The sequence below is a fragment of the Melospiza melodia genome, chromosome 9 (assembly GCF_035770615.1).
Source record: "Melospiza melodia melodia isolate bMelMel2 chromosome 9, bMelMel2.pri, whole genome shotgun sequence".
Classification (NCBI taxonomy): domain Eukaryota; kingdom Metazoa; phylum Chordata; class Aves; order Passeriformes; family Passerellidae; genus Melospiza; species Melospiza melodia.
Genome location: NC_086202.1, coordinates 26061349 through 26124889, shown reverse-complemented (window position 1 = coordinate 26124889; position 63541 = coordinate 26061349). Strand labels below are relative to the sequence as shown.

General features: G+C 41.6%; 1 protein-coding gene and 1 long non-coding RNA gene across 4 annotated transcripts; both read right to left on the bottom strand.

Moving 5' to 3' along the window:
* Positions 1 to 3956: 3956 nt before the first annotated feature.
* On the bottom strand, positions 3957 to 14312 carry GHITM (growth hormone inducible transmembrane protein). Of its 3 annotated transcripts, none has more exons than XM_063163931.1 (9): positions 14235 to 14312; positions 12729 to 12888; positions 11154 to 11253; positions 10813 to 10924; positions 9186 to 9327; positions 8050 to 8158; positions 6758 to 6946; positions 6013 to 6184; positions 3957 to 5195 (listed from the first exon to the last, which is right to left on the bottom strand). In XM_063163931.1, the coding sequence occupies exons 2-9, from the start codon at positions 12855 to 12857 to the stop codon at positions 5108 to 5110; spliced, it is 1041 nt and encodes a 346-aa protein (XP_063020001.1). In that variant the 5' UTR covers positions 12858 to 12888; positions 14235 to 14312; the 3' UTR covers positions 3957 to 5107. The 3 variants fall into 3 exon arrangements, with proteins under 3 accessions (XP_063020001.1, XP_063020002.1, XP_063020000.1); XM_063163932.1 differs by having other exon boundaries at positions 14239 to 14261; XM_063163930.1 differs by lacking the exon at positions 14235 to 14312 and adding an exon at positions 13670 to 13692.
* Positions 14313 to 15532: 1220 nt separating this feature from the next.
* LOC134421678 (uncharacterized) lies at positions 15533 to 48030 on the bottom strand. Its single transcript, XR_010028660.1, has 4 exons — positions 47793 to 48030; positions 44144 to 44384; positions 43028 to 43187; positions 15533 to 15589 (listed from the first exon to the last, which is right to left on the bottom strand). It is a non-coding gene; the product is annotated as an uncharacterized LOC134421678 (long non-coding RNA).
* Between the last annotated feature and the right edge of the window lie 15511 nt (positions 48031 to 63541).

Sequence of the window (63541 nt, the reverse complement as noted above, 5' to 3'; positions counted from 1 at the left end):
ACTCTTCTTCCTCCTGAATAGACAAGATGTTTACTTCAGCTGGCAAGCCTCCAAAATAGAAAATACTGTGCAGATGTCAGCCCCTAGGCTTTTGGAAAGATTTTGAGATTGTTCTGCATATTAATCTCTTTCTTGAAGACATGAATAAGCCTTGTCTCTGCTATCTGATAGGAGGTGGTTGCAGAGAAAACAGAGTGTTTTGTCCTGATGTTGTTTGTTACTTGGCCACTCTCACCCCTTTCTGGTTATTCTGTACGTTGTAGATATGCTAATCATTTCATACAAACAAAATTAGTTGGTAATAAAGTCCAGAATTTGAATTAAGGAATTTAGAGGCTAAAGATCTTTTCATTTCTAAAATGGTATAAATTTCAACTTTTCTTCCTGCCACCTCTGACAGAGAGACATTTGAGGAGAATGTTCCATTGTTGATTTACTGTCAGCTTGCTAAAATCCCATAATCCAGTTTACTGGGCACCATTTCAGTGCATTGAACACAGTCTGTCCACCAAAGCATTTATGGTCACCTCAGTTTACTTAATGTGACTAGGAAGCAGTAAAAGAAAAAAGACTTCAGCAGCAATGCCTTTACTTTCAGGTGAAAATTTGATGGGATAGGAGAGCTCTGCTGAAGCTTTTAAGAGCCCAAGTTCTGTATGAATCCATCTGTGTATGAGACATAAGAAGAGTGAGATTTTTGCATTTCAGCTTAGCTAGTAGTCCTTTTCATCCCCTTGGGACTCAAATATAATTTGTAAAACACAGGTGGAATTTTTTCTTACATTGTCTTGGGCAGGAGGAGGAATCTGATCAATGGCTCGTGTTCCTACAAGTTCTTCAGAAGTCTTTAAGGAATGTAGTGCTACAAGGCACACAATTTCTGTTTGCTTTTGCAGTTTGTTGGGGTTTTTTAACTTGTAACATCATTTTTCTTAGAAAAGACGGTGATGGATGAGGATGTATTGCACTACTTTGGAAGAAAATAAGAGATCTTCATCTCTGAATGGACATCACAACAGCCAGGAATAAAGTGAGTTGGCAGGGTCTGTAGATGTGCAACATCTCATGTCCAAACTAGGTGGGATCATGCAGTGATTTTACACTTGCAGGCAGTAAAGGAAGAGCTGTAACTCCAAGGCCATTACCTCAACACAAGTACATTATCATGCCTCTGCTATCTGACCATTGCAGTGGTGCTGAGTTTTTGACCAGGAAGTCTAGTACTTCCATAGATATGCAGACCATTATGCAATTAACAAAAATGTAAAGTCGGTCTTTTTCATGGGAGTTACATTTAATCTTGGCCTTTCCAGTTAAAATTTAGATTAAATTTTTTCTCTGATAGTGACTAGAAGCTTTTCATTTTCTTCTCTATCCCACTTTAATTTTTGTTGACCAACACTACAAGAATGTGATGTTATGCTTTTTCTTTAAAGGAAACTGATAATTAAAAACAGTTTCAGTAGTTCTTTTTGGTGATCTTCACTAGCAAGAATACAAATTGTAATTATGTACTACATAATGTATTACAAAGTTGCTCATTCATAGAAGGAAAAACAAACACCAATACAGTGTAGTAAAGGTTTAGCTCCTGTGCACAAGCTCATAAAAGAAATGCCTTACAGCAGTACTAAAGATTTGTTCAGAAGCTTAATGATGTCTGCAGGCACACACCAAATGGTGTCACAACTGAGTGAAGGAATTAGCAAAGATGGGATTTTCCGGACGACTCCTATTCATCACTGGCAAAGGAGAGGTGGTTAGATCTAAAAGCTGTCACTGTCAGACATGTCGGGTTTGTGTTTGCCAGCTCTGTGTGGTATTTGGAAAAATGGGGTGGGTGAATGCTGGCCTAGTGCCTGATGTCACACCTTGTGCCTTTGCAGCAGCTGCCCCTGCAGTGCCAGGTGACAGGTCTGAGCAGCCACCAACTGATGGATCATTTCCTGTGTTGCAAGAGCCTGTCTTGCTCTCCCCATCTTTCTTTCTTATGATGACTAAAGGTCACCGACATGGTTGAAATAAAAATAAAATAAAAATAAAATAAATAAAAATCCACTTCTTACTTAAATACTCTGTGGAGGGGTTATTTAAATGCATTCCCCTTTTTTATTTCCAGATGGTCTATTTCGAAATTTGAAGTGAACTTATGGCAACAATTTCTAAATTCCAAGTTTGCTATAAACTGAACTTCAAGCAAAATTATGCTGTATTCCTAAATTATTTTCAAATGTTGAAGAGTTAAAAAAAATTTTTCTAATCTTTAATGACAGCAGTAATAGGAAGGAATAATCTTTGTCTTGGGACCAATTCAAGTGACATAAAGATATCAGGCACACCCTGTTGCTGTGTTACAAGCGAAACATTATAAAGGTTTTATGAAGGTTTTATCTGACAGCTTTTAGCAGCATTAGAGGTGGGGCAAGCTGGATGAAAGTTGCAAAGCTAATTACATTCAACAATTTCATTAGGTGAGATCTAAATTTCATGTTGCATTCTGCTATGCAGACTGAAAATATGAGTCAGTTGAACTTGGCCTCCTTAATTATACTAGGTGACGCTGACGAACACTTGCTTAGGAATATAATTGCTTTATAATATTGATTAAATTGAAGTAAATTATTAAATATTATAGAGATGATAATTTAGATCATAATTTAGAAGGAGAATTACTTGAAACATCATGAAAATCCATAGAAACAATTTATAACCAGTAGAAAAGATCAGAATTTAATTAAATTGTGGACTAAACACAGTATTTAAGTCTGTAACGTCCTCTGGCACACAGGTGGGGAATTTTTAGGCAAACTCAATTTACGTATTGATGAATGACAACTGACCTGCAAAAAAATCCCCCGGAGTTTCATGATCCTAAGTAGGTCTGCCAGGAGTCACTGACAGTAGTCCTGGCTTTAGATTTCCATCTCCCATCACATCAGAGCTATCTTAATTTACTTAATTTACAGAGCTGTCTGTATCTTACTTTTTGACTTAAGACTTCAAATGTAAAGGAAAAACAAATTTTCTTTTTCTTCTTTTGGAGACAAACACTAGGAAAATACTGCTAGTGCTGTAATGTCATCCACAGAAGCCAAGTCACACCTTTCCACAAGACTGAGCACAAGTGATGCTCATGTTTCTTCACGCACTATTTCTCAAAAGGTTATTTATTTCCTCTTGGGCTCATTTTCATGCAAACACCTCCGGTAAGCAGTGTGTTGGTTTCTACACCTCACCATTCTAAACAGACCAGAATCCCTCCCTTGGGTTATAGTCAAGCTCTGAAACTTCAGCCTCAGAATTTAGACCAAAAGGTTCTTTTGCCTGAGTTTTCTTTTGCAACAAGCACGAATGTCAGAATGTTAAGACAGCTCCCTGTACATTTCAGATTTTGAGAACAAGCACAGTGCTGTTTTTGGCTACAGTAAAAGAAGAAATTAAGGGTATCAAATTGCTTAAAAAGATAAAACTCTCTGAACAGTCTACTTACAACTGACATGATCCAAAGAATTCTTCCTTCTAAGAACTACAGATGTCCCTCCAGCTGTAATAGTGCCAGGAACTAAATTGTACCTTATAATCTTTGGGCACAAAGGAGCTGCAACAAGGTTCTTCACAATCCATGCTTTCTTCCCCCTGTTTGAAGAGTCAAGAAATACTACAGTGTGTGACAAACATAAAAGTAGCACTGGCTGCAATAAGTGGCCAACAGGCGACACCAACAGAACTTCTTCAAGTGTAGCCAGTATCCTCCAACTGGGAAACACCCCCAAAAAGGTGCTAGCCAGTGAAAATGAGAAGCATCTTTGCAGATTTTTTTACAGAGGAATATGTACTCTCTTACAAAGGAAATTGTAACCGTAACAAAAAAAAATTTATAGTACTCTTCACCAAGCTGTTTGTGCAGAGGTACTAAAACATTTCTATTAACATGGGGAAAAGTGAGAGTAGTCAACTTGTGAGGCTAGAATTTTATTGTTCATAGGTCAATACATAAACATAACATATTTGCCAGAAACTGAAAATAAGACCTGCTGACATTAGGTCAAAATTTTCATGGCCCAAGAACTCCCCTTTTATTCTAACATACACCAAAAGAGTATGGAAAGTATAAATTTCTTACTGTTAAGTCAATTTTACTGTTAGGGAACATTTCTTTTAGACCACATTTAACAGATCAATTTGGAAAAGAGGTAAACAGACTAATAATGCACACAACAGTAGGACCAATTTATGATCCTGGGGTTTACAGCATGCCATTCTGAATTCCCAGTTTCTGTGCCAACTGTACAAACTTCCAAGAGATGACCACTGGGAGCTCTTCTGGACAGACTTTCATCTGCAGTACAGGAATTCAGCCACCACAAGAAAGACACAGCTATATTGCCATTGGACAGTTTTATAAATCTAGTATCAAAATAAGCTAACTATTATAGCCAGTCAACATTAAAGCAAGGAATTCTCATGTGTACTCCAGAAGGAGAATGAAGTTCATATGGGACAAATGCTGCATAGTTCCCATATCCTGTCTCCTTTACACTTTTTGGTCATCTAACCTGTGAAATCCTGCTTAATCTTTTCTGATATTTCTGCCCAGGTCAAAGTCATGATTGCATTTAGGGCCATACACAATTTATTCACTTCTTCTGAAGATGCCACTAAAATAAAATTTATGAACCTTAACAGAAAATTGATGCATCTAAGCAGCACTTCATGAAGTAGCTTGTACTCCTATCTGCCTATGGGATACCAGTTCAAAAATTACTTTCTTTACTATGCAACAACAGTTTAAAAAAAAAAAAAAAAAGTGAAAGTAAGAGTTGAACTGCCATCAAACCCCTTAAAAAGCAGGTAGGACTATTTTATTCATATATTAAAAATAATTTACTTTCCCAAAATAATGTACAATTAGAAGAAGCAGTTCAGACTATTTTAAACAGAGCTGGAAAGTGTTTGAAGAAAAACTAAGACTGAATCACATTGCACTGAACCAATATGCTGAAATGCTTTAAAATTCTCACTTGGAGCATTACTGCTTTAATCATGAATGTTTATTTAATATATGCACTAGGTAGTCTGTCCGACAGTTGCAAAGTTGAGTCTCTGTTTACTTTTTCCTGCCAGTTCCACCACCTGCAAGCATGGTGGCCACCCGAATGAAGATGTTCAGTGTATCAGTGTAGATACCCAGGCATCTAGGAAACAAGAAATTACAGTTACTGCTGTTGAACAGACACAGAATTATTTGCTGTTTTCCACCATTATACTTAATTTTAGGAGCCTGCATGAACTGTCTTTACAAAACCCAGCTATGACTGCCCTCAGTGCTTTGTATGTCAAAGAACACCTGTGTTTTGTTCTACCATCTCTGCCAGCAAGAACTATTTACAGAAATCCTAACAGACAGTATCCTGCTCTCATACAGGAGCCTCTGCTTTTATATTAAACTTTAATCTGCTTATCTCCAAGAATTTCCAAGAAGATCAGTATTACTCTGCTTTAATTAGAATAAAACAGAACCAAAGGAAGTAAGAATTCACCTAGGATCACACAGACATTTACAAGAAAGTTACTTGTTAGTCAGACTTGGTCTTTACTGAAGAGTCAATCCTTCCTTCCCTATCACACCATTGCGGCTTTTCCATTTAGTGACAAAGACTAATAAATATTAAATGACTACAGGAAGATTAACTTTTTTTCCTCTCAACTGATACTGACAGTTATTTTCAGAAAGCAGGTATAAATTCTGCCAGCAATGCTTTAGAAAACCAAAATACATTTTAGAAAGCATTGCTGGAGGCACGTGACATCACACGCTCAATTCTGTTTCTCACAATGATTTCAGTTTTAACTTCAGCAGCTATTTTGTCGCCGTTGTTTTCAAACCCTGTGATTCTTCACATTGCACAGCAATACACTTTTAAAAGGCTATTTTCAAAGCATGCTTCACTGTAACTTGAGGCAAACTCTTACCCAGCCCGCAGAGCGGCTGCGGTAGCAGAGAACACTTACGCGTTGATGGGGTCGTATTTGACCACACCATAGAGGGGCAGCGTCTCGGCCCGCCTGATCACCACCTGTGTGTCGTAGAGCAGGAACATGCCGAACAGCACCAGCCCGCCATAGACCGCCACCGAATACAGCCCGGCGCCAAAGGCAGAGGTGGGAGGCAGGAACATGGATCCTGGAGAGCCAGGGACAGAGGTGGTAAAGATCATTGCCTGCTGCTCTGGGTTAGCTCAAACTCCACTCACTGGAGCACACATTGTCCAGTAAGCATTCAATTCAATTCTCAGTTTGTGGTGTGTGTTTGATACCAAGAGCTTTAGCATGCACACTGAAGATGCCACATTCACAACCTGATCTGTTCATTTTGAACACCCCAAGGAACTGTGTGCATTTTTCTTCAGGTGAAAGTACCTATGACTACAACAATGACTAAAACACATGAAGGAAAACAAATTCTCAAGTGGCTTGAGAACTAAGATCACATTTACTGCCTTCCCTACTCGCTGGCAGTATCTAAAACATAAGGCACCCCTATCAGTTGTTTGCCAGATTAACATCTGCCAGAACCACAACTTCATATTCCTTTTCAAAAACAAATATGACAGAACATTTTCTGCTGTACTGGAGTTGCAAGTACTATATTTAAGGCAAATCTTCACTGAGCAGACCAGCCTGCAACTGTGAGCTGCACCACAGTAGCTTAACTTCATAAACCACTTTATATGAAAGAACTGAAACAGTATCTTACCGATTGAAGAAGCAATAACAAAACCTAAGCCTATGCCAAGGGGTGCTCCCATGTTCAGGAATTTTTCACTTGGAGCACACACGGCCACAGTTGAGAGTCCCCCAACAATTCCAGCAGTGTACCAGGCAGCTCTGATGAGCAGAGGACCACCAAGGAAGGCCAGAGGAGCCACCACTGCACCCATGACACCTAGGCAAAGCAAAACAGAACACATGTAATAACACTTGGAACACCACACGCCAAACCCACTTGATTTTCATCTCCAGCCAGATGGCATGGCTCCAAGTAATCCACACACTACAAAACACCAATGCACCTCATTGTGCTCTTATCTAAAAGGAAGCACAATAAATTAGCAACCTTAAACTCCATTATGCACTTTTATTTAGCACTAGAACACTTCAGGAACCTCGCATTGGGGAAGAAAGACTAACAAAAGTCAACATACTGATTGGTTCATAACAGCTGGTAAGAAGAGATATTTAGCAGGGACTTATCAACTACATAATAACATTGGGAGCACGCAACACTTAAAAGCAGGACAGATTTCTGATACAGCAATTAGGCAAGTAAGTCAGATTTTTTTGCTAGAGGCTTGTAGGAAATGTGTATCTAGTATCTAGCCCATTAATATCTCATTAGGTTTTTTCACTTAATAACAATCACTACAATAAAGATAATTTCTTCTTGGCAGATATGCTAGCTCTGGAGAGGCAAATATGATTCCAGTGCCCAACCTCCACATGTCTTTTCTGAATTTCAAAATATTTCTATCAAAACAGTTTTGAAAAATGAGACCCATTATTATTTGAAGTTGGTATCATTAGTGAGAAATTGAGATGTGTGTCTATCAGGTACTTTAGCTGTGAGTACAGATCAAAAGTAAACTAATACTAAAATCTTTTTTTTTAAAGTCAGGTTTCAAATGCTTCCAAGAATTGTTACTGTAGGCAAGAGCACTCAGAGAAGTGGTAGTGTTAGAAAGCAGTGACAAAACCAAAGTAGCCATGAAACCATCTAGTTCCATTTTCAGTGTGGAGTGTTTGTACTTTAAGTTTAACCTAGTTTAACTTGAGCATGACTTTGAGAAGACTATGAAAAAACTAGACTTCAGTTAAGGACACTTAAGACATCTTTTCCTGACATTCAGGAATTGTCTCTGATCTCTGAAAAACCTTGACTCCCCTACAGCAGTATATAAAAATTTACTTTAAAGGCAGAATTTTATTAAAGTAAGCATTTGGTCACACTGAAGCACAGACATCTCTACAACAAACACTGAAACCACATACCTGAATGCAGCATCCATGCTGCATGTTTAGCTACGAGATTATTTTCATAGGATATGGTCCTGACCAACATTCCAGCACCAATCATGGCTGCAAAAGTTGCACCAATTGCCTGAAGAAACAGCATTACAGAGCTCAAGTTAGCATATGCACATATGGTCTCTGTTCTAATCTCCTAGTCTAAAAGGCAACACAGATTCTGAAAACAGCAACCTAATTCACAACAGGAGGGAATATTCATCGATTCTACTCCTAAAAGGTTACAGTCAAATCTTTGCAGATCTTAGCTTGCAGTAATTTTCATTTATTTCACTCAGTTTTCCAGAAATCCAAATTTAACAATGAAGTTGGCAACCCTCTCGCCTGTGTAAAGTAAGAAAGGGCAAAATCCATGGTTCTGCCCCTCATGCTCATGAAGGTACCTGAAATGTGTTAGCCTTCCTTCTTTTCTTGTACATTTCTCTATCTAAAACCAACACCTAATTTACTGGCTTTTGCTACCAACCATTTTTTAACCTTGGTGCCTCTTCTTACTCATGATTCCAACCAGAATCATTCAACATCTACCAAACTGGTCAAAAGTGTACAACTTTTATCACCAATGATGCTTTATCAAATTCACCTCCCTAACTTATGCAGGTGTTGGCATTTAACTGCTACTGTTTCACTCCACATAACATACTGAATACATACTAAGCCTACCATATTGTTTCAGCCTTGGCAAACAGAGACAGCTTTAAAAGTGCCACAGGGCAGAGTAAGAATGCACAGGGACCTCAGCCTCTATTTACAGACAGCAACAGAAACTGTGCCATTACCTTTAGGGAGCTATTTCTAGGAGGTTCTTACTTGCACATATACAGCTAGTTAGGGTAGTATAGTGGTTTTTGCTCATGTAATTTATCTTTGACAAACGATCAGTATACAAAACACATGTCAGAATGTGACTACAATCACCAAATCTTACATCATAAAATATCACCAGGATACCTGAATAATCTTTCTGGATAAGGACACTAATGTTGGTTAAGTTTTCCCTTACTTTCCACCAAGTAGTTACATTTCTTGGATTTTTTAATATCAACCATCATTTGGTGGCATACCTCAGCAAATACTTTTATTTTTATAACAAAGCTTACCAGCCAGGAGCCCTTTGTCATGAGGTTCATGATTGCAGGAGTTCTGCTCACTGCTACAGCAGACAGAGCTGTCATGCCAATGCTGCCCGCAAAGTACATGTATGTAGAGTGAATCCTGTCCTTCACATACTGTGGCCAAATACTGCAAAAGAAGCAGTCACACAGAGCTGTGCAGTTAGCAGGTTCACAACAGAGAGCAGCTAAAAACACAACCAAGCTGTTAAGTGCATTCATAGCCATGGATATAAGGGAGGTTTCACTGTAATGATGAGGTCTAGCAACTTCTGCCATGAGTTTACTTTACAGTGGGGACTGAACTTGTCAGTCTTGCTGATTTAATCTAATATTAGCTCAGTAGAAACACTGAAAATTACAAATAATGCTGACTATAATTCAATTCTAAGCAGGAAGCATGAATAGAAAACAGAGTAATGAATGCTTTTACCACAGAAATATAAAAGAATGGTGTGTTGCATATAACAAACTGGTTTCAGGTAAAAGGTCTACAGAATGTGTACTGGCAGTGCTCAGCCTGCTGTGCAGCTCACAAATTGCTGAGTCATAGTGCACATGGTTATCTGACACCACAGGACACAAATGTCATTCTGAGAGCTCTAACAATAGCAACAGACCTGGACGAGTGAGTTTCTGCAGTATCATTTGCTCACACTACAGAAAGAAAACTTTCCCTGCTAACACTAAATTTGAATGCAGTGCATATATTTTTCCCATTTCGCTCTTTTGACCTGTTAATCAAGACTTGTGCAAGAAAAAAATAGACATAGCTCTATCTACAACAAGCTTCTCACAGACACAAATGACACGTGTTCATTATAAATGCTGACTGCCATTTCCAAATGCAAAATAAAGCAAAATATCCCCAACACACTTCTCCCAAGCCCATGCCTATTACTACCCGTCTTTCAAGTCTAACTATACAGTTTTGCCATTAGCCAGGGATTTTTTTTGACCAAGAAGCAATTCACTGAAATTTTAAGAACATGCTTATTATATAAAAGCTTATGCCGAGATACTGTGTATAAGGGAGACTTTTTAAACAACTGTATTAAAGTTGAATGAACAGTCTCATAAGAATAGCAGGGAAACTGGTCTTAGCAATGTTTTTCAGAAGACCACACTCCCTAAGTTATCTGGAGCACCCCGCATGAGAGAAGTTTATATACTCTTCACATTAGATTTAGTGAAACAAATTCACTCAGGAAACTACTATCTGTTTAAGGCTGAAAAATTCTGATTTTGCTTTAAAAACCTGCAGAGACACAGGTGGGGGTTTACTCTTCAGAGCATAGAAAAACCTGAGTGCACACTGGGTGACAGCAGCTACAGAGGAGGTTTACTGCCCTGGAGAGGGAAACAAAGCAGGTTACTTTTAGAGGAGGTTTTCTGCCCTGGAGAGGGACACAAAGCACGTTACTTTTAGAGGAGTTTTGCTGCACCGGAGAGGGAAACAAAGCAGGTTACTTTTAGAGGAGGTTTTCTGCCCTGGAGAGGGACACAAAGCACGTTACTTTTAGAGGAGGTTTGCTGCCCTGGAGAGGGAAATGAAGCACGTTACTTTTAGAGGAGTTTTGCTGCACCAGAGAGGGAAATGAAGCACGTTACTTACGCAGCCCTTTCGATAGCCCCAGTCTCACTGGACAAGCCCATTCCATAGTAGCACAGGGCTCCCAGGCCAACAGCAGCCCCTCCAGCAACAATGAACCTCCCCAGGCGATCAGCTGGGGAAGGAAATACAAACACACACTCTCATTAATGCTTTTCTTGGACAGTTAACAACATCCTCACGTGAATTTTGATCTATCTGCAATAGCTGCTCCACTTTACCCCTTCTTCTAAAAGTTTCACTTCAAGTTCACTACCTGTTTCAGTAGTGAAAAACATATTCCTCTGAGGAAGTTTTAAGTTCATGTTGAAAGATTCTCAGTATGTAAAGCAGAGCTCCTCTACCTTTAAGTGCAGCATCTGCAGATGGCTCAAATGCTGCATCTTTCACATCCTGGCCAAGTTTTCCACGCCTTGAGCCCATTCTTGCTCTGGTGGCATAACTCTGTTGAATTCAGAAATAACATAAGAAATATTTAAGGAAACAAAATAGAAGACAGTCTTACCAACTTACTTGCTACACTTAAAATTGTTAATTAATCTCTTATTAATCTGTGTTTACCTTCATACATACAAAGCAACTGTGCCCAAGGAAAACAAGTGAACATTAAAGTTTAGGGAACTTTGTGAAAAACATTGACGTATTTTAGAAACACAGAACCAATGCAGTGATGCTGGAATATTCAGACTGCATTTCTTCTACTTTAGTCCCACTGTACTACACACTGCCACAAGCCTCTCTGTTAAATATAAAAACATAATCATTGCTTTTTTTTTTGTAAAAAAGCCTTTTGCTTTCTATGCTAAAACACTCTTCATGCAAACACTTCAATGTAAAAAAAAATTCTGCACAATACTTTCCTGCTATTTTAGAGACACTAAAGCTGGAAAAGCAGCACAGATTTCTTGCTTTCAAGTCTAACCTTGATTTATAAAACAGACCTTGAATGAAGGCCTAGAAACTCAAGATTTTTAAAGTCAACAAGCTCCAAGTAATTATGCTGCTCAAAGTCTTAGTGAGCTGCAGGAGCAACAGAGAATACACTCATAATAAATTCAAAAACAACTTTATATTTTCTTACCATTTTTACAGGAATTTTTAAATTAAAATTGCATCTGAGCAGTCAAGGACTCACATCAAGCTGTGAGTTTGTTTCAGCACTAAAATAGAAAACCTACAAGCATTACTCTCATCAGGCATTAGAGCACTGCAATTCAAGGGATTTACCAGAGCCCTTCAGTTTGGTTGTGCTTGGCAGCAAATGAAATCAAGCCCACTGCTAGAAAATTCACAAACAAAAAAGCCCCCCATGTACCTACAAGCTTAGAATGCTTAAGAGAAAAATACAAAAGAGGTGAAGAATTTTCCCCTAGCACTTTCATCAAGATGGCAGAAGAGCAACAGCAGCCCCTAAGAGTTGTGAGCTGCAGGTCTGAGACATCCTCTGAGTGTGGTTTTTAAAAATGCTGCTTAGATCTGTGACTGTCCTGCCATAGCTCAGAAACTGCTCTAACCTACACCACAGCTCTGAACACATATTGGGACTCAAATAATTGAAAGGAAATTGTTTAATTTAATGTTACATTTAAGACTCTAACTTGGGAACAGGCAGGACAAGAATTTCTGTTCCTCCCACCTTTCCTAGTAAGGCCTGTCCATCCCTAACTACCTCTTTTGCCCATTAATTTCAAGACACAAGTCAGTCATTGAAACAGAAGAGTTCACTTATTCTGCTCCAAAACTCCTGTGTTTAGACTGAAGAACATTTTTCCTTCAGTAAATTAGAGCAGGTGCCTCAAACAAGCAGAAGGCTCATGCTCATTCACATCAGGTACTCCATGCAAAGTGATTCTTTTAGCAATACACTGAACCCCTTAAAACATGTGCAGTCAGGGCCATGAGAAGGAGAGGTACCTTACCTGGCTAGGCTGCCACAGCCTGTATGCCTTTATGCTGGAGCTCCTCAAGGCTGGGGAAGCCTGAGTGATGGTGGGGCGGATGGTCTGGCATGGCAGTGCCCTCAGGCACACCAGCCTGGCAGCCAGCATGGTTGCTGAGATAACCTAACACACTGTGCTCCTGCAAATGCACAAGAAAAAGTGTTTTGCTGTTTAGTTACATGGTTTTCAGACAGGATACACCAACTACTTACTCTCAACTACAACAGAAATAATAAAAACCAACCAACCATAGATTATCTGTAGTAAAAGCAGCATTATCGCTGAAGTACTGTAATAGGAAGTAAAACCTTCTTAAATACACAGTCTAACTTTGTTTTACCTGTATTTATACCTGTATTAGTCTTTAATCAGACTTCTCTCTCACAATTAACTCAAAAACAGGATCACGTTCCACTTTTCATATGCACAAATTAAACTAAAACCCTTCATGTACTTATGTTTGAGTTACTTTGGCAACTAACCTTCATTTTGAGACACAACACTGCTTGACTGCTCTGCCCTCCAAATTTACTCAGAACCCCACAGAAGTATAAAAACAGCACAAGATGTATGGTGGAATACAGTCAGAGAGAGATTTTAAGATGTCCTTTAAAGAATCAGTTAGCTTTATGGGCACAGCATTCCATCAAGGTCACAGCCCAGAACACAGCTTCAGACCATCCTAAGCAATTCTGACCTGAAAACAGGGACACCATTCACGGGTAACTCACAGCACCAGCACAACCAGCCTGTGTGTCCCACCGGGAGCGTGAAAACTGCCAGCTCACTGCCACAGATAGCGCACATCATATAAAATACCCCAACGCCTTGGAGTAGCCTCAATGTCCTTTAATTACAACTACACACAACCCCTGATATCACGGAACTACCAAGGCCTTTTTTCAAATGACCGGTCATACCTTACGGGTGCAGGGCTCGGCATGAGCTAAGAGTATTCTAAAGAAAGGCAGGTTTAACCACGGGTGAGAAACAAGCGCGCAGAGCACTGGGCAGCCGGCATGAATCACAGAACCGTGACTGAGCACATAACAATGCTGCTGCTGGAAGGTCCCTTGGCTCTGCAGCAGTTATGAAATGCCGCGTTTGGAACGGGAAGTTACACGAGGTTCGTCCCGACTGTGCCACCAAACGCAGGGATGGCACGGCCTGCGGGAACTGACAGGGCCAACCCGGGGATTTTACCTTTACTTTTTGGGAATGGGCATTTAGAGCGAGGCGACTTCAAGTGTTTTACCAAGAGCAAGGAGGGCGGAGAGCTCACAGCTAAGACCAGAACAACACTCCCACACATTAACTGGCAGTAGCGTAACGTAGGGCCGGGGAGTCACTGCCGCACCACAGCGCGCACAAACCCCTCCCAGCCCCGGCAGGGCGGCGCCCGCGCCCGACTCAGTCCGGGCCCTCTCCGGCTTTGCTCTGCCCCCGCCCGGTCCGGTCCCGCCCCGGCCCCCACGGGCCCCGCACCTGCCCCGGCCCGGCGCGGTCCCGCCGCCTCCTGCGCGCTCGGCCCCGCTCCGCCGCCGCACCAGGCCCGGCCCCCCCGGCAGCGGAAGTGACGCCAAGCCGCCCCGCCGGCGACTGGCTCGCTCCCGCCACGTGACCCCGAGCCGGCGGCCGCCATTGGCCGGCGGGGCGGTGACGCGCGCTCGGCCGCCATCTTTAGCCGGGGCAGCGATGGTTCTGGAAGCGCGCGGGCGGCGCTCCGGCAGGGGGCGCGCGCGGGGCGGGGCCGGTCACGGGGTGCGTGAGGGGGCGATGCCGCCATGGAGCCGTGCCCGGGCTGCCGTGGGTGCTCAGGGAGTGCCGCGTTACACTGCCGGCCCCCTGACCGTGCCTGCAGCCCGCTCACGGCATGTGCCGCGCTTCAGTCTCGTCCTTCCCAGCGTGTCAGAGCTCAGGAGCTTTGCGGTTCCTGCCCTTACAGCAGAGCACTCCCCTCTGTAACCCCTTTGCGGTTACATCTCTCTTCCTTGTGGGTACAGTGCGTGCTCTAAGGCTGGTGCTCACTTGCTGGATGAGCACAAAAAGCAGCGTTGTGTATGTAAATTACAAAAATGGGCGCTGCCCGCTCTAATCCCGACCCTGCAGGGGTGCTCCATAGTCCTTCCCAGGCTAAACGTTCCGTTCTGGGCTGAGCCATCTCTCTCTACTGGGACCTTCCTTCCAGCCTCACTCCAAATGGAGCTCTGAGATTTTTTCCAAGTTGAATACTGTACTGAGCCTTAGGAAGGGCAGAGCAGCACTTCCCTGGACTAGCAAATCCTCAAATTGATATCAGATTTTGCTTAGGAAGCCCCTTTCCAGCTCCACTCTCCAACCACAGCTGTGTAGTTTCAACCCTAACACTTCATATGGCCATGGTTCTTCACTGCCAAGTAAAACAGACTGTGAAGGGTCTTGAGCAAGATCAAAGACAAATATAATAAAAAAGACGTGTTGAATATAGAATTAAGTCCAGAAACATAATGAGAGTTACAGATACGCTTTTGAGAATTGTGAGGTTAGCCTTTCTGTATCTCCAAGTCTCCTTGTTTAAACTATAAGAAAGAAAATACAGTTACCTGCTAGTTCATAAAATGAAAGTCAGGGTAAGAGAGATTAGATATGGAAAAGATCTCAAAGTGCACTAGCATGTAAGATCATGGGGAAGAGTTTGAATTTAGAAGAATGAAGCAGAAGAATACATAACAGAAAGGTGGAAATTCCATCAGAGGAGGCCATAGCTACTGGGGTTTGAGATCTGATTCTTACTTACTCTGACACTTGTTTGCTTTCTGTTGGAGTAAGTAAGAAAATCCAGAGCTTTGTATTGAGGTCTCCTACAACACAAGAAAAAAAAGTCAGTTTCAGGCCATGAATGTGTTGTTTATTTAGAGACTTGAAGTGCTTATTTCAGAGTTTGTAACACTCTATAATTGTTAGGTACTAAAGGATTCATTATAATAATTAATATTTAAATTTATAATTAAGTTATTAATAGTAATAATTTATGCAAGGAATCAAACTCTTTTACTACAGCATATAATCATGTAAAGAACTCTCCTGAGACTTTCAAATAAGATACTCATTCCAGCTTTTCCCCAAACTGTTTCTTAAATAGATAGTTTTGTCAGAAACAACCCAAGTCTACCCATGGCCCACCCTGCAGCTAACTCAGCTGTAGAAGCCTTCTCACAGGATTTCCTTTGCTCCTTGATGGTGAACACCTGTAAGTGCTCCAGCTGGCCAAATCCCTGTGTGAGCGGGGCAGCAGCAGCCCCTGAGTCCCGAGGGTTTCTCGGTTGGAAGCAGCTGCTTGGATCCTGCCTGGGGTGTCCCTGCACCTCTCTCTGGGACAGGACTTCGGTCCCTGTGTCCCCAGTGATGCTGCAGAGCTGCTGAGCTGTGCTCTGAGCACTGCAGCTCCTGTGACAAGAGCAGGGTAACAGCAGGAGGAGAGGCCTGGAGGGGAGGCAAACACCCCCATCACAGAATCACAGAATCATGAGGGTGGAAGAGACCTCTAACATCATTGAGTCCAACCTGTGCCCTAACACCTCAGCTAGACTATAGCACAAGTGCCATGGCCAGTCTTTTTATAAACACATCCAGAGATGGTGATTCTACCACCTCCCTGGGAAGAGCATTCCAGTACTTTATTATTCTTTCAGTGAAAAAGTTTTTCCCTAATATCTAACTTATTCCTTCCCTGACATAGCTTGAGACTGTGTCCTCTGGTTCTGTCAGTGCTTCCAGTGACAGAACCCCCACCTGTCTGCTGACCCCCACCTGTCTGCAGCCTCCCTTCAGGGAGCTGTAGAGAGCAATAAGGTCACCTCTGGGCCTGCTCTTCTCCAGGCAACACCCCCAGCTCCTTCAAACGTTCCTCACAGGGCTTGTGTTCCCAGCCCCTCCCCAGCCTCATTGCCTCCTCTGGATGTGCTCAAGCATCTCAGCATGCTTCCCAAACTGAGGGCCCAGAGCTGGACACAGCACTCAAGGTGTGGCCTCACCAGCACCGAGTACAAGGGCAGAATGACCTCCCTGCTCCTGCTGGCCACACCATTCCTAATGCAGGCCAGGATGCCACTGGCCTTCTTGGCCACCAGGGCACATTGCTAGCTTTGGAGCTCCAGAGCCTGCTCCTCCCTGGGGCTGCGCTCAAACGCTCCGTGCATCCAGCCCCGGCTCTGGTGCTGCTCAGCACCTCTGTTCACAGCCTGGCAGGGGGCACAGAGCTGCCCTCAGGGCTGCAGTGGCGCAGGACTCGAAGGGTGGGTGCTGCACCGGCTGGTTGTGCTGCCATCCAGGGGGAAAACCTGCCAGAGAATTGGGCAAACAGGAATGTCGTGCACCTCAGCAAAGGGGAGTGCAGAACCCTGCAGCTGGGCAGGAGCACAAAAACCAGCACAGGCTGGAGCTGTGCAGCTGGAGAGCAGAAGGATGCAGGCACACCAGAGAGCGTCCCCAGGGGCCACTGGCTGCCAAGGACAGAAGAGAGGGCTTAGGGCACTTTATCAGTGTGTGTAAATAGCTGATGGCAGGGTGTTGTGGTGTGCTGTAATGTCCCATTTTGGCCTTCCAGGTCATCCCCCCAGGTGTGCCTATACCTCTCTCCCTTCCCCCTTGCCCCCATGCTGAGTGAGTCCTGTCAATCAGGCTTAACATTCCAGCAAGGCGTCGTGTGGTCAGTGAAGTTCAAAGGATGCCCCTATGCCCAGAGGTCATTGGCCTGTCTGGATGTCATCTTCCCCTGAGACCCTGCCCCTCTCACCTGGTTGGTGGCTCACCTGTACCTCCCCCTGTCCCTGAGCTTAAAAAGGTGATCAGACCATGCAGTCAGAGTTCTGTTGGAGCAGTTGCTCACGTTCAGACCTCTGTAACCATGGAATAAACCTCTGGACATTAAACCCTCCAGCAGAATCCTCTCCTTTTTCTCTTCACCATCGCCTGAAGCTATTCCTCCTGAGGTAAACGGGGTTCCTAAAAAGCCTGGACTTGTTCAGTGCCCAGCTGCAACCACCAGCAAGCCAAGGTATCTCTGGGGTGATACACCGCAGTTGCTGCCTTTGGCCCAGCAGCGAGGGTCAGACTGGCCCAGGCACAATCTAACTGGTAATATTGGGAGCCTTTTTCCAATAGCAGGGAGCAGAGGAGCCAGACTCTTCTCAGTGATTTCTGGTAATAATAGCCAATGGACATTATTGGGGACTGTTGGACTTAATCTGTTCCTGGTATCCATGACAAATGAATATTCATTAGGCACCATGTTCTTACTTTAGATTAGATATCATTAAACACTGCAGTGGGGAGGGAATCTGGGGAGACAGTACTGATGACTTTCTTAAATCCTGGCAAGAAAAAAATGCCATTAAATAGAATATTACTTTACCATGGAAGAATAAGTCCTTCTGTGCAGGAATTTGTGCACCAAGAGCAGTGCCAGGAGTGAAGCCGTGTCCATATTTTCTACAGGTGTGATAATTGTCAGGGTCTTGGATTATTTGGCCAGATCTCAAAACATCTCCAATAGACGGCAGCCTCATTTCAGTGGTACTGAACTGTGCTGGCTCTGAGGTGTCTTCCCTCCTTTCTGGTGTAAAGTTTTCCCCTTGCTCGTTTTAAAAATTCTTGCACTGAAATTTGTACTGCAGCTTGTATATTTTGAGGACTTTGATTAAGCAAAAGTAATTCCAGTCTGGAACTGGAGAAAGGTTGCCTGCTATAAAGAATTTTACATGTTTTTTCTGGTGCTAAAATAAAATTAATCCATCATGGCAGACACTTGTGGTGTCAAATAGTGTCTTCTGGGCTATTTAAGGGATAGCTGGATGTTTTTCTGTGTCAAAATGCAATTTTGTGCACAAGAAAAATATCCTGTAATTACAACAGACATTAAAAAATAATTTATATATACATTTGTATAAAAAAACATGTAAGAATGGAAAACAAACTATCTGCAGTCTCTGCATCAGACTGAAAAATCAAGCAATACATCTCAAATAATAAAAAGAGCAACTGTTTAAAATGTGTATTTTCATACTGCTAGGGTGTTCTGCTGTTGTCAGTACTTTTCATGACAAACAGTGCTCTGAGCACACACGAGTGTGTTCAAACTTAGAACAGAAAAAACTCTTTCAGGTAGAATGTGTGGAAATCTGCATGCCTGGGAGCTTTGTGGGAGAAACAGGTTCTGTTGGGGGTTTCTTCAGTCAATACAATGTTTTCCTTCTTGGGCATGATAAAGAAAGGAGCATCCTATTAGGCTATGTTGATAAAGAAGCTTATGTTCTTCAAAGCCCTAAGGGGGATAAAAACTCTAAACATCCATATCTGCTGAAAAATTCCTGCCTTCAGTTTTTTGATTATTCATATTTAGGCCATGTTTTTAGAAATTACTTTGTTTTTCCATTTTCTGAGAGGAAACATCACCCACATTGTATTGAACATTCTTTTGTAGGTTTAATTCTCTATGGCCATATCAATAATGCTGATGAAGTTGTGCCTCTAATCCGCATTTGCTCCCTCTGCCTTATTAGCAGTACCCCTTTTTGGCCTGGCACCCCATTTTCTCTTACTCCCTTTCACAGCACGTGCCCACCTGGCTTTTTCTCACCTCTTGTGACTTTCCCTTGGCTCCCCTTGGTCACAGTTCCACCACTCTTCTGCCCCCTGACAAGCCTGCCATATTTTATCCTTGCTTTCACTCTGTCCTTCCCCCTTCTGCACTGTCCCTTGTGTCCCAAACCAGCTGGGATTCATTCTGCCCTCTGCAGTTTGTAGCCATTTAAACCAATGACTTTTGCCCTGTCAAATGTTAATGCTTAACTTTATCCAGAAAAAAACCCCAGAAGCTTGATATCAGATCTGTCTTCTCCATTGATTATATATTTTGTGTCCCATTTGGAGAATGGGGGCCAGAGAATGCATTTCTATTCCCAGATTTACCAAGGCTACAATACAAATAAATAAACTTGGTAAAATAAACTTGGATGTAAAATCACCAGTTCAGTAAATAGTTTAAACTTGTCAGTAACTATGTGAGTAACCCTCCCATGTATTAAACTCAGAGTAGGTGCCCAGAACTTGTTTCTTTAGTTACTCAGGAGATGAGCTTTGGTTCCTCAAGTGCTCAGAGATAAATGAAGATGAGTGTTTTCGTGAACAAGGACCTGACATTGTTTGGCTACAAATGAATACATGAGATAGAACATTTTGTTCACTCAAAATTCTATCTGAATAAATTGTACATAAAAGGACATTTCTTTTTATTGAACCCTGTTTTAGAGGCTATACCATGAATTATTTATTTACATCAGACAATAAAAAACACTAAAACAGTTTAAAAATATTTTTCAATGAAAGGGTGAAGTCTACATTTACAGCCTGAGACCTCTCAACCTCCAATAAATTGCTATTCATTTTGTTTAAATACAACAAATACTCGTTTTCCTAAGTGCCTGTGAACTCTATGCTGCAGCAAAAAAAATGACCCAGGGCTTTGTCTGAAATTGCTGCTTGTGCTTTCTAATTACTTTTAACATGCAGAGCACTGTTCTTCTCCAACTTCTTGAAAAAAAACCTATTTGAAATTCAGTAAGCTTTGATTTAAAGTGATTGGTTTCCACCTGGATGGAGTGAAATTTTCTACTTGCAAAGTTTATTAGTGCATTAAAAGATGCAAATTAATTCATAATTCTTTCAGCTCATTCTCTTGGGAACAATTATACAAGGAAATTATTAATGTACAAGAAAACAACAGTTAAAAATCTCAAAGGGCAACAGAGGTGTGGAATATATAAAAGCATTTAGACCTAGCTAATAGCAGAACTCAGTTATAATAATAATAACAGTTCATAAACCAATTTTAATTTTTCTCTATTGGTAGACTGATAGCGGCCACATGGTGCAGACAGGAATTAAAGGCTGGCAACAGGGGTTTGCAGTCAAAGGCCCTGTTCTCAGTGAAGGCTGAGGAAACTCAGTGTGAAGTTTTGAACTTGTGCTCGTAGGTTTCCAAGGACCCCAGGCAAAGGTGAGGCATCAGTGAGCTCAGCTGTGCCCATGGCTCTGCCCACACATCCCAGGGGACTGCAGACCAGGCTGTCATCTCAGTGTAAGCCTCAGCACTGATAAACAAGCCCTGTGCTTTCCATCTGGATAATGAAATCCCCCGGGATCCAAGCAACATCTGATGAAAAAAGAGCAAACAGACTTCCTTTTTAGGCTTCTTTGATCCACCTATTTTTTGTCCTTTTATTTAAGATGTTAAACAACCCAGCTACTTTCCGTTTTCCTTTTCATAATTTATCCAGCATGCTTTTAATATTACATATCTGATGAAAATTTCAAATATTTTTACAATCAGAGTCATAACAGAGTCTTATCAGCAGGACACCTGTAGTGACTCTGGGCTATCTGCTTGCAGCACTCCCCGACATATGGCTGTCAGTGAAAAGACTGAGAGGGAACACATGCTCTCAGAATATTGTAAGACAAGCAACACTACTGAGAGAAGCTTGTCCTAAAGAACTTGCCCTTTTGTAACTTTGAGCAGAGCCACATAACACAGATCAAACCTCTGCTGACATAGTTTAATACACTGGGACAAGACAAACAGAGGCCTCTCATGAACTGAGAACAAGGTTATGATACGGAGATGCAGGAGTAAAATAACTTGTATTAAACTTGCTCACACATGCCTTTCTCTAGGGACTGTAAGGAGTACTGTTTACATATGAAAAATGTATACATTTGAAAAAAAAAGATGCTCTACAAATATTTCTCTCTTTTTTCAGAATAGCATAAGAACTGAAATAATAAATATCTAAATAACGTGGATTGACAAAATCCTTAAGAAGAGTGGACACATTACTGTTGCAGATACAAATTGCCCAGACAAAAATCCAGGTTCTAAATATAGCAATATTTATTGAATTTTCTTGTGACAGTAGGCCACTTCCAAAACATCCTCCCTGAAAAAAACTCCCAAATTCCAAAAGAAAGACTTTGTTTTGATGATGCATAGAAAGGAAAAGATAAGCTTCTACATGTTAAAAAATGGTAGTGTTGAAAATGCTGGATGAATTCCTGTTCTGTTTTGCTTTTGCAGTTGCATGACTAATGAATGTATTTGCTTTTGCCAAGTGAAAATAAGCTTCCAGGGAACAATTCTATTTCACAATTCAGCTAAAACAACTGAGAGGAATCACTGATTATTACCCATCTAATGCCATCACTCTGTATATTTAGAAGAACATATGGACTCACTGGAAATATAATTAATGCAACAGCCCTGTGCAACTGAAATCCCACTAGCCTCTTTTAACTATTTAATTCTCTGCTAGTTTCTGCTAGAGACTGAAATTCCCATGAACTGAGAAAGATGTCAAAGAAGAACAGGAAGAACATTTCTGAGTGAGAATCTGACAAGAGGCGATAATGGTTAAACAGATTTCAAATGAAAATTCAATTATTTTAAAACTCAGACCCATTTTTTTCCTGAGGTCAGAAGAATAACAGTTATTTTTAATGTCATGTTTGTTTTAGCCCTTAAAAAAAAAAAAAAAAACCAAAACCATCCCAGAATCCAAAAAACACACTAAAGTCACAATATAGAAACCCAGAGAAAGGAAAATGTCCCATGAAGAGGTTTATGATATGCAGGGGGCAATAAGAGAGTAGGGATAGAGAAGGATTTTTACAAGCAGAATTTTCATCCTCTAAGACTTTGCTTGAGGCTGTGAAATGTGAAACAAGCTGATGGCATCAGTTTGATTCTGAAGGGTCATGTACCTACATGAGAAAGCTGTGATTTAACTTAACTTGGGATGGCATTTCTGTAACTTTAAGGACAAATAGGACAGAGATAGTCCATGTCACCATTGAAGTGATTTCTTGTAAGGCTAGCACCAAGGTTCAGTGGCTGAGATCCCTCAGCTGGTGCCTCTGTGATATGCCTCTTTGGCAGCAAACCAACAATGTTAGCCTAGCCTATAAATGTAAGTGCCAGATCCATTTTTTTCCCTTTGAAGTGCACAATCCTAAAGGACCAGGGCAAAGCCCTGGAGAAAACAAAATTGAAGTTAAAGATCATCATTGTTCTCAAGAAATTACTTTAGTAGCTATTCTAATTAATCATGGTCATTCCCTGCCTGTATAGGGACAGAGAGAAGAAGTGTTACCTAAGGACAATCTTTCAGAAGGAGTTTTCCCCCTTTAGACACAAGCATAGAGGCTTGACTTAACATCCAAACTCAGAAGGCTGCAGATAAAAAGGTGAGAGCTCCTCTAAATATCAGGCTCTTGTTTGGCTACTGTGTTTTTGGGATTTGGCCCTCAGCACTGTTGTCATTCAGAGGCTTGCTGCTGATTACTAGCGCAGCAAAACCTGTGATGTGAAAGTGTGAAACTGTGAGACACTGGAAGAAATCACTGTGGAAATGCAGCAATGCCTCATTGATCCAGTGAATTCACTTAGGCCACTGAAGTGTTCCCATCCCTGTTATCAAAGCATTGCTCATCTCCCAGAGGTGGCCAAGTGAGACACACCTCAGGTGCTGCAGTTTCCTTCTCAGTAACCAGAAAGCAAATGAACTGAAATTTTGAACCTCAGCATGAAAAATAATCTTTTCTTTGAAATGAATATTGTTTAAGCTGTGATGAGAAATAAGAACAAGTGGTGAGTGAGTGCCATAAAATACCTTGGTTTAAAGATATTTATGGGAAGATTTACTTATTGCTAAATGATGGAGAACAGTTACAATTTGTTATAGTTAATTTACTACTACATAAGTGAAAATGTGCTAAGAGCAGCACACTTGTTAAATTAAAGCTCACTTAATGATTACACAGCACTTGGGAATAACATCTAGTTAAAGCATAAGCAGTAATGGATGTTTTCTATAGAATCATGCCTTTTGGGAAAATAAGATAACCAAAGCCCTTTACATTTTTGCTCATAACTAAAAGATACAAAATACCAGAAAGAAGGAGGGATTTCCTGTTTTAGTGAATACTGGCGTTCTTACTAGGGCTACCATGAGAAGGTTACTGGCTCTGACTCTCCACCCTATTACAGTGGGTTGTACTGAAGGCAGTATTATTATCTTGCTGCATCACTCTACAACAGACTGAAGGAAATCAGATAAAATCCTGGGCTGGATACTACCTATTATCTACCCCTTTGTTGTTTTTTTCTTGTCACCACAGTATCTGAAAAGGTGATTATTAAATCAATAGTAATAACAAAATCCCAAGACTCAGAGAAAAGCTAGTATTTTCCTCTTTATGGAAGTGACAATTTCAGCTGAATCAGGGCTGTTCTTTGGGTAGGGAGTAACCTTGTCCTGGTGTAACCCCAGCCAGCAGCCAAGCCCCACACAGCCACTTGCTCACTTCTGGAATAGCAGGACTGGGGAAACAATCAGATGGGTAAAAGCTGGAAAACTCCTGGACGGAGATACAGGGAATTTAATAGGAATAGTAAAAGCCACACAGGCAAGGAAAGAAAGAACATGGAATTAGTTTAACACTTCCCATGGTCAAGCAGGTAATCAGCTGTCCCTGGGGAGGCAGGGCTCCATCACACCCAGCAGTTACCGGGGAAGGCAAACACCATAATCCCAAATATCCCTCCATTCCTCCTTCCTCCCTCTACTTTAAATTCTGAGCATGATACCAAGCCAGTCATTCAGAAATGTGAATGTGGCTGAACCCTCATCTATCTCCTTTTCCAAGATGGTACCTGTTCAACAAAACGTCACCTTTTTGCATTGAGTACTTCTGCAAAAGAACTTAAAAAAACAAAATTCTTGAAGAAGCCTCTATAGCAATCCCAATATATGAATGTTGGGTATTATTTTTATCACTATCTTTTTCCATAGGAGCTTTATAACAGCACTGCTCCTGTAGTTCATGGGCCATGTGGTGGCCATGCCATGTAGCAGCAGGAGTGGCTGGCTGTGGTTCAGAGCTCAGTCCCCTGTGGGTGGCTCTGCTGGAGCAGAGCTTGGTGCTAAGATGGGGAAAGGAGTTTTGGGACTGTCAACCCTTCATGTGCCAGCGTGGGATGAGAAGCACTGATAGCTGGGGAGCTCCCTGCACTCTGCTCCCCAGCAGAGGCACCGTGGAGGACTGGAGAGAGTCTCCACTGGATGGAACTCCAGCTGAGTTATCCCAATTCAAGCTATGAACCAATGCTTGCCTCTTGTCACAGGCTGTGAGAAACCCCTGCACATGCAAGCTCCAAACAGAGCAGTGATAACTTGTAAAATGAGTCTTGACTCATTGTGTACATCCATATCTCTGGCACTGATGGTGATGCTAGAGAATCAGATCATTATTTTTCTTTTTATACACATGCAGTAATTGTGTGCTACTGGCCAAGAAGGTTACAAACATATTCATTCATTTTTTAATGATCCTTCCTCAGAATGGGTAGTGCCTGGGATCTTAATGAAGGCCAGTATTCCCTTTGTCTCACAAAAAATTTTTTGTGGTTTGTAGTATGATCACTAAGAAGGATGGAATTAGTAAAATTACTGTATGATTAAGAGAAAAGCATTCTAGCCTTTTCTACTCATTAACAAAGGAAGACTCTGTATGTAAAGAAGATTGGTTAAAAGTTTATATTTCTTTTCATGCAGACACCACAGGTAAGGAATCTGAAAACTGCTCAGCACTGATCAAAATAAGAGCTGCCAAAAGTTGAGAATTTGTCCTGTAGAGAGAAACACCTTTCATCCATCATAAATCATAAATATTGAAGACATACAGTGGTTTTTGAAACAAGAGTTCTTAATAGTATTAAGGACCTACTCATGCAGGACCCATGCAAATGTATGTTTGCAAAAAATACTTTTAATTTCAGAATTTTCTCCTCAGACATTGTGGTATTTTCTGGCTATATTTGTTATATTCCGAAATTTTTTTTAACTCAGTGTAGACTTCTGCATTTAAGATGAGGCCCAAGGACAGAGCCTCTTATTCTCCTGTGCTGTGTGCTATGACTTTTTACTTACTAGAAGTGGGTAGAGCTTTTCTGATTATATAAAGGCAGCTGTGTTTTTTGGCTTTCCAGTGGAAAGTCATTCTCAGCTGTAACTGTGGAGCAAATGCAACCTGCACATAATAATGCTGCTATGTAATTTATTAATCTAAAATGTTCCAGCTTACTACAGATACCCATAAAATCATATTGGTAAATGCACAGGCTCTGAAGGGCATATTATACAGAAAAGCTATACAGTAGAAGCTTCTGCCTGTGAAGACTTAGCATAACTAGATAATGTGCTTAATAGCATTTATTCATAAAAGGCAGGCTCTGCTCTGTAGTTTCTATTTTAGAAATAATTTAGCATGCATCCAGGAAAGTTGAAATATCCTAGCAGCAAAAAACCCCAAACCAAACCAAACAAACATGCAAGGAATTGAGATCAATAATGTCCATATTTTTGAACATGAAATAAATGTCAATGTGCTACCTTTAGGTAGGCTATCTGTACCTCCTGCATCTGTTTTCCTAAAACTCCAGATCTACCCATTCAGCAAAATGGCACAATGGACTGGTGAATGTGTTTGAGTAGCCATCTTACACAGGTTTACTGAATTTCAGCCTGAAAAGGACTTCTGTACAACACAGACCCTAAAATCTCAAATGATTTCACAATCAACTGTGGAACTTCTGATCAAGGGCAACTCTCTGGACTTTCCTTTAGGAAGACACCCAGGCTGTAAAGGGCAAATGGCTAATCCAGATTGAATCTGAGTCCACGGCTGCAATCACAACTGTGGTGAATGTATGGGTCACTTACAGTCTGTGTGTCTCTAGTTTGCACAGAAAATACAGAACTGTGCTCCCACCACATCTGCCTTGAACTCATTTTCTCCCTTTCCCTGTTCCCATAAGCCCATGGAACCCTGCAAGTATTTGGTGATGTATCTTCAGGGCTTCACAGTGTAATCTGGAGTACTTCTGCAGAGCACTGCTGGGCAGCAATAAGGATACTGATTTCTGTTGCAATCTCCCAGAATAACACTGAGAAAATCACTGGAAGGTGGGAATTGCTAAAGGAACCCAAAGGAGCTGGAAGCTGTTGAATATCAGGGATAACTGGTTATATTTGTTTCCTGTGGCTGCCTCTGTCTCACAGTCTACCGCAGTAGAAATGGGATTTAGTGACAACTCCTTCTAACATGAGCAGAAATAGTTGATTGTAAAAACAAACCAAATTAAATATTCAGTAATAAAATGATCAAGTCACTAAATAATGCATCCAGCTGGCTCTAGTGCTTGACCTTTGCAAAATTCCTTGGAGGTGAAGTGCAAACTATTTTTTTCCCTGATGGTGTATTCCTGGGGAAACACTGCTATGAGAACTCTGTATTTCACAGAGAATCAGCTCATTTTTCAGCTTTAATTATCCATGTTCTTCAGTGGGTGGCCTTCTTCTTTCTTAGTAGGTACTGAATCAATACCCTGGCATAGTGCTAATGGGCACTGTGCTACTTGAGGTGCCATCTTTCAGAAAAGAGACTGAAAGCAAGGTCTTGTCTGTTTTTGATTTTCCTGGCTCTCATGACATTTTTTCTTTTTTTTTAACAATAAAGGTGTTAGCATCAGTGCCTTGGCCAGGGTCCGAGACGGATAATTACATTCTGTCTCCCTAAATTTTGCTTTGTGCAGTTTTAATTTAATATGGTGCCTTCTCCTCCTGCCCCAAGTTGTTTTGTGTCATTGCTGGGCACTATTAAATAACCTCCATATTTCCCCTGAGACAGCTGCATTTAAGCTGGGTGTGAGGCAAAGCCTGTACATGAATTCTGTGAACCGTTCCCAGAGAAGCAAACACAAGCTCACTTGCAATTATTACATGCCAATATTTACCTGGACAAACTCCAGCTTCTCTGCTCCCCTCCAGTAGTTTACATTCATTTGGAATTTAAGCACCCAAATGAAAACAGCAGCTGTAGGGAACACTGTCCCTTCTCATGAGGTCACAAGGCTCATGCTTGCAAGGACGTTTGCAGCAGGCAGAGTAATTTTATCCTCTGTATGAGAACATAAGCTGCTACAAGCAACCTTCCTCTACAACAACATGTGGTATTTAGCCATGAGCTGCAGAGGGATGCTGGGCAGGGTTATCCTGTCTCAGTTGTGTGGCTGCCTTCCCATTTGTCCCTCTTGGAGGATCAGTTTGTCATTCAAGGGCAGCTGAACAGGTCCATGAGCTCCAGGGCAAATGCTCCATGTGCTATTGCCCGTGCTGCTCCAAACACTGCACGCTGAATACTTCCACAAAACACTGTATCAGTACCTAGATGTAAAAGCATCCAGGGGACATCCACACTGGACACAATTAATCCAGAGAAGCAAAAGGCATCGATATAACGTGGTTTTTCACTGGCATAAAGCTCTTTGTATGTAGACACTGCTGCTCAGGACTGAAGTCAGTGAGGAAGGCAACACTGTCATGAGATTTTCCATTTGTGTGTGCTTTTAGGAGCTGTAAGAGCTGGGGCAGGATCATGTTACAACAGCAGCCAGGAGTGATCTCATGGCACAAATCCTTCAGAGGGTGTAAATCAAGGGAGGCAGGTTTCCATCAGCTTGACTGAAAAGTAGGTTAAAAACAAGTATTACTTACAGAAAATTTCAGATGCAAGCTGTGTAACCAGAACCATCCAAAACAGGCTTATGGCTAGAGCTTATTAAATATTTTTGAATGAATGTATTTGAAGTCTTAACTTGAAAATAAAATCATAAGAGCATAAGAGCAAAACTCTATTGCTATAAATCAGCAAGACTCCACTGATTTTTCAATTTACTATATTTGAGTAATCTTAACTATGTATTATCTCACTCAGCTTTAAAACATTGCCAGAACTGCAGGCTTGCAGGCTTTGAGGTTGTTTAATGATAGTATTGGTACTCTTGCTTCCATAGTTTTTTTCTTTTTTTTTCTTTCAAATACAGTGTGCTTTTATTGTTTAATTTAAAGCTATTCAGCATTCTTCCTGCATTCCAAAGACATTTTACTTGTAAATCCAACAATTTGGACCCCAAATCACCACCATCTGCTTATTTATAGCATGATCCAGCAGTAAAGGGAATCTCTATTAAGCCCTTAATGGAAATCATGTGACTGTGCAATGAACTTGGTTTACATTTTCCTGATGGAAGTGATACAGTTTCTTTACTGGTCCCTATTAATATTTCGTGATGTTCTGCAACAACAAGAACATTATATAGCCTTAATTTTGAAACCTATCCCTTCACCTGATAGTAGCTGTTGCTTTATCAAGTATGTAGTGTGTGTCTGGTCCTGGCATGCCATTAGGTGTCAGAATGAAATGTCTTTCTAGATTTGTTTTATTCATTCAGTGTCTGAGGGGGAAGGGGAGCTGCTAAGTATGTTGCTTTTCAATATGCTGAGCTATCCTTGATGTGACCCTCAGAAAAAAATCCTTTAACAACAAACCCCAAACCAAAATCCTGCAATACCAGGGTTTCAGTGGTGCAACAATGCCAAACAGCTGAAGAAAAAATGAAGTCAGTCATTAAAGCAGAAATTAAATAATTGAAGAAACCTGCCTTGCTTCAGTACCAGCACTAAGAAAAGACTCCAGTAGGTTTTGAACTTGCATGAAATTTCTGATAAACTATGATCCTGAGGGACCTGACAATAAAAAACCCTTAGTTCAAAGAAAGTGTGTGGGAAAGAGCAAAGTTGTCGACATCCTACTTTGGGTGAATCACTTTCCCTCTAATGAGAATACATCTCAATGGCAGAGCAGTACAAAGACAGAATTCTGCAGCTCTCAGAGTTCACTCCTGGCCCTTAGCATGCAGTAAGAGGTTTTACTTTAGAACCTTTTTTTAAATCTCATTGTTGCAGTAAAACTATCCCAACATTCTTTAGCTGTCAGAGCTCACTGCACTACAGATAGATACTTTTTTCCTACCTTAGATACCAAAGATACTTTATTGGTCTTCATTGAGATGTATGGCAAGTGCTGCAAGTTCCTAGCACAAAACTGATATATGCCATATTCAACCCACAGATAACGTTCCTAGAGTTTACTGCTTCAGTTTGATACACACAATTATACTAGAGGGTAAATGAAGAAAAATTAGGCCATTAACAAGTGCAGTGTTTTAATAGTTATGTGCTGATGTGCCTCACAGATACGTATTCTGTCCACAAAATTGTTAAAGTCTGTAGGGTTATGAGACTTTGCCCTGCTTATCCCATTTGTCACTAGGGCTTTATTCCTGCCCAGCACACATGAGCAGGGATTTGTGCATGCACATTACAGGTCTACAAAACAAGTATCTGCATCTGAGCTCTCTGGCTACGTTCTCATTTCAGCCATGGGGAGAAACAGCCATTTCCAGATTTATCTGCTCCTAAGGTAGAAATTGAACCAGCACAGATGGGTTATGCTGTAGCAACAGCTACTTATATCCCTTGACTATGGCAGTGTGCACACACTGGCCCTGAGACACATCCAACCTCAGCCTCTGGCTGAGTTCTGCATCACTTTGAAAAGGGTGCAACCCACTGGTGGTGCTCTTTGTAGGGCATGTTAAATACAGCTTCTCTTTAGCTCTGTGTAGAATGACTGGGTATGAGGGCAAATAGCAGGATGTCAGTGGGAATGAGGGGGAAACCAGGCAAATCTGTGCAAAATGTGGCACATGCTGCTGGAAGAACACACACCTTGCATCACTCAGGTGGTGGGCACTTTACAAAGAGACCAGTTTGGGTGAAATCCTGATTCAACTGGAAGCAAATGCAAAGCATGCAATCCTGAATAAGCTCAGGACTTCAGCCTTTTCCTGAAGAAATGGCACATTCCTAATAAAACTAGCACAAAGGAAGCTCTGGGGTGCTCTTTCAAGGAATGTCAAGAACCTTAAGCCCATCTCAATAGCTCACTGTGATGTTCATCCCACAGAATGTAACAGGGATCACAGACTGAGGCAAATGAGAGCCTCAGTCCTGGGCTCTCAGAGGGCTGATGAGTTTCAATCCTCCAGTGAGAAAAGAGCTGCAAGCAGCTCTCCCTTCCATCTCTGAAATGCATGGAGAGAAAATAAATCATTATTTTTGCACTACCTCCCAAGGAAAGCAGCAGGTGCTTTTTTATTCAGATGACATTTTTCAAGCCCATCCATAGTGTTCCTGCTCTGGCCACAAATCAGTGGCTGCTTATGAGCATTTTGACAATTCTGCCACATCCAGTAATAGCCAGTGGTGGTGGGTAGCACAAAAGAAAAATGAGGTTGTGTGAATTTGGCCAGCCAGCTAATTCTGAGCTGTGTAACAGTCAGCAGGAAGAACTTTTAAGTGGTGTATGTGAATATGAATGTCAAAAATACCTGATCTGTGTGCAAACTGTAGCCTGACACACAAAAAAATGTATAACCTTTAACTCCTTTATATACCTGTCAGCCAGCTGTGCCAGGGAGGAGTCTACATGCAGTGCCTGTGATGTGTTGATTCTCTTTTCAGGTCATCCAGGGTTTGTATCTTTTATTCTAAATGTTAGAAAATGAATTGACTACTACCACAGCACTCATGTAAAAGCAACATATCAGATCTGAGTGAAACAGATAACAACACCTTTCATCAAATGATCCCAGGGGTAACATGCATCTTATTCACAATAGTTCCAGCCCTGCAACAAATTCTCATTTAAATCTATACACAAGCTGCTCTGCTGAAATCTAATCATATGTGTAAGCCCTCTCAGAATCAGAGACTAGCACTGAACAAGAATTATGTTTGTCTCTGCTGATAACAAGACTCTGTAGGGGGAAATACAAAAAGAAACCCTGTTAACTCCGTGAATTCTTTGAAAAAATTTCAATGTCAGACCCATGTTTTGTCCAAACCAAAAGGACCATGGTCCCACTCTGTCTGAAAGTACCCCAAGATATTTAATGACATAAGATATGCAGGATTTTCTGCATCTGAGAAGATGAATATTCTTCTGGGAAAGTCTGAGCTTTTAAGTGAACTCAACTGGATTACTAATGCTTTAGCAAAGCCAGGGAAAAAACCCATTATACAAATGAGGCATAAGAATAGAAGAAAGAGTGCCTGATGTCCTGAGAGACCCCAATTTTATCCATCATAACCAGTGACCTCAGAGGCAGAAAACTATGTAACATGCCATGATAAAATTCAATAACCCCACCTTCCTCCAGAGTGTTTTACTAAATTGCTGGGTTTCAGTGTCTGTACAGGTGAATGCCAAAGCAAAAGAAACCATTTTATTTTATTAAAGAAGAGTAACTGCTCTTGTAAACATATACAAAATGAAAAAGCTTTCAATCTCATTGTCATATAGCCTGTCAGATAGCAGTGGTTGCCAAGTCATGATGGCATCAAAAATGCATCTAAAACATGCCACAAGTGTGAGAGCAATCGATACCTGACTGCATAGCCTGTCTCATCACACAGTTGAGATGTGGAGAATTTCACCAGTCTAAAATTTTGGTTTTGGTCAACATCTCCTATCAGCAGGAGAGTACAAGTTTCAAGAGTTGATTTGAAATGTTAATGCCCTTTATGCTCAGATCTAGCCAATGCCACATGGAGTCAGACACACAGTCCTTCCTTCCTTCCTCTCTAGTGGCAATTGTCTCTTGCTGGTATTGCTCCAACAGAAATAGTGAGGAATGATAAAAAGCAAATTTCAGATCTAATTTTCCCTGAAGTTTAGGGAAGTTCCAAACTGGATTCAGACGTGACCCTATGCCAACATTGCACCAAAGTAAAACTTGAAGTGGGATTTATATGTTGATGGTTTTGAAAAATTATCACCATGGAGGTCTGCTTGCAATTTCTTTGGCAACAGCTAGCTTTATTAAGCTTCTAAAACCCCATACTTCTAAATATACAAAATAATAAACAAATGATAAAAACCTTACTAATGTGCATCCTTTTCCCCTTCCCAAGTGTACCCCTTCCAGCAGTTTGCAAGCAGCATGGAAATATCTGTCTGATTGTTCTAACAGGCTATAGTGAAGCAGCAAAAACCCCAGACAGCAAAGCTGAGATGCAGTGTGCCCTTCTGTTCCACTGGCACAGCAGGAGGGGCATTCTTACCAACCTTATAATTCAGTTGAGGTAATGCTTCTTAAATACACACCCCCTCCAAGGCAGTCATTTATCAGTGTTATCAGATAACTGCTTATTTGGAGCTGTTAATGACAATACAGTTGTCTGCCAAGAGTACTAAAGCTCCTTCCTTCTGTATGAGTGGAATTCAGCAAATTAAATCTAGAGGAAGAGATCTAACCTCTGATGGTCTTCAGGGGAAACTTTTCCCTGTCTTTCCTAAACCAGTAAAAGAGCCCAAGCTGTGCTATTTGGCAGCTTAACCTCAGAGGAAGTGCAAAGTAAAGAAATCTCTGAAAAACAAGTAAGTTCAAACACATACGACTGCCAAATCCTCTTCACTTGGAATAAGTCTTAGGTAACAAATCCAACCTCTACTTTAAGCTGCATACACCATAAAAAAACAACCCAACCTGATGAGAAAATCTTGAAATATGAAGTGAAAAACTGTATCAATATTTTACTGGAAGTCTAGGCCTATTTTAATGTCACTTAAGTGATCATTTTTAAAATATTGGGCTTTAGGTGGTGAGAGAATAAATGGACCAAAATTTAATCTCTCCACCTACCTGGTTGCATTTCAGAAAATTAAACTGTACCATTTTACACTGATGGCTTTATAATCCTGTGTTTCCATGAACTCGGAAGTCTCCTGTGTCCTTGGAAGAGAGAACACTTGCTCTTCACTCAGCCAGTGTTGTGGACACACTCAGCAAGCACTCCCAGCTGTTAGCGTGGCCCTGCCAGGCTGCTGCGCTCTCATGCAGGTGCAGTGCAGACACTCAGCAGCCCTCAGGACAGAGCTGCTGCTCAGCCCAGCCCAGCCCAGCCCAGCCAGCAGGAGGAGGCAGAGCTGCCCCCACGCCCCTGGCTCATTCGGGCAGTCCCCTCAGCAGTCAGGAGCCAGGCATATGGAGGCCACTCTGGCTCTCCAGTCCTCTTTCCCAGCCTGATACCTTCCCTACAAAGTGTGCCTAATGCTCCAATTACTGAGGAAAGCCATCTGCTAGATGGGCCCCAAACAAGACAGGAGCCCACAAGTCCCAGGGTTGATGGCCAACATGCTGCCTCCATCTTCAACAGCTCTAACACACACACAGAATGCAGAACCATGGAAGCTCTGTTCTCCTAGCACCTCTGCTCTCAGGATTATCAGGTTCCCTTCCTTTCACCTTGCTAGGGAAGATGGGAGCAGCCAAAAGCTGGCAGCAATCCCACCAGGAAGTCCCCAGTGTTCATGGAGGTGGTACTGAACAAATTTGGCAGGTCCATGGAAGCAGAAGTAGATCCTTCCATGTCTACCTCGATGCTGGAAGATCCATTCCTGCCTCTGCTTCACCCTTGGGAACATTCACCCCCAGTCCACTGTGCCCAGCAGAGCCTGGTCCTCCCACTGCCCTGTTGTGGCACTTCCCAATCCAGCATGAGTGCCTTCAGAAGCCTGAGTGCCACCAAGGATCGGTCAGGCCTGCCACATTTTGGTTTTCCATCCTACAAAGTCTTTTAAATTTTTCTGCATTTAATAATCCACATACCATGCCCTGCTTTCAGAATAAAATCCTTTTGATTCTTTCCATCCAATTGACAAGATGAGGGGATCTTTTTCTTAAATATATAATTTAACAAAACCTATATGGAATATGTTCACTTGTTTCAGTGATCTGGAAAATGTGCTTTGTCTTTTTTGCAGAGAATGTGCACATTTCAGATTTCCCTTAAGCTTTTGTAATTTTTTCTGATCTTGATGGTTTTATTTTTGTCAGCCTAGCTGATATCAACCAAATGAGAGAAACAATTTGAGGGTGGCTTTTGTACAGGAGGTAGCAGAGAAGAAAACCAGCAATAAAATTCTGGTAATTTCTCATTTCATTGTAGAGACATGTTGTGGGGATTTGCATATTCTATATGTGAAGCAAACAGAGCTAAAATCAGATGATATGGCAAGAAAGGCTTGAAATGCCTTTCAAGACTTCAGATGTAATGATTATTAAACAAACCTTTCCTAGGAAGATTGCTCAAAGCATCATTTCAGGCACCTTGAGCATGGTGTCAAGGCATTTCTAAGAATTGCTCAAGGCTGACACACTGAGCAGAGGTTTGTGTGTGAGGTATGTGCACACTACAGAGAACGTGCACATGGCTTATCAGTTTAGCCCACAGATATCCTGGTAGAGAAAAGCTAGTTCCTGCAGGGCTCATGGCATGCTGAGAGCTGCTTTCAGCATTTCACCCAAGCCCAGCTCTGCATCCATCAGCTGGCCTCAGAGTGCAAGGGAAGATGAGAAATGAATTAGAAAGATACAGCTTGTAATGGCTGAGTCATAACACTAAATGCCTCTAACTCAAGCTAACAGGGTCATTTAGAAGGGATGACTTGCTGTGCATCAGCTGAAGAAGAGAGGAAATTCTGGGTACTTAACATTTTAGAATAATACTCAGACTTTCCCTTCAGCTGCATTTAGTGTCTGAACAAACTCCAGGGCACAAACTCCAGTGCCAATTTAATACAGGCTTCTATTTGCAGAGACTCATTAACGTTGTGCACAACTGCTTCAAAAAAAGGTTAAAGTCTTGGCAGAAAGCAGCAACAGCAACTATTGATTCAACTCTAGAAACTCTCCAGCACTTAGACTGAGTCCTACCAGCTGGGGAAACATTGAGGCATTAAGCAGAGTTTTAAGCAGACTTCAAAGGGCTGCAGGCATGGGCAGGTCAACATTGTGTCCCTGCAGTCAGCACAGTGTCCCTTGCTGTGCCAGCTGGTGCAGCCTGCAGGGCAAAGCTGCTGCCACCCCAGCTAACTGCTCTCCAGTAAATCAAATCTGCTTATATACTTTCCTTAACTGCATGCTTTAGTTCTTTAGAAAAAGCCAGAGCTTTAAAAATGAGACACCACCATTCTGTACTAGAATAGGCTTATACTAGGCCTTATTCTATACAAGAATACTATGGATTTCTTCTCTTGTAATTCCGTAGGATGCGGGGTTTTGACTGTTTCTCCTTTTGCAGCTACTTGGGCTCATTTAAAAATAATTCTGTAAAATATATAGGAAAATAAGCACTGAAAGTGTGTTCTGTTCATTTGTAACATCAGTGGCTTTAGAAATAGCTTGGAAGAACTCAGGAAAAGCCTTCAAGTCAGTTAAAAATTATCCAGAAACAACAAAAAACCAAAACTGTGGACCTGGAGAAGCACTGGCACTATGCAAGTTTTGATCAGTTCCTGGGCTTGATGGCCCAGGCTCACCTTTTATTACCTACATCTTGTCTTGCTTCAGACCTACAGTGTTTATTAGAGACCTGCATGTTATTCTACCAAGATTAAGAGCAGACATTATTTTCTAAGCAGTTACTGAAACAATTTTGAGGATGAGATCTGGTATGAAATGCTTTTTACCTCCCAAACTTCTCAAAGCACTTTACCATTCAAATGTAGTGCTGCAGATGGCTCACACTTCACTGCTCAGCTGTACCCAGATGAGGACCAGACAGCAAGAACCTTTTAGTTTTTCCCCCTTAAGCCTACATAAATATTTGGAAAAAGAATTGAAGTATACCTCTCTCCATTGAAATGGGAAGGGGAATGTTGGTGGAAAGAATTTAATTACCAGAGTTGAAATTTGACAGGGGGAGTACATCACACTTTCTGGTGATATAACATTCATCTGCTCTGAGTGCTGCTCTGCATACAGCACATACAGCAAGCAGCCTGGAGTGCTGCAGTCTGAAATCTCTGCCTCTCCTAACACATTCCTGCAGCAGGAAGGCTGGTTGGGAATTAACACAACTTAGCATGCTTGAAATCCTTAATTATCTAAGGGGATGGGGGGGACACTAGGGGCCTCAATCCTTCACCTGCAGGGCAGTGAGATGAGAGCTGTGTGCCCTGTCTGCTTCTTGGCCCTGCCATTGCAAAGCCCCAGTGAAACAGCTCCTTACCAGGAGCCAGGAAAGCTCAGACATGGAATACCCTGGTGGCTGAAGGGCTCTCAGAGGTGCAGAACTGTGTTCTCAAGCTAAGGTACAGCTTAGTACCTCATCTCATGCCTGGGGGTACCTAAAAGTGTCACTAAAAATTTCACCAGCTTTATTAATTATTTATGTCCCCCAACTCCAAAAAACTCTTAACTGGAAACAGTGGCAGGCAGTGAGTTGGGCTTGCAGAATTATTGTTAGAATAATTGAAGAATAATGATGATGCAGGGGATCTTGAATGATCACTGGGTTTAAGTTCCTGCCCCCAAAGAGACTCAACTACACCTTACAGCACTTTTGGTGAAAAATAATCTAAACTGTTCTTAAAGCCTTTTAGTCCTGGTGAGACCACCTACCTAAAGAAGTCTATTTCATCATCCTCACTGTCAGAAAGCATTTCTTCCACTCAAATGCAAATCCTCTTGTACTGTCCACTGCAAAAATGCAAATGCATGTACTAAGTGCATTAGTTTGGACTAATGTTTTCTTTAGAAGAGTGGAAGAAATAGGTGTTGTCTGGTATTACATTTCTGGAGAAGGGCAAGAAAACATGGTATTGGGAAGAGAAAGGCAGGCAGTTGAAGCATCAGGCAAAAATATGAGTTATTCATGAACAATTTTTTTGTTGAGTGAATGAATGCAGATTTGATGAGATTCATAAGTAACATCCTGCAGGGTCAGCAGGGAAACCCTAATTAGGCAGGATGGCCTTCCTCATTATTAATTAGAGTTATGTGCTTGATTAAAGAGCTGCAATTCTTCCTAGTACTGCAGGAGGCCAGCAGGAAGCCCTGCAGCATACACTCAACCTGTTTCTGCCTCTCTTGCACACACAGGCACACACCAAGTGTGTGTGCCTCTCTTACCGCATTATCCTCCTGCACACAGACACGGGGTGTGGGACACCTCCACCTCCCTCCTCGGCCTTCCCAACAGGTGCTGCTTAACCTGTGCCTGCTGCAGAAGAAAGCAGGGATGATGTCCTGTTCTAGATGAGGAAGAGGCTCTTGAGCGTGCTGTGGTCAGCTGACAAAGGGGGAAAACCAGAGCAGTAGTTGTGTGCAAATTAATAGCTCCAGCGCTTCGTAACACGTCTCCAGCAGATGCCACAGGTAATTATGCAACTGAGGGCTGTGCATCTGGGAGCACTCATAAAATGCAGCTTTTATCTTGCTGCTTCCAGCCCATGTCTGGTAATGTATAAATAATGTTAACAGCATCCACCCAGACAGTCAAAGATTGGATGTGCACTGGGTGTATGCATGCCTGGTGAAATACAGATTTTGCTGCAAACTTGAGATATGTTAGAAGAAGGGAAAAAAAGGCCCTTAAAATACACACCTACTGAGGTGATACCTATAAGTTACAAGAACACCTTTTTAGATAAGAAAAGCTGGGTATTTAAGGACTTTCTGAGTGTCCCTTTAGGCAAGCAGCCTTCAGACTGATTCAAGATAGGTTATGAATATGGGGTGGCAGCTGCTTGACATGGGTCTGGCTCCACACAGCAAGCTGACAGCTTCATATCCCAGGACACTTCAGCAATGTGACAGCTGGGATAAGCAGGAAACTCACTGTGCAGCAGTATAGTTAACAGGAGGATCCTCTGTCAGTGGGGCCAACATTATTGGAAAGATAGATAGACGCCAGTAGGCTTAGGAAAATAAGCAAGAGGTCAAAATTAATTTTTGCTGCACTTGGTTTCCCATACATTCATCTAATTCTTCCACATGTGCTTTGTACATGTTCCAGCCACACCAAGTTGCTCCACAAATGTACATAAGCATAAGCTTATCCTATTTTATTGCCCACAGATCATAGACACAGTCTTGCAACTGAGAATGCACCAAGTGTGTTGTAAATCCCATCCAAAAATATGGTGACAAAATGGATAAACAAAGGAGTTTTGAGGAAGGCATGAAACAAAACCATGTCTGTGGAGGAGCTAAAACACAACTCTAAAACATGAACCACTGGTATTTCCCAGAGGCAGTCACAATGGAGGGCTGCTACAGCTACTTTTTAGCTTTAGTTTTGTTGTTCAAGCTTGTCAAAATGAGAACAGCACCTGAGAGGAACAATTCTGCAAAGCAGGTGAACATCTTTTTGTAAGTGAATTGCATTTTGAAGATGGCTTTAGGTGCATTGAAATAAATCACATTGTAGTTTATTGACAAATGTATGCCATGTAGCAGGCTGACAGTGGCTACAAAACTGAGAGAGATTTGATTATCTATAAATAATTCCTCATTATGTGTCAACGTGAGGAAGTACAGACAGAAACGTGAGCTGAATAGAGGAAGGAGATCAAAGGAGCTGAGCTAAATATTCAAATGCAACAATTTGATAGAGTAAGGGAGCAGAAAATCAAAAAACTACCTACAGTGATAGCTGATCCTGGGAATTGATGGTGGTCATACATTTTTACTGTTATTTTCCTGATGATAAAAATGCTGGGTTTTAATCTGAAGTTGAAACATTGTACTGCTTTTCATTTACTTTTTTCTAAATTTTCAGTGGAAAGTTGTTTTATGATGCAGCTTTTATCACTTAATGTAAAAATACTGAAAAATTTTTGCAACTCTCTGTTATAAAAAATAAAGCTGTTTTGCCACTGAACAAAGGGAAAAAAATTAAAATGGGAAGTATTTTACCAATGCTTTGTAAATAAAAATGTGCCATTTGGCATATCATCAGTTTGTGTTAGTACACAGTCAGTGTCACAAACAAGAAAAAACAATCTGACAATGGAAAAACATGGAAAAAAACCATTCCCAAGCCTCAAAATAAGGAAGAATGTTCATTCTGAAGTAAGATTTACTAAAAAACCCCTCCTCCTTCTGAACTTTCTCTTTCACATGTATTTCTCTATACTAGAAGAAAAATATACATTTTAACTGCCAGCATTTCATGCCTCAGCAATTCTTAAATTTGGTTGGCTTTCAAAAACAAAGCCATGAGAACTGTAGGAAGAACAGGCTTTAATTATTGTTTTACTTTTAACAAAATGCAGTCTATTGTATCTCTTAGTATCAAATTCCTAAAAAGTACTCACCCTATCACAAGGCTTTCTATACAATTATTCATAGAATTACATAGGCACAAATATCAATACACTGTGAAGCTTAATTTTATATTGTGGCACAAACACTTTCTAAAATAACTTTCTTAAATAGATTTTTTACAGCTTCATACCCATGACCAATACCCAGGCCATTCTATGGTTCTATTTTTTTAGCATAAGTGATTGAGTAATTGAATGTCCTAAAGCATGTTGTGAATGGTAAGCTTTCAAGGGTGGACTAAATCCAGGGACAGTTTGTATTCATTCTGGTAAGAACTAGTAAGTGCATCACAATTTCAGATTACTAAAACCCAAGGAAACCCAAGTCATGCCCATGTTCTGTGATTCAGCAGATCAGAGAAAATATTAAGAACCTCCCCCTGGGACTGACATCTGTGGATATGCTCCCTGTAGGAGTGAACTGAGGGTGCCCTGGTTACTGATTTCTCACTACCAATAGTTTTGGCCCCCAGTCTGTCTTTGGCATGGCAGAAATCAGTAGGAACCTGTTGTTTCTTTAAAAACCCTCCCTGTGGAGTGTTGGAAATTGAAAGGTTCTTGCTGTAGGTGCTAAGAGCCCTCAGTGTCCTGCCCTGCCCTTTTAGGGGTGATCAGCAGCAGCAGCAGCAGAGACCTTTAGCACCGAGCTTCTCTGGGATGCAGCAAGTTCATGAATCCCCAAAAGTCCCCGAGGAGCAGCAGCTCTGAACCTCCCAGGGAGTGCAGTCAAGTGAGAAGCTCTGCTCTTTGCATGCAGGATTTGAATTTCCAGGGCTCCCTGACAGCCCCTAAATTCCTGCAGGAAGCAGTTGCCTGTGTGATGCTGCTCTGCAGGACCTTGGAGAGCAGCCTCTCTCAGGCTGTATTGAGATTAAATAGTAATAGAAAAGGAATCTCTGACAGTGGATACCAGTTTGAGTTAGAAAAGCCCTTGCCAAAATATGCTTTCAGAGTAGGCACAGCACATATATTATTGAAAAGTTTTGTTTCTATATAGCATGCCAAGTTGGCAGAAATGCAAATTTGAAATTTAGAAGGGATTGCTAGGGAGCTAGTCAAGAAGAAGGAACCAGAGAGGAAGAAATTAATAGTATTTGTTTCTTTTAAAGAATAAATCTTGAGTTAGTTTTCTTTCTTATGACAATCTTACATTATTCATCTGTCTTTCTAGGTCAGAAAATAGGAATAAATTTTATGTGACACTCTCTTGCAATCCAGTGATAGAAAATGGACTCTCACAGAAAGCTGCAGTATTTTGCTCTGCTCTCCTGGCACACAGGGAGATGCATTTTAGGGCCCTTTGTAGTTTGTGTGCCTGGCAAGATCCCTGTGTCTTTTTGAGAAGGGGAAAAATAAGAGCACAAAAATGATACAGAAGTAAAACTAAGCAACACAGACTCTACATCAAGGATACTATTTCCCTAGGGAAAACTAGGATGATTTTTCATCCTCTTTGGATTCTGTCATCTTTTTCAAAGTCTCTGTTTAACACAGAACTGACTTGAAGGACAAGCACTAAGGCTATCAGAATGCACTGCAGCAAATTCTCATCCACTGCTGAGAGAATGAGGAGGGGGAAGTAGGGCTGACAGAGCTGGGATTTAAAAGAAAACAAAAATCCAAACCAATACTTTTATAATAATAAAAAAGGAAAAAGCAAATGAGCAACATCTGATTACTACAGAGAAGTCACTGATTTAGGTGAAAAAAATGTCCAAGAAACTTTACCTGCTATTCTCAAAAGCTTTTGTTCTTATTATTCCTCCTTTCTATACAAGGAGAAATAAAATTAGGCAGCCTTTTCCACCTCATGGAAATAAGTTGTAGTTCAGACTTCAAGAACTGATAATCCTTTCCTACTTAAGATGACCACAGCCAGGTATCATTCCTGTGCTTTATTATTATGTATAAGAGCAAATTCTGCAAGACTAAATCTGGGTTACTGGCTCTGGAGAATTAGTGACAGTTGTCTACATGTTCACTCTGTAAGCAGAGTGCAGGAGAGCATTAATAACATTCTAAGTTAGGTCATGAATACTAATATATTTCTGCAACATCACACAAAAAGCCTACAGCATCACCAGAACCTCAATCCAGGTGTGCAAGTCTGTCCAGAAAAAGAAAAAAAAAAGAAAAAAGATCCAAGCACAGTTAAGTCCTTTCACCATTTGTCCAATTGTCCAATGAAGATTCCTTTCATGCTGATGTAGTTTCACCACAGGTCAGACACATTTTGAGACACAATTAGAGTAAGTTGTTGCACAGGATTCAGATGTATAAAAATAGTTAGGGATATGTTTTTAATAGAATTCTCAGTGCATGGCAGCAAGACACGCTGTCAGTACCCTGCCTTTCCACTCTGTGCATCCATAGAAGTAAGATAAATAAATTCCTGGCTCAGGCATGAAATCTGTCTTGAATTCATTACTGGCTATGCCTGAAGAGTCTGCCAAGAGGTAAGTATTAGGCTAAAAGTTATAGGAGATACTAAATCCAACAAAGGATTCAGCTTGTGAGACAAGTGCTGTAGTGGCATTGTAGTGATTTGACTTTAGATGAGGCTCTTAAGCAGAACTTTAACACAAAAAGCAATTTGTGCATGAAAGAAACATTCACTCTTTGCAAAATTGCTTAAAGAAAGCTCTGCCACTGAGGTCATTGATGCCTGACCTCACCATAGCAGGTGTTTATATTACAACAGCAGCATCAGGAGTGTTTTGTTGTTGTTGTGGTTTTTTTGGTGTTTTTTTTTTGTTGTTGTTGTTTTTTTTTTTTTTTTTTTTTTTTTTTTTGTTTCAGCAAATCTAAGTCTGTTTAGCTTGTGGTAGTGAGTATCCAGAACTATATACAAAGCTCCTTCACATGTCAGTTTGCTTTAAATACTTACAAAATTCTGATTTTATAAGAAGGGTAACAGGTCACCAGAGCACTTGATAAAATAGCAATGATAGAAAGCACTGCCTGGTTCCACACTTCCAGAATTGCATAAATTACACAATTCCCATAATAAATGGAAGGAAGACTTAAAACTGGACTCACAAAATCCCCACTAAAGACCTGGCTGAAACCCAAACACTTAGGAATTTCATGGCCTGATGATTACTCACCCAGTTACACTTTCAATTTTTGACACACAAACAGCAGAGCTCAAGAACACAAGCCAGAAATTTTGGCACTGCTGTGGCAGTTCGTCCTCTCTCCCCAGCTGATCAAGTTCTGCTTGTCTTGATACAGACTGGAGAGAGCAGTTCTCTCTCCCCTGTGCACCTGAAGAGACAGACAGGCAAAATATTAGACAGCTACAGATGCTGAAAGAAAAGCAACTGTTCAGTCAGCTCTTCAGGGTTTTTTCAAGGCTTTGCTTGTAGGACAAAACTGATGAGAATATCTGACTATTATTCAAAAAAAAAAAAAGGCAAAGAAAATTGGTCTGATAGGAGCACAGCTAAAGCTTAATCTATTTCTGTAGCAAAACAGAGGCAAACTGCTGATAATATGCTAGAGCAGCACAGAAATTTCTGCTAATCTATTAAGAGGGTACAAGCTGCTCTTCTGGCACAGTGAGGGCTGACATCAAACTACCAGTCTGACATCCCTTATTGCTCAAATCCCTCACACCCCCTGTTCTGCCTAAGACAGGCACTCGTCACTGTTAGTGCTCCCAAATGGCTGACACACCAGAGCAGGCCACATCCTATTTCCCTGTTTTCTTTTCAAGCCACAGCACAAAACTCCTCAGTCACAGTCAGTGCAGTGGGTGCATGGGGCACGGTTTCATCACAGCAGGAAAAGCTTTTCCCAGCCAGGCTGGCTGAAGGGTTCTGTGGGTGGCAGGAGTTGGTGCCTCCCATCCCTATGACAGCTCAGCAGCTGCCTTGTTTTGTCCTGTTCAAGCAGGCAATGCTGCTGAGGTTCACAGCACAGATTCAGCATTCAACAGGGGAAAAGGCAAAGCCCTACAAGTTTCTGCTGATGGAGTAATAGCATAGCACTGCTCTGCACCAGAGCAGCATCCTTTCCATGGGGAAACCAAACCTAACTAAAGAAATCTCTTTTTAAACATATCCGACTCAAAGACTAGGCTTAAGGGTAAAGTTAGTACGGTGCTGAGGTTCCAGGTCACAACGTTCCCTTGGGAGAACACAGAGATTTATTGGAATTTCCTATCTCCATTCACAACCAAAAGAATAAACAAGAGAAAGAAAAAGGATTTCTTTCCCTACCTCATACTGCAGGCACTGAGTCTGTTCCTTCCATCGGCAGTGTACTTCCTCAGTGCTTTCCTAAGTGTGCTGGAAGAAGAGAATTGCAGACGGGCACTCTCCTAACCAGGTTTACCAGGTCCAGGGAAATCCATCAAGATGTCTGTCCGTTCCCAACATGCTCCCTGCACTGCAGCTCCTCCAGAATGAAACAGAACAGCTAGCAGGAAGATCTACATGTTTTCCATGTCATTTTTTAGGCCTACAAGATGCAAAAAATCTTGGTGAGAATCTGTCCATGCTAAGACAAAGACATAAGCAAGAATACTTTCCAAAGGACTGTTCTGTCAACACACCACAGGTCATGATGAGAAAAGGAGAAAGGGAGAAGCCACAGAAGAACCTGCTGTCACAGGCTGCAGGAGCCTTAGTGTGGGGAATAAAGTGGAGGCCCTTGTCCACAAGTTGTCCCCTTTGCTACTTTCAGAGGCATACTTTACTGGTGTGCTCCCTAACTGTGTGTCTTAATTAGCAACTCTGCAGAGTACATTAAGCGATCTGTCAGGTCGTCTATTGTGACTCCACAGCTGTTGAATACAGAACAACCAGGGCACACAGACAGAGCCATGTTGTCCTACAGAAATTAAAGCACGTCAGTGGCTTTTTTCCTGCCTCTTTTGCAGCTGACATCCCCAGTCTAAGTGGTGCCATCTGTTAACTGTGTGGTATACATGTTTTCATGAAGGACATTAAAAGAACTAAACTAAATTCTACTCAAAGTAGCATAATATTGACACTGAAAGAAGACCCTGCAGTGCACTGGCATCTTGTATCCAAGGGACTTCTTTTTCAGAGTGAAGCCAATGAGCAGGGGCTGCAATGCAACTGTTGAACTTGGCAAACCCTTGAAGCGTTTCCAATCTCCTGCTCTGCATCATTCCAGTGAGACATTTACCTGTGCTGCCCCTGCTGAACTGCACTCTTCCATCTGATATACTGCTCCACTTTTATAACATGTGCCATGGGAGTACTTGAAAAGAGTAGATGGCCACCAAATTCAAAGCAAGGTCTGCTCTGCAATTCTCCTGGGAAAAAGTGAATGGTTATCTTCTCCCCATCTGCTCTCCCCTCTCTCACTAAGCTTTCTACTTAACACAATTACATGCAGCATTTGACAACAGAGCTGATAAATTATGTGCTGCTTGAATTGAAAATGTGAAGGATAATAGGGATAAATATCAATGCATTCACAGATGACACAAACACATTTCATCACTTTCAAGGCTTTTTGGTTCTGCTCAGGAATGACTTGCATGAACCAATTCCTGAGTGCATTGTCTTAATTCTCTAGAGGAAAAATGGACTATGCCTAAGACATAGATGACAGACAAGAGTAAAAACAGTGAAACCCCCACAAGTCCCAAAGGGAAAACAGCCCAGCAAGGCAGCAGTAGGATGCTGCCATCAGAAAAAAAGAAAAAGACTGTGGGGTTGCAGGACAGGTTTGTGTTTCCATTTTTCCCCCTATCCCTGAACTTCCCGCTTGCAACTTTCTAGTGCCATGTAGGGGAAACATGCATCTAGCAGGGGATGGAAAGAGGTATGGAAAGAACCACAAAGTCCTGAAGCCTCTCAGATGGAAACACACATGCTCTCCTCATGCTTCTCTTGCCCTCTGAACACTGACATGGCTGTCACAGCTTTTGCTGTCTAGAGGCAACCAGTTGCCTTCTATAAATGTGTCATTTTCTATTGAGTTCTGTGCAAATTGGAATGAGACAATTCCAGACATCTTTAAAGGAAAAATGGAAGCATCAAAAAAAATTATATACTCCTACTAGCTATGTGTTGATCCAAATTAAACCATATTTATGTCTTTGAGAGTGAAAAAATGTATTATTTGTATCATTTATTTATCACATAAAAATACTGTGGGGTATATTTATGGCACGAATTCTTTAATTTTGAATAAATGAAAAATATTCATAGTATTAGAGTTGAAGCTGAGCAGCATAATAAGGCATTAAAGTACACTTTTCACCTGTTGACACCTCTTTTTAAGGCTAGAAATTAAAATGTTGAAAATAGAAAGCATCGATATTCTTGAAGGTTATATCCAAAAGGCTCAGTAACAGGATGTAAGTGGAGAATTAATGTCATAAAGAACATAAAAATCTCACATTTTTAGATGAAAAAGCTTGGAAAGCAAATGATGCACATTTGTTCATTACGACTTAATTAGCACAGCCTGATATTAAGGACCAGCAGTAATAGTGAATGCAAATTGAAGACTGCTTGTGGGTATAGCTACACTTAGATATATCTGTATAGATATCTCTCAAGTAATTGCCAATATGATAAGTGCTGAAATAAAGACTGTTGAAATGCTTCTGGGACTTTAGTGAAGGAGTAATATCTCCTTTTTAAACCTTGCTTCAAAATAACTTTCGCTATTTATTTCTGAGGAAAAAATTTCTAAACATAAGTTTGATTTAAATATTTCCTTAAATTTCCAGTTTTTCTTTACTGAGTTAGGGAAGAGAAAGGAGGAGGACATTTTCTGGCACTTTCTGCATTTCTCACTTGTATTTATTAAGAAGTGAAAGGTACCTAAGTGTTCATAGGTACCATGTACAATTAAAAGTTGTTTAATGCAGGGGATAAATTAACTATAGACTATTTGACATAGGTAACATCCTGCAGATGTAAAGGCAGCTAATGACCCACAGTGACAAGCCTGCAATAAAGCTCTTTGAACCAATGCAGAGGGCAGCAGTGCAAACCACGTCACCACAAGTGTCATGGCCAGGAGAGCTGCAGCTCAGCTGTGCAGACCAGGGCCACCTGCCTGTCCCTCAGCCCTGGGATCTCAGGGCTCCTGAAACTCTGCAAGCAAGAGAGACTTCTGTACTATTCACCACTATGTGTTAAGGATTATTTAACCCTTGTTCAGTAAATATACTGCACAGTGTTTTTCTGATAAAGGTCAAATAGAAATGACAGGAAAGTAAATGACAGAGCAATCCCCCTCTGTTGTTCTGCATTAATATTCTCAGTGCAAATCAGACATCAGACAGTGCAGAAATAACCACAAAGTGTTAAACAAAGCTCATGCCTCTCAAAATCTGAACAGACACTTTTCCCAGACCTTACATGCAGCCAGTTACCTGATTCCCCTTGCTGGTCTGCTCTGGATGCTTTGGTGCCATTTTAATATTTTACTGGAGCTGGCAGTAACCTACTTCAAATGCAAGTGACCCCAGAGAGAACTATGGTCAGAACATGGATAAGTAAAGAGAATTTTTGCCTCTTATGAGTTAAGTGACATAGTCTGGCAGAGAGATGGTGGTAGAACTTCAACAAGGAAGATCAGAACACAATTATGCACGGCCAGAAATGTATTCAGTAATAATCCATCATGCTGTCTCTGGCTGCTTTGCATGCAGAAAGATCATCTGCTTTAATCTTCCCCGTTTCCAGACCCACACAGAGCATCATATATTATGCAAAAAGGTACTCTGGGTGGCACCATCGAGCTCACCACTGCAGCAGCTCTAAAGGGTTTTTTGTGTTTCCCACACCCTCCCTCACCAAGGCTATACTAGGCATCCCCTTTCAGAGAAACATTTTAAAGTGTTTCTGTCTCAAAGGAGAGGTTCTTGCTACTCACTGTTTCTCCTCATATCCTGCAGCCACACAGAAATCCTTGTTCCCTCCTGCTCACACACATGCTCTGTCCATCACTGCCTTTCTCCTGTGCTGCAGAAAAGGAACCAGCAGGATGCAGACCTTTCCATTCCCTCCCACGTGAACAATTTAGTAAATTCACCCTGGATGGCTCTTGGGAGAGGTTTTTTCTGTTTGTTTTTAAATCAATTTCTCCTGGACACAGTGCAAGTGTGGTAGAGAAAAACAGTGTCCTTCAGCAGCATTCAGAGAGTTTTCACCACTAAATAAAAAGCCTTTTCTGCAAGTGTCCTGGATAACAGTCTGTGCTAAAAGGAGGGGCCAGAGAAGGACAGTCTGGGCTCATGACAGGCTTCCCTCCCATCCACACTCCTGCAGCTGCAGAGATCAGGGACACATCCCTGTCTGCTCACAGCAGGCTTGGGGACAGACCCTCATGTGTACTAAATGGTCACAGTTCCCTGAGAGTGCAAGGCATTGCACCATGCTACACCTGGGGAGGAGCTGGCCTCAATTCTTGCTTCTTTTTGTTTGGTGCCACATACATTTATCTGACATATGCTTAAAATTGCTTGTGAGAGCAGAGTGCAGCTTCATTTTCTTCCAGACAAGGGGAGAGGAGGACTCTGTGCCTGGCTCCTCGGAGGCTGGGATGATTTCTGTGAGGGCAGAAGGGCTGGGAGCTGCCCCGTGGGTGCCTTGGTGCTCACCTGGGCTGAGTGGCAGAGCCTTGCCAGGGGCTCAGGCTCCCCACACCTCCCCTGAAAAGGCCAGCCTGACTCAGGAGCTGACTTTTCCTCTTGTTGTTGTGCTAGCAGGGAGCTAAAGGCTCCCGAGGGGCTGTTTATAGAGAGTGCTTTTGAATCTCTGCTTCAGCATAGACAGCTCCCATTTAAAACTGAGGATGGACCTTTTATCAAAAGATGTGACAGGCTTTCTTAAGGGTAACTGTCACAGGTGGAGGTATAAAAAGAATAAAAACTCCCTTTTCTCTATTGTTTCAGTTTTTCTGTAATTTTACCAAGCATTTAGAGGGTGAGATAATGCCAGGTACATCTGTCTTTGGCGTTTTTAGGTATGTATCATCTTGGAATCTAAGTGCTCAGGCAATATGTGATAACATCCTGAAATACTTCCACCTCCTCAAGCTTCTCTCTCATTTTTCTTTTATTTAATCTCAAATGAGTTCAAGTAACTTCTGATTTTGCATTTATCTAGATCAGAGGTACAGAAGAAAAATAGACTTCCATAATTTAACAACTGGTAATAACATTACGAGTAAAATTAAAATCTCTAAATCAGGATGAGTACTGAATTAGGAACAGGGAATAAATGATCATAATTTTCTGAGTATAAGAAGGTATTCCAAATGATTGCTTTGAAATATTACCATTACTTTTTGTGTGTATCCTCTGGTCACAGAGGGGAGTATTTCAAAGCCTAGTTGCCCTTAAAATTATACCAAACAATAAATCTACCTGCACATAATGATCAAATGTCAGTGTAAAATCCCTACAAAGGGTTTATTGTGCCCTCACATGAGGAACCACTTGACTCCTAAGCAAAAAGAGAAACTAACAAGCCTCCAGAGCAAATTCACCCCCACCCAAGCTCCAGCACATCAATATCCCAGCAAATGCTGCTAAGATAAGAATATCCAGTACAGGTTTAATTCCACAGACCCCAAACTGCTGTTTCCAGAGTGCAGAACAGACAGTAGCTTGTGCTTTAACAGATATGGACATTTCCCTGATACTGCAAAGATGACTGTCATTCAAAAGGAGATCAGAGTCCCCTCCAAACTTCAACTGTTTCTCCCCAAGGAGACAATCAGACATGAAAACCTCAGGGACACTGCAATAAATACCCCTCACAATGAGTAGAAAGCCATGCCCTTACTAAGAGAGTGAAATGCTGTAAGACATACAAATTTAAAAATTATGAGGCCAATGCATGAGCCTTTCCCTTTTTGAAAGGATCTTCCCATTTTTTTCCCCTCAAACACAGGGAAGAACAGTGATTTCCCAGCAACATTTCCCTGTGGTACACTCTGTGTTTGGCTGGCCTGACAACTCACGTGGAAAAAACCCTAAGGTAGAGAAAAGGTTACTTCAGTAAACATGTTTGTGTTATACTTGGCTTAATATGGGCCATTTTCTTAATTTTAAGAAAAGAACAATGGATTAAAATAGGTGAGAGTAGTGAGGAAGCCCTTCATTTATGCTCCACCTCACTCTAGTCACTCACGCACCTCTCAGTCAGCTCTCACCCCATGGTGCACTCCCTGCCTTTGGTGCTTCACCTCTGCTTGCCTGGGAAAGCATTTCCATCATGACATGGAGGAACACAATCTGAGTGTCAGTAAAAACCCTGGTCAGTGAGGAGCACGAGATGGTATGTCCTGTATCATAGCAAGTGAAAAGTACTTGTTACAGTCTCAAGGCTGTTATTTGCCTTGTTTTTTGCTTGTCCATATATTAATGATTTAACTAAGGTATTTCTCCTCTAGAGAGTTAGGCAATTGACAGCAAAAGAAACCTAAACAATACCTGGAAATTAGTAACCTTTGCATCTTCCCAGACAGCAGTACAGGTCACACATATAGTGAAAAACCTAAACAAGCTGCAGGAATTGTCTTGTTTAACCAAGTGAAGGACTGGATGCATTATTCTCCCAGCTAGGTCATAAGTACATGATATTTTACACCCTATCTGGTACACAGTTGGAGTTTTCTCTCCTCTAGGAAACGGAGTCAAGTATCTTGTGTGTCTTGCACTGTTTGCACGGAAGGGGTCAGATGTTAAACCACTCATGCTGGAGCACTGGCTACTTGAAGTACATTCATTATGGATACCATCTTGCCACTGGCCAGGGCTTGATAAAGGTCAGTTGACCTTCCTGAGGATACTTCAAGCAGCAGAGGCAGCAAATAAAAAACAAACCCACACAAATTCACAATTCTTTCAGTAGAGCCATTTGTCAGGAGATACAAAAGAGTTTGTTAGGAGGAAATGCTTCCCCTGCAGAAACTCTCAGGCTCAAAGATGTGGGGAAGCACTGCTCTGGCAAAGGATGGTTGTTTACAAAGCATTACCTACCAGGCAAGGGTTGCATGGGGATGTAAGGATGTACATGTGAAATCTAATTACTACCTGGAATGGAACAAGAACCTGAGGAGAAGGCCTGAGTGAGCTGAGCTCTCAATAACAGAAGAGGGGGTGCAGCTTGCTCATCATTCTGGTGACAAAATCAGTCTTCTCTGCCTACACTTGTCCAGAGCCTGCCAAGATCAATGCAGAGACTCCCACTGACTGGCAGAGGCTGGAACCCATGGATTCAAATGAGCATTGCACTACAAGAGGTGCATCATTTCCTGATTTGAATGCAATATAAACAGTGAAATACAAATCACTAACAGAGTTTGGAAACAATTGCTGGTTTTTATGCAGCAGCACTTGCCCTCACCTGAAAGCTTCAAGCACTGCTTAGATGCATCCCTAGTGTCTTTATACCAAGGTGAGTTTAATTCTGTCACTGTGGCATTTGGCTCTTACTGAAGAGCTGAGGTTTAAAGAGAGCTCACTATCTGCTGAGAACAATGGGCTTCTTATGAAAGCAGAGATTTTTGTACAAGAAGCCATGCTTTTTTTGCAAACAGATATTCACATGCCCATCTGCAAAAAATCCAACCACATTACGGAGGGGGAAGGCAAAGCCACGTACAGCTGTGGCACAACATACACATGCTGCAACAGACATATAAGAGGAGGGAGAAAACCCCTCAAAGTTTCTGGAAATCTTTCCTGAACTAGTAAGAGCATTCCCTCCAACACTGTAGACTGCATGTACAAACCTAGGTAGGCAATAACACCAAAAAGTGCCTAGGAAAAAATCAGGGCTCCCAGGAAGACAAGAAACCCAGGAAGCATGAGAGCCTTTCCTGTTTGAGATGTGTCTTGAACATCTCCACCATCTTTCGAGCTCTTTGTTATGGAAAAGCTAAACTACAGTTTGGTCACTGAAAGGTGACAGAGACCCAAATTGTCTTAATAGGAAAACATGCATTGAGACAGAAACAGCAGCAGCAAAAGACTGGTTATTGCCATCATTGTCACACGAGGGTGAGCACTCCTCCAGCACTGTGACAAAATTCTTTGCCAGGAAATCTGTATGAAATCCTCACTGTCTTTTCCTTTTTCATGTATGTTGGTAGAAACTCATCAAAGGTTTCAATTAAAAATCACTTCATTTGGGAGGGCAAAGACTTTAAAACCCTATTCCATTTTGCCTTATTCACTGGGACCAGGTTTCACTCTTTTCCAAACAACAGAGCACAATGGAGCATTTGTGAGTGTAGTGTATCTTTTATAAATAAATCTGACAGCATTAGAGATAAATCCACAGTCCCTTGAGGGTGAGATCAGTGCACAGTTGCATGTTTGTATGACTGTACACCTTCCATTAGTCTGAAAAAATCAGAACATACTGACATAATGAGTAGTTGTGATCAAGGCAGAATAAAGCTCTCCACCCAGTTCCTAAATTTTTCTGTTGCCATTAATCATCTCTGTTTGGAACAGTGTTTCTTGTTTACTAGCAAACAAGTGCCTGCAGACAGGCTGAGTATTTCTCTCCCAGTGCTAGAGCATACTCATGCCAGGATTCATACCTGAGCTGCCAGCCAGAGAGATGCTCTTCCCCTTCCCTCTCTCACAAAGTCCATGTGCCTTTTGTACAGCTGTCCTTCCCTGCCACAGACCAGCAGGGCTCACCCAAGGGCCCTGCCCTAAGGGTCTCCTCTTTCCTTGACACAGGCTTGCATTACCAAGCAGCCCTCCCTGCACTGAGCCAGCACAATTCATCAGCATCCCTGGGTGTTGCCAACCCCTGCTCAGGTGCACTGCCAAGGTCACAGCTCTGCCCTGCATCCTGATGGCAGGAGAGCAGAGCACAGGGTGTTATTCTGCTGAAAGCCCTGCGTTTGTCACCCTGCTCCTCGCAGGTGTTGTGCTGAGGGTATCCATCTTCCTGCTTGCTCTGAGCTGAGCTGATAAACAACACACCTCAGAGCTGGAGGAGGACAGGGAAAGGCTAAAACTGAAACAGAGTGCAGCTGATGGTGTAATGGCAGCTCTCTGGCAGATGCCTTTGGAGGTTAATTACCTTTCCAAAGAGTAACGATTCATCTTTTCACCCATACCATAATATCCTGCAATGCTAATTCTCATTCTGCAGACAGGAAAACTAATGACAGAGAAAAGGTTTTATATATATAACTCTGAGGAAAGGATAAATTTACCATAATGGGGTACTAGACTCCATCAATAAAAACTCCTACCAAAAGATCACAACTCAGAGTATTCCCAGAACATAAATATTTTGTAGGATACACCATCATTAGCAAAAGCCATCAAGCTTTTGTTTCAATAAACAGCATCTGCCAGGAGCATCTTCTCTGAAACCAACAATATTAAACAAAATTTGGTCTCTCATTTATTAAATGGGCAGCCTTCTGGGCTCATGTCTCAGGAGTCTTCCAAAAGCTTTAAAAAACAAAGAGACCTTTTGAAAGAGGCTCATCTCATTTGCTGCAAGATTTTCCATCTCAAATACTCTAACAGGTGTTATGAAAGCACCAATGTTTTGGACCTGCTGAATGATGCTCCTGAATCCCTCAGCTATACTAAGCAATGGCATACCCACCTTACTGTCTTAGCAATAGAAAGTAACTCTTTATTTTTTTGCTGTTCAAGAAAATAAGTAAATGAAGGGAGGAGAATCAGCTGGGAAGGGGCTCAGGTACAAAGGCTTCAGTGTAGGAGCAACTTATCCTATGGATGTCCTAGCTTAGCAGTGGGAATAATGGCCAGCCCTAGCCAGGTCCCTGGGCTTCCACCAGAGTCTGCTAGCAGGAGAGAGGGAAAAAGCACCTGGAAAAACAAAATCTCTTCCACCTTCTCTGTGAGATGCAGAGAAATGAGCAAAGAGCAAGTAGAAACCCCAGGGTTGTTGCTGGTCTTGGTAGGAACTGAAACAGTGATCCAAAAATGCAAGGTTCCTTCTCAATTCTGTAATTACTTTATTTCCTGCTCATTAACACACCCAGTTATGCCTATTAGCTTCTCCTCTGCTCATGCTCATCTCAAATATTTTGTGGTGTTAATAAAAAGATAAAAATGTTAGCAGCCAAAACAGAATGCATCTCATGACAAATTTTCCACAAGTCAAAAATCCATAGGCTGAACACTATCAAGTTTTCCCTGACCTTGTGGTTTTTTTGGCTAGGTTTGTTCTGTCCTCACTGTGCTGCTGCTGTGCTGTACAGCTCCATGGCTAAAGGGCACTTTTTATAATTTTTTATATTTTGTTTGTTTTTAAAGAGGCAGTTAAAAACCAAAGTCATCCTAAAAACACCCTTTTGTCAACTAACTCCAGCCATGTTGAAATAGTCACTGCAATACCACAAGCAAAATGCTTTACCTTTTCAGATGCTGGAGTGGCAGGATTGAAACGTCCTCTAACTCATGGCTGAAAATGATAGAAAAATCAATGCAAAGAAGGCAGTCCCATTACAAGAAGGCAATTTTCAGGCTCTCCTGTGGTACTAGTTTCCAGAAAGAAAGACATTGCATGTGGCAGGCAATGCTCTGCCAGCTGAAAAGTTTTATGTCAAACATTCCCATTAGAAATTTATTTTAAATTAGGGTGATTTATGTAGAGAAGCTGGAAAGACCTGGTGTCATGTCCAAGCACTTCCCTGGATTTTCACAGCGAGCAGATTAAGACGAGACCTGTGCCCTGAAGAAAACTGTGAGGAGCAAGAGGCAAAAAGGGAAAAGCCAAACATTGCAGAAGCACACCTGTTGATTTTCTCTGCCCCAGGACTGGCTGCTCCCTGCTGGGGCACAGCAGCAGTGCCAGCTGATGGCAGTGCCACCCTCCAGCCTTGACCCCATGGTAAAGCCTCTCTGAGCTGCTGCCTCTGCACCTCTGGGTGCCAGACCATGACAGACAGAGCCAGCAGTGCACAGAGCAAAGCCCAGGCTGCAGGTTTTGTACAGGGACAGCTGCCCCACAGCTCACGTGTCTCTGCAGGGTGTTACACTCCTTGTGCTTGGGGCACCTGCACTGCTCTGCAGGACATTTCCCTCAGCAGTGAAGCTCAGCTTGGATGCTCTGTCATAACATTTCAAAACGCTCTGACTTCCCTCATGGACCTGTGAGTCAGTGGGTCTCCTTTCTGAGGCACTGGGAACATCAGGAGAGCCTTCTCCAGCATTAACTCTTTCTGCTTTTGCAAACCCTCCAGAGATAACAAATAGGAGCTTTCATCTGACTCTGCAGATAGATTAGCAAGCAGCAGCTCCCAAATATTTTAAATTCAAGTAATATTAAACTCAGGTTAAACTCGGGCTGCAGAAAAGAAATCAATAATGCTTTTCCATGTTGATTTTTCTTTCCTCTCATTTCATTCCTCTCCTACAGCTGCTGCAGGGATACTGACTGCAGTATCTCAGATACCATACTGCAGTTGGCAGCATAACCTTACTTATGACATGCTCAGAAACAGATGTTTTTCTTCACATCTACCCTTCCTCTCCTACCTTTGGAGCAGAATAATGAGATACTCTGCAGCTCTGGTTCAGAGCCTGGTTATTAAACAGCCAGGGAAAATGATGCTGGCACAGCAAACAGTATCACTGAATTACTATGAAAGGTGGTGATGAGAAAATACATCTGCTTTGAAGGAGAAAAATGGTCTGTTTTCAGTCAAGAGCTCTTTCCTGTTTAACAGCCCAGCCCATCAGCAAAGTGTTAGCTAGTGTACACAGCAATTTGTAGGCCATACAGAGGGCAGCAGCTCTTGCCTGGAAGCTGTCACACCCCTCCCATGGTGGATGTGTCTACCTAAGGACTGTTCACAGGATGAAGAATTTATGAGCTGTGATTATTGGGGATTTGTTGTTTGTTATTTTTTTTCCCTGCTTATCTTCAGAGAAATGGAGCAAAATAATATACTTTCCCCTGCAGTTTCCTCTGTGCAGGATGTTGATTAAAGCTCTGTCACTCAGAAAGTCTTACCAGACCCTTCCTGTGTGCTCATTCTTGAGACAAGAAAGCACAGCACTGCTTTCCAGAGACACTGGCTAATTACTTTGCTTGGAAGTTTGCTTTGCATGCCATTGAAAACTCCTGCACTGGAGGAAGGGAAAAGCTGACTTGCACAAACCTCTACTTATTAGCCTGACCCCACCAACTTTTTGGAAAATCTCCTGTCTCCAAATCAATCATCTGCACAATTTCATTTAAAAACTATTTAAAATAATTTAAAAAATAAAATTATTTAAAATTTTAAATAATAAAATTTATGGATTTTATGACATTTTGTGACACAGGAGATTTCATTTCCTTGAATGAAGGTTCTCCCTAATGGAAGTGGTCATGGCAGAAGCTCCACGATCCTCCTTGACAGAAGGAAGCAGAAGATGATGGGCTCCTGCTTCCTCACCATAATTACCTAGCAAGGAAAGCCCATGAGCAGAACAACATTACCCTTCCTCTTCCTCACACGCTGGCCGTGCCATTTCAGCCAAGGAAAGCTGCTCAGTGGTGACACAGCATACAGAATGCGCCTGTCAAATTCTCACCCAGTCATGATGGGCGATGGCCACAGACATAGATGTTGGTCCTGCAGCTTGGAGCTTCTCAGGTCCCCAGGACTATCCAGGATGGCAGGAAGGAAGTTTAAACTTGAGGAAATAAGTGAATAAAGTGGAAGATTTTATCCCCACTGTCAGCTGTGCAGCACCAATACAAAACCCAGAAGGATGTAGCTGTAGGATGCAGACATCAGATCTTGTCTGTTTCTCTCTCTTTTACCTGCTCTGGTCTCTACCACTGAACTTCCAAGGTCCCTCCTAAGAACGTGCACCTTCCCACGTGAAAGATGAAACCAGCTCTGATAAGTGACTTGTCAAATGCCACACGGATGTTTGCATCAGCCCCTAAACTATCTTCTTGCTGCATTTCAGCCATGGGCGGAATAAGCCAAGCCTGTATCCTAGACAACAGCTTCAGTGAGCTGCAGCTGAAGGCAGGAAAAGGCAGGCAGGGATGGAGCATAACTCAGACCTGTACCTAACTTAAAATGGATTTGGGCCAGCTCTCCTCAGCCTAAGCCTTATCCAGTGTCTAATCAATCTGGAGCATTTCTTTATTGGTTCATAGATGGGTCTTTTATGCAATCTGCCAAGAACACCAGGCTATGTATCTCAGTTTAAGAGATTATAAATAAATAGAAGTGCCTCTTTCTGCTCTTTCAGACAGGAAAAAAAAATACAGAGGGAAGAGTTAGTACTGCTCTGTGGCAAGTTGGAAGCAAAAAGGAGTGCCTCCAAAACTAATTCCAGACAAAACCCTAAAACTCATTCTTAACACAATAATTCAAAAGAAATTATCCTTTTTTTTTTTCTTATCCTCATATCAACCACCAGATCACATGGTTTATTTTGCAAGTTTCTTTTTGTTTTCCTAGCATCTATACACACTGCTATGTTTTTCAGATATTCTGATTTTTATGTATGCAAATAAAAATGTGTGTTTCTATAAGAAGCAATTCCAGAGACTTCTTGACTCCAAAATTAAAGAAAAATTCTAAGGCATGGAATAGAATTAAAGTAACAGGAATTGCTGTCCTAAAATGGTCATTCTCAGAAATGAATTTGAAGATATGAAAACAGAATTCCTTCTTAAATATGAACTTGAATCAAAGATGTCTTCAAGGGAAAAAAACAAACAAAACAAAACAACAAACAACCTAGGGGAAAAAAAACAGAACTAAAAAGACCATTATTCACCTGGAAGAAAAAACTGAGAAAAAAAATCCCAGGTACTCCACAGACTGGGTTGTTTGAGCTGGTGCAGTAAAGGAGCCAGGTGTTAGTACAGCCACTTTGCAGAGGTCAGTAGAACAGACAGACAGACCGACCTCTCCATGAAGGCAAACAGCCAGAAACTAAAGGCATGTTTTCACCCCTTCCTAGAACCATTAGGAGAAACACACTCTTCACTTGTCCTCTTCTTTGATTATTTTAGGACATGATAGCTATAACATCAGCTTTTTTCCAGATGTCCATTTCATCATATTTGCCATATTAAATATTCAATTATGTCTCTTTTAATTTTCTTTTCAGTAATGGGCTATGTTCTGCTGTTTAACAGCATTCTGATTAAGGAACCAACCATTCTCTTGCCTACATTTCATTTCTCACATTCCTTAATCTAGATTTAGTGTGTGTGGGAGTCTAAGTAAGTGCTACCACTCCTTTGATAATCAGCAATTTGTTATCACATTAGGGGTGGCCAAAGTATTCAAGTTAAGAGCTGCTACTAACCAAAATTTAAGCAGAAGGCATATTATTGAATTACAAGGAAGAGGCAATGGATAAAGGAAAGTAAACAATATCATCTCTTCAAAATCAATTATTAATATTTTGAGGAGTGAGGAAGACAGACCACTTGCAGCTGCCAGAACAGAGGGGGGAGTAACAGATTTACTAAAATACATTTAGACATGAGGAAGAACTACACAGAAAAATGAAGGATGTCAGATGACCTAAGGGGGGAAAAGAAAAATATCCAATCCCCCATCCTCCTTCTCACACAAAAATCCCTCAAAGCCCAGCAACCAAAAAAATCTCCCAGACACAAAAAATCCTCCAACAACTACCAGAACAAAACTCTGGACACATGGATTTGCTGCAGAGAAGGTGCAGAGGCAGGACTGGATCTGCTCTAATGTGCTGCTATGCTGAGGCCATCTGGGGACCTGAGCCAGCACCAAATTAGCAAAGGGAATTTCTGTGCTTCTGGTTTAAAAGCTTTAAATTGCACCAGATTATGTTGTGCTAAACAGCCACTCAATCTCAGGTGACAGCAAATGCACACCATGTCTGAAATGCTTTTAATATGGCAGTGGCCCTCTGCCAGTGCCAGGGTGAAGATCAGAGTTGTTTTGCTTAGTCCAGGAAGTCTTTCCTATGGGAAGGAAGAATTCATGAAGGATTCATGGTGATCCATTCTGAGTGTTATTTGCTCATTTTTTTATGCGCAGGGTAACATAAAAGGGCACTAAGTTTACAAACACAACTGTTATCAGCTCAAATCTCTGCTGGGGATGCAATGCAAAGTTGATTTCTCTGGGTTCTGCCACAGAACTCAGCCTGTGATCACAAAGGCAGCCCTCAGAGAACCCTTCTATGACAAGGCACTAAATGCTGTAATGAAGTGGGAGACAGGGAAATCCTTGACCCTAATGCTTAGGATACAAACACTGCAGTTTTTCCTTAATGTCAGAATCAACATTCACATTTGCCCATCCCACGTTTGTCTATCTGCAGGTGCAAAATCATATTAATCTTTGCTCAAATTCTCATGTCATTTTAAATTGAACAATGATCTGAAATCATCAGCTGCCTGCATGAACTGTGCACGACACAGACATCCTATGTAAATGGTGGTTTTGTGACAACAGTTCCTCTCCTGCCATTCCTTCTGACTGTTCACCTGACAAGATCACTTAGCTGAGGCTTCAGGGAAATAGGGCAATGTTTTCATAGAAGCACACACACCTGTCATTTCAAAATGCTGCCACGTGGAGAGAGTTGGACTTCAAAACAAGCCCTAAAAGTCAAGTTACACCACATGCTGCTCCAGGCAAACTTGAATCAGCAGCCAAGCTGGCAATCTCCCAGTGCCGCTGCCTTGTTGGTGTCCCCTGGATGGCAGGGGTGCCATGTGTGCCCTGGGACAGGGCACTGAGCAGCAAATTGTACAGCTCACATGTGTGTGCCACACACACTCCTGCACTGCAACCCAGCGACTCCCTGAAGCTGTGCAGTTAAACCAGGGCATTTAGGAGAAGTGTGCTCCAAAGTCCCCTCTCTCACTCCTCTGTTTGAGGATGTAAAGCACTGAGGTGCAATTGTTTGTGATGGCACTTCTAGATGATTTAACACTGGATGAGGTAAAACACACCAAGCTTTTCTTTAGAGGACAAACTGGCTTAGTCTGAAACACACAGAATCACTTTCCTCTCCAATTTCTAGGAACACAGGAGAAACAAAAGGAAAAAAGATTTAAAATCCTTAGCCATTGTCAGTTTATTATGTGGAACAAAGGCAAAACAAAGCACATATTGTGCAGGAATGTGAATGAAAGGCTCCAGAGAAAGACAAAACCAACTGCCTGTTGTATCCTCCTTCCCTGCAGACTGACTCAGTGCCTGCTGTCCTCTGTGGACAATCCATCAGGCAGCCCCAGTCCCACCTCCACGAGGATCAGCTTTCCCCTCAGTCTGTCATCTCCTCAATGAATGAATGACAGAGGCTTCAGCAGGAACCACTTGGGGCCATGGATGCTCAGGATGTAATGAACCCGACAGCAAGCAGCTGCACAGGCTGGAGCCATATATTTTGATAGCACGTAAAACACAGGGTGAATTGCCTGGGATGTCTCACAAGGCATTTTACCAGCCAAAACTTCATTAAGCATCAGAAAGAAAAATAAGAAAAATTTAAGAAAATCAACTGCAAACAACCCAAAAAAGCTAAACTAAAACAAGAACAAGTAAACCACCCCAAAAAAAACCCCAAATCCCTGCCACCCTAAAACCTAGAATAAAATCCACTCTCCACAGATTATTTTAAAATACCTCCAAAATTTTGTACAGTAACATCAATTTTCCTCCTCCTTCCTCTGGAGAAATCAGCAAGAAAAACATGCTTATCATGAGATGAATTTTTATAACCAGGATTCACAGTAATTATGAAGTTTTCCCAAGTGACGCAAATCTTCCAGGCTAAAACCTGAATGAGGTGGACACTCACATCTTAAAACTTACTAAGCCAGCCAGTTAGAAATCAGTCTGGTACATGGCAGCTAAAAAGCATAAATGAAGGTCTAATCCAAAGCCACTGATTTTTTCTTCATGGTTTTAACAGATTTGGGAACAAACTTCTGATTACCATAAATCCCTAATCCTGCAATTATACCTTGGCAGAGGTCTGTCTCCATAGCTCCAATATCAAGCCTGCAGCTGGGTAGTATTTTAGAAGTCTGACTAGGAGTTTGTAACTTAGACAAATCTTTATTGTAACCAAGGGATTAGTAAAGATTTTGTGTGGAAGTGAAAGGGATCTGTGCCCCAGTCGCTCCTTGCCTGTCCATGGAAGAGCAGACTGCACTGCTCTTTGGGTTGCATGCAATGAGCTCCAAATGGAATTTCTTTCATTAAGCATCTGATGCCCTTAAAATTGGCAGAAAATTGGAAGTTTCCTTTAATTTATACCTGTTTTATGATTAATGTCTCCACACACAATCCACATAACTTTATTGGCAATGAATGTGTGAGCATTCCAGAGCAGCAGAACCTCAAATACTTCCACCATCTTCACCCTTACTTTTCACCCTTACTTCTATTGAACTGGATTAGAGTTGAGAAAGGTACACGTCCAGTTCAAAGTCTTTTGGTATGGAGTCCCTAAAAATTGAGTTAATTCTTACAATTTTACTCTCTTTTTTTGGTACATGCATGTCTCTGTAAGAGGATGGAATGGTACTTGCGGTATTAATCTCGTAATTTTCAAAAATGCAGTGCTGAGGATGGGAGAGCATTCCTCTTTGCTTCTTTGACTCCATATGGAAGCTTCTCCAGAGGACTCAAATATGCCATGCCAGATGGATTTATTTCAGCAATGGACTCTTGCCATAAACTGTCTGTCAGTGTAAGATCTGAAAAGCCCAGAACTGAGCTGTTGTGAATGAGGGGTCTTCACCTGTTATTTTTGTTGATCCATAGATAACTATTACCACAAATAGGCAATGCTGAATTGTCCAAAAGGTTAATGCTACTCATTATCTTTCGGGTCTACTTTACAGATGATTTCCAGATAATTGATAAAAGTGATGAGATTGCTACAAGTCTGCTTGAAACGCCCTTCTCTCAAAAAATTCTCCCTAAATTTTTCAGTCTTTGCCATCCACATTTGATCCTACTTCTCTTTTGATCTAAAGTACTGGCACCAATTGTTAGAAGATAATTCTTTTTTGCAGCTTTTCTGTGAAAGAAGCAATTTTTGTCTTTGTTAGCCAGGCTGACAGAAATGCCTCTAGACTGGTTTTAATTTGCTTAATTACATAACTTGTCTGGATTTTATAGCATGGCTTTAGGAGAACACAGACCCTGGGGAAAAAACCCAGAGTGGACTGCAGCTGTGAAAACTCTCATTGACTACTGGTGTGTCTTATCCCTCCACTGTATCTCCTGGCAGTCCCTCATCCTTCTGGCTCCTTTTATCCCTTGTACATGAGCCTGGCAGCAGCACTGCCAATTAGTGGAGATTAGCAGACCTTCTAACCCATAGGTTGCAGTGAAAGAAAGAAAAAAATTAGATATATGTAAATCAACTAAGGGTTAGCAGCCAGCCTGCACTTTCTTTTTCACATCTTATTGTGCACCATAAATAACCACCTATACTTACATTCTGCTGCTCAGCAACAACTTGCAACTCACTGTGGTCTTGCAGCCAGCTGTGTCAATGCCTTTGTGCAATTCTCCAAGTGAGATGTCCAAATACCCATTTTGAAAGCCTCCATCACCCTTCCCTCTCCTCTTGACACCCTCATTGCCCCCCACACCTCCTGGTGCACTGTGCATACACAGATCTGCCTCCTTCCACAGATCTTCACATGAGCCCTTGGCAAATTAATCAGTGCCTTGTCCTCTCTGCACAAGTGGCTGTCAGCAAAGCAGATGGTGCTGTCCCTTACAACACCTTGTCTCTCACATCTCCCTCTCTGCCTGTGTCCTGCAGTTTTCTGACAGGAGCTGCTGCATGGCTTTATATAGATACCTAATAGTACTGAAGAGAACATTGCCCAGGACATTGCTTATCTGGTCACAGAGGTAGTTGCAAGTAGATGAATGAACAGAAATGCATCAAAACTCAATCCTGAAAAACTCTGAGGATGATGAAATAGTCTGTTGGCACAGGAAAATGTCCCCTGGGACACACAATTTGTGAAGACTCGAGAGTACCCACGGTCCTTACTAGGGCAGGTTTGACTTGTACAAGAGGGAATTTTCACCCTTCCCTGAAATAAACTATCATTTTCTAACTGAATCTTAGAAATCTGGAGATCACAAAAGCATCTAAAAGGCCTTGTGGTTTCTATGAATTTCTCTTGCTTTCCCCCATATTCCCCAAAACAAAATGAGAACACAGAAATGAAAACCATAAATTATTCCAACAGCTAAACGTTCCCTTCCCTGGTATTGTTTTTTCCAATATACCTCAAACTCCAGTTTCCAGGACTAACTTTTTAAAATGGAATTTATTAATGAGATATTTCATTTGGAAGAGTCATTCCAATTAATATTAGCAAATATCAGCAATTCACCTCATCCTTCCTCCCCGTTTTGATCTGCTGTTGTGTAACAGACACTTGGACTTCAGTGGAAACTGCTGGAAAAAGAAATTGGGAGTCCCTTTGATGCAGAATACTTAATCCAAACCCACACATGAAGTCCTCACAGAATCACAGAGAACCCTCAGTTGAAAAAACTCCTCCATTGAGACCACCCACTCTACATCAGCCAGCACCAGCTTGTTACACTGGTATCAGACATCAGAGCCATCAAAGAACTGTGTAGGAAAAATTCATTGCTAATAC

Coding starts and splice junctions, on each gene's coding strand:
- GHITM (XM_063163931.1), bottom strand. CDS start 12,857: ATGCTGGCTGCCAGGCTGGTGTGCCTGAGGGCACTGCCATGCCAGACC. Junction 10,925..11,153: donor TGCAGATGCTGCACTTAAAG/GTAGAGGAGCTC, acceptor TTCCTTCCCCAG/CTGATCGCCTGGGGAGGTTC. Junction 5,196..6,012: donor AAATACGACCCCATCAACGC/GTAAGTGTTCTC, acceptor CTTGTTTCCTAG/ATGCCTGGGTATCTACACTG.